Source organism: Lynx rufus, unplaced genomic scaffold (assembly GCF_022079265.1).
Source record: "Lynx rufus isolate CCGP_SWC_20201006 ecotype Redwood Valley unplaced genomic scaffold, mLynRuf1.p SCAF_1, whole genome shotgun sequence".
NCBI classification, from domain to species: Eukaryota; Metazoa; Chordata; class Mammalia; order Carnivora; family Felidae; genus Lynx; species Lynx rufus.
The window spans coordinates 16210072-16281670 of record NW_025814823.1 but is presented as its reverse complement, the minus strand read 5'-3'; the positions used below and the strand labels follow the sequence as shown (position 1 = coordinate 16281670).

Sequence of the window (71599 nt, the reverse complement as noted above, 5' to 3'; positions counted from 1 at the left end):
CTAATATCATCCTCAATGGGGAAAAACTGAGAGCATTCCTCCTAAGGTCAGGAACAAGACGGGATGTCCACTTTTGCCACTGTTATTCAACATAGTATTGGAAGTCTTAGCCTCTGCAATCAGACAACACAAAGAAATAAAAGGCATTCAAACCAGCCAGGAGGAGGTCAAACTCTCTCTTCACAGATGACATAATACTCTATATGGAAAACCCAAGAGATTCCACCAAAAAAACTGTTAGAATGGATTCATGAATTCAGCAAAGTTGCAGGCTATAAAATCAATGCACAGAAATCGGTTGCATTCCTATACACCAACAATGAAGCAACGGAAAGAGAAATCAAGGAATCGACCCCATTTACAGTTGCACAAAAAAACCATAAAATACCTAGGAATAAATCTAACCAAAGAGGTGAAAAATCTATACACTGAAAACTATAGAAAGCTTACGAAAGAAATTGAAGAAGACACAAAAAAATGGAAAAAGATTCCATGCTCCTGGATAGGAAGAACAAATATTGTTAAAATGTCGATACTACCCAAAGCAATCTACATATTCAATGTAATCCCTATCAAAGTAACACCAGCATTCTTCACAGAGCTAGAACAAATAATTCTAAAATTTGTATGGAACCAGAAAAGACCCTGAATAGCCAAAGCAATCTTGAAAAAGAAAACCAAAGCAGGAGGCATCACAATCCCAGACTTCAAGCTGTACTACAAAGTTGTAATCATCAAGACAGTATGGTACTGGCATAAGAACAGACACTCAGATCAATGGAACAAATACAGAACCCAGAAATGGACCCAGAAACGTATGGCCAACTAATCTTTGACAAAGCAGGAAAGAATATCCAATGGAATAAAGACAGTCTGTCTCTTCAGCAAGTGGTGCTGGGGAAAACTGGACAGCGACATGCAGAAGAACGAACCTGGACCACCTTCTTATACCATACACAAAAATAAACTCAAAATGGATGAAAGACCTCAATGTAAGACAGGAAGTCTTCAAAATCCTCAAGGAGAAAGCAGGCAAAAACTTCTTTGATCTTGGCCGCAGCAACTTCTTACTCAACACATCTCCGGAGGCAAGGGAAACAAAAGCAAAAATGAACTACTGGGACCTCATCAAAATAAAAAGCTTCTGCACAGCCAAGGAAACAATCAGCAAAACTAAAAGACAACTGACGGAATGGGAGAAGATATTTGAAAATGACATATCAGATAAAGGGTTAGTATCCAAAATCTACGAAGAACTTATCAAACTCAACACCCAAAAAACAAATAATCCAGTGAAGAAATGGGCAAAAGACATGAATAGACACTTCTCCAAGGAAGACATCCAGATGGCCAACTGGCACATGAAAAAATGCTCAACATAACTCATCATCAGGGAAATACAAATCAAAACCACAATGAGATACCACCTTACACCTGTCAGAATGGCTAACATTAACAATTCAGGCAACAACAGATGTTGGCGAGGATGCGGAGAAAGAAGATCTCTTTTGCATTGTTGGTGGGAATGCAAGCTGGTGCAGCCACTCTGGAAAACAGTATGGAGGTTCCTCAAAAACTAAAAATAGAACTACCCTACGACCCAGCAATTGCACTACTAGGCATTTATCCACGGGATACAGGTGTGCTGTTTCGAAGGGACACATGCACCCCCATATTTATAGCAGCACTATCAGCAATAGCCAAAGTATGGAAAGAGCCCAAACGTCCATCAATGGATGAATGGATAAAGAAGATGTAGTATATATATACAATGGAGTATTACTTGGCAATCAAAAAGAATGAAATCCTGCCATTTGCAACTATGTGGATGGAACCGGAGGGTATTATGCTAAGTGAAATTAGTCAGTCAGAGAAAAACAAAAATCATATGACTTCACTCATATGAGGACTTTAAGAGAAAAAAACAGATGAACATAAGGGAAGGGAAACAAAAATAATATAAAAACGGGGGGGGGGAGGACAAAACATAAGAGACTCCTAAAAATGGAGAACAAACTGAGGGTTGCTGGAGGGGTTGTGGGAGGGGGGATGGGCTAAATGGGTAATGGGCATTAAGGAATCTACTCCTGAAATCATTGTTTCACTATATGCTAATTTGGATGTAAATTTTGAAAAATAAAAAAATTAAATTAAAAAAAAGTAACTGATAAGTTACTTCTGCTTCTCAGAAGCATACCTTACCAGATCAAATTCTTTAAGAAATAAAGACTTCTTGGGGCACCTGGGTGGCTCAGTTGGTTGAGCATCCAACTTTGGCTTAGGTCATGATCTTGCTTTCACGGGTTGGAGCCCTGCGTCGGGCTCTGTGCTGACAGCTCAGAGCCTGGAGCCTGCTTCAGATTCTGTGTCTCCCTCTCTCTCTGTCCCTCCCCCACTCACACTCTGTCTCTCTCTCAAAAATAAATAAACAGTAAAAAGCTTTTTTTAAAAATAAAGACTTCCATACAATAGAATTTCAGGCTACATCAAATGGTGGAGGACCTTAGAAGGATGAAGAATTTGGAAGGGAAGAAAGAGGGTCTCTGCTGGTCTCTGAGAACATGGCCAGTAAGAGAAGTAAGCTCAGCCATCAGATTGGACAATTAGGGTCACTGCAGTCTCCAGGCTCACTCCAAACACCATCCATCCCATCTTCACATGTTCAACTGTGTGAACGTACAGAACAGTATTTGAATCAAAAGTGATCCTAAGATTCAATTAATGGAATCGCTTTATTTTGGACTAATCAAAACCCACAATCTTTATATCCAGTTCTAAATATTTTATCTATTCAAAGGATTTTTACATGCTCAATTTATTAGAAGCATAAAGTATTTGTTTGAATAACTTAAAAAGAATAACAACAAAATCCATTTGATATACTTTGTGTCAGAGTCACCGAAATCAGTGGTTCTCAAACCTGGCTGCTTATTATTGTTTCTCAGGGAAGTGCTGATTTATTTTTTTTTCCTGGGGTGATGGTCTGGCTTTCTATATTTTTTAAAGTTCTTCAGGTCATTTTAATATGTAGGTAAGGGTCAACCAACACTGATTTAGACATTTTATATAACAGTGCTTTAGAGTCCAAATCAGCTGTTTGATAGTCAAAATATTTTCTTCCCTAAATAAGTATAAAATCTTTACTTTTTTTTTAAGATTTAAAATTGGATATATGGATAAATTAAAAGTCAACTTTTAAGACTTTAATTACTAAGGTTCCTGTGTGGCTCAGTTGGTTGAGCATTTGCCTTTGGCTCAGGTCATGATTTCACGGTTCATGGGTTCGAGCCCTGCATTGGGCTTTGCACTGACAGCTGGAGCTTGGAGCCTGCTTCAGATTCTGTGTCTCCCTCTCTCTCTGCCTGTCCCCCGCTCATACCCTGTCTCTCTCTGTCTCTCAGAAAATGAATGAAAACGTTAAAAAGATTTTTTTTTTTTTAGAAAAGGCCTTAGTCACTAACAGTTTTTCAAAAATATTTTCATCTGCTACATCCTGGATTTGTTATTTTGTCAATAAAATCTCAAAGGAATTAGGTTAGTTATATCTGAATAAGCTATGAAGAAAATACTTCTTGAAGCTTTGAAAGAAAAATAAATCACTTATTTTTGTTTTACTAACACATTAATGAAGAACTATTATAATGAAATTAATAATCTGGACGAGTAGAAATCAAGAACTTCTAATGGTGCTAAAAGCAAAATAAAAACAAGTGTATTTTTATTTTGGAATGTATCATATTTTTAAGCTACAGGATCACGTATATACTACTTAAATAAAATATAGATGTTCCGAGTATGTTCCTGACCACTAGCACAAAGTTAGCAACAAGACACTTAATTGGAAATGTAGTGATCAGAAAATTTAATTGGTATAAATACAGGTTGCGTTGTCCACGAATTCACTTTAGCAAAAGAGCCCTAATTCTGGTATAAGATTATTCAGCAGATTGAAGTTTTGAGAGCCCTTGGAGAAAATGCCATGTTGTGTTAAAGGCTGTCATCTCTGTTGGCGAGGATGCAGAGAAAGAGGCTCTCTTTCGCACTGCTGTTGGGAATGCAAACTGGTGCAGCCACTCTGGAAAACAGTATGGAGGTTCCTTAAAAAATTAAAAATAGAACTACCCTACAACCCAGCAATTGCACTACTAGGTATTTATCCAAGGGATACAGGTATGCTGTTTCACAGAGACACATGCACCCCCATGTTTATAGCAGCACTATCACCAATAGCCAAAGTATGGAAAGAGCCCAAATGTCCATCAATGGATGAATGGATAAAGAAGATATGTGTGTGTATGTATGTATATATATATACATACATACACACACAATGGAGTATAACTCGGCAATCAAAAAAAAATGAAATCTTGCCATTTGCAACTACATGGATGGAACTAGAGGGTATTATGCTAAGCGAAATTAGTCAGAGAAAGACAAATATATGACTTCACTCATATGAGGACTTTAAGACAGAAAACAGATGAACATAAGGGAAGAGAAGCAAAAATAGTGTAAAAACAGGGAGGGGGACAAAACATAAGAGATTCTTAAATATGGAGAACAAACAGAGGGTTACTGGAGGGGCTAAATGGGTAAGGGGCATTGAGGAATTTACTCCTGAAATCACTGTTGCACTATATGCTAACTAACTTGGATGAAAATTTAAAAAATAAATTAAAATAATAACAATAATAATAATAATAAATCAATGCTAATCACCACCCCTCCCCCTCCCCCCAAAAAACGCTGTCATCTCTGTAAGGGCAAGTCTGAACACAATAAGACAAGTATCCAAAATATTCAGACTTATCTTTTGTAAAGCTCAGAATAAAAATCAACAATACCCAAAGCCACCTATAGATTTAATGCAATCTCAATCAAGATTCCAAGGGCATTTTTTACAGAAATAGAAAAAACAATCTTAAAATTTCTATGAAACCACAAAAGATCCTGAATACCCAAAGTAATTTTGTGAAAGAATAAAGCTAGACGCATCATACTTTCTGATTTCAAAGTATATTACAAAACAGTACAGTATTGGCATAAAAACATACACATAGACTCACATGAATTGAAAGCCCAGAAATAAACCCACATATATATGGTCAACTAATATGTGACAAGGAAACCAAGAATACTAAGTGGGTAAAGGATAGTTTCTTCAATAAATGATGTTGGGAAAACTGCATATTCACCTGCAAAATAAAATGAAACTGGATCCCTATGTTACAAAAATTAACTTGAAAAATTAATTCACAAAAATTAACTTGAAATGGATTAAAACACCTAACCATAAAACTGGACAAGTAAAAATCCCAGAAGAAAAAATAGGGGGAAAAAAACACTGACGGTGGACAATTGAAAATTGAAATGGAAAAAAAATCTATCATTTGTAATAGCATCCAACAGCGTAAAGTACTTTGTGAGGACTCATCTCAAAAAAAAAAAAAAAAAACTACTGATTTACAGTTGCAAAAATTAGTTGCGACCAGTAGAGGTCAGACGTTTAAATTTGCAATATGATGTTCATCCAGTTCAGAACTCTGTACCTGATTTTCAAAATATTTTCTAAATTTTCTCCCATTATTTACACCTCTTTCCTTTCAAAAAGCTCAATGCATTCCCTGCCTGATGGATAGGTGTTTTATATTGTATTTAAGGCAAACTGCAAAATCCCAAGAGGAATGTAATCCAGTAAGACAGAAAGATGATGCACTAACAACATTGTGATTCTGTGATGATTTATGAAAAGAAAGTAACTATTAGATATATATTACATCCATATACCTTGCCCAATTTAACCCCAAGTTAGAAGACTGTAGGCATTTCTGGGTCTATGAGGAGTCTCAAGAGCCTAAATGCCATTCTCTCATGGCTACAAACATTTGGATCCTCCCGCATTTGAGGGGTGGATTCTATATGCTCTCCTTTTATATTTGGGCTCACTTGTAACAGCTTCAACCATTAGCAAACTTGGCAGAAGATCTGTACGTGTGCTTTGAGGCCAGCTCAGAAAAGCCCATGCGGGGGTGCCTGGCTGGCTCAGTCCGTTAAGTGTCTGACTTCAGCTCAGGTCACGATCTCACAGTTCATGAGTTCAAGCCCCACATAGGGCTCTCTGCTCTGCTGACAGCCTGCTTTGGATCCTCTGTCTCCCTCTCTCTGCCCCTGCCCTGCTTGCGTGCATCCCCCCCACCTCAAAACTAAATAGACCTTTAAATAAAGGCTATGCATCTTCTGCTCTTTAAATGGATAGTTGAGCTGTCATGTACGAAGTCCAAGTACTCGGAGGCCACCATGTTGGTGAGACCACATGGAGATGCTCCCCTGATAGTCCCAGCTGAGCCAGGTCTTCCAGTTACCCTTCAGCTTCCAGCTGAAGCCACAGACATCGTGGAGCACAATGGCTTGTAAGCAATCCCCAGTGTGCGCTGTTAGAATCCCTGACCCACTGAAACCTAAGTGCAGCAAGTAGATTGCTATTTTACGCCACTAACTTTGGAGTGATGCGTCAGGCAGAAATAGATAACTAGAACACCCAGAGGAATGAACCGAGCTCCCTCCCTTCACCCGGGTTTTGTCAAAGCAGAATTATCCAAATCATGGGTTGACATGGGCAAATGATTTGCTTGCTTTTCTCAACCACCCTCTGGCTATTAATCTTGTTAAGAGTCAGGGCTGGGAGAAAAAAACTGGAGAGAAAGCTGCTGCATGGTAAAAATACGTGCTGATAGATGTTTAAATACAACTGAAAATTGGGCATAATGTGTTCCAAAATTGAAGTTCCCCAAATCCTCTTTCAGACTGAAGAATTATTAATTTTCAAGCTCTCTGGCTTTACACCGTTTGGCTATTAAAATCTCTTGCTGTATTGGGACTACCAGCTTCCACCCTAAATAAGGGTTTTCCTGCCACATTTTCCTTGGTATGAATTCCAAACAGTGCAAATGCATATGACAATATCCATTGTAAACAGCATCTGTCATTGTTATTATGATTTTAACCAATCTCTGCATACTTGAGAGTTTAGCTGTTTAACTGAAAGATTTGCTAATGGCAAAAAATGTACAACTGTCTGTGTTTGTGTCTATGAAACTTAAAGGCAGACTTAAAGAATCAAAGATTTTTTTTCTCCTGTAAAGCCCAAAGCTTTCACTACTATAGGCTTTTTTTCCCCCGAATAAGAACCATAGAATTAATCTCTACATCTACCTGAATAATTTTCCTCCCCAGAACTTTTTCTAATAATGTCACCTTCTTTCTTGTTGTTCATTATATACTGGGAAACTAATAATGTTGTTCATTATATACTGGGAAACCAAACCTCTGTGCAGGTCAGGCATATACACATAACTTGAGTCCTGAGATTTGTCTAATTCCATTTTTTCCACAAGTATGGGTATCACTGGGAAAAAGAATAAAAATATAAAGAATGTTGCATATTTGTTAGCATAAAACAGAGTTTTTTTCCATTTTTGTTCCCCCACAGCATCCCAGATCAGTTTGTGTATAAGAAAATTATAGTGAATAAAAACCTTCATCAGATCCACACATTTAGAGAAGAATTGGCATTTTTGAGAAAATTGCATAAGGAAAGCAGGAAACTTCATGAAATATGGGGAGAGTTAAGAACAAAGCATCTCTATCAGTAACAATACTGAGTTGCTGCAATTGGAAATTAATCATGTAAGATTAATATCTGGAAAAGCAGAGAAACAGTTTACTTTAGAACACAATATATTCAGTGTCTTTGAGGACACCAGACACATTATGGTTAGAAAATGAGAAGTAAAATTTCTGTTCCCCCCGCCCCTGGAAGAAGTACAAGAAGCTTTTCAGAAGTTGAGAGAAAGAGAATATATACCACGTATTACAAACACTGGAACTAGAAGATGAAGTGAATTTGAGGTCAATGTTGACATGGACAAATAAACAGAAGGGATATCAGCAGATGGCCATCTGAGTGTGGGACCTGAAAATATTTCTATTTCAGAGAGAAGAGGCCCAAGAAGGTGATAAGTGGGTGATTATTAATTATAAAGTGATCATAATTTGAATCATTCTTTAATCAGACTAAATATGCCAGATGGGCTGATGAAACTCTCCTACTACAAGCTCTGGCCATCTACAGATTTCTCCTGATTGCAGTAATTATGCACCCCTTCATCTTACAGTCTGATATGAAAGAATATTAGAAGTTATTTGTGAGTGGGAGACAGACGTGATGACTAGGGTCTTGGCAGTCTCTGAAACAAACTTGTCCAGATATAAATGAGAGAAAAGATGAAAGGCACAATGTTAACAGTATCAAGGATGCCAGAGATGAGAAAGAAAGGGTTTGTAAATGTGAAGGGAACCAGTGAGTAAAACAGACTATTATTTCCGATCATTTATGTGAAGTTGAAAAATCTGTCACAATTTCTTATTCTTGTCAATAGTCGATGTCAGTGTAGAACAACAACAAAAATCTCAGATAAAAAGTAAAGCAATTCATTGTTCAGTCACATAAAAAAAAAGACTAGATTTTTAACTTAAAAATTTTTTAACATTTATTTATTTTTGAGAGACAGAGAGAGACAGAGCATGAGTGGGGAAGGGACAGAGAGAGAGAGGAAGACACAGAATTCAAAGCAGGCTCCAGGCTGTGAGCTGTCAGCACAGAGCCCAACATGAGGCCTGAACCCATGAACCGTGAAATCATGACCTGAGCCGAAGTCGGACACTTAACTGACTGAGCCACCCAAGCACCCTAGATTTTTCTTTTTCTTTCTTTCTTTTTTTTTTTTTTTTTTTTTTAATTTACATCCAAGTTAGTTAGCATGTAGTGCAAGAATGATTCAGGAGTAAAATCCAGTGATTCATCCCCTACATGTAACACCCAGTGCTCATCCCAGCAAGTGTCTTCCTTAATGCCCCTTGCCTATTTAGCCCATCCCCCCACCCAAAACCCCTCCAGCAACCCTTAGTTTGTTCTCTGTATTTAAGAGTCTCTTATGTTTTGTCCCCCTAGATTTTTCACTTTTTAATCTAGATTTGGCATCATTAATGTGGTTAATCTAAATCAGCTCTAAAATCTTTTATTTAAGAGATCATTATTAATCTTCAGTTAGTTGGCATTTTGAAATGTACATAAAATGTTTAGGATTTTTTCATATCAATTTCATATAAATTATTCTTTAAATCAAAATGTAATAGTATCTGTGCTTCTAGAAACACATACTGTACTTTCTCCACTAGATGTCTCCAGAGAAATACAAGTAAACACTGTTAATAAGAAATACTGATAACAAGTACCCAGTTTAAAAATTTCAGAAGTGCTCAGTTCAATGAGGGACAACAGTTACATTAATTACTAAGTTTTAAAGTGAGATCTGTTACTTGATAAGCTTTTAAAGGAAAACAGCATCTAAATTTAACTAAGAAAGAAGGCATACTACCCACATTTATCACCGAAAACCTTCTGTATGCTTCCAAAAGAATGAACATTAAAGAGACATCATTTACTTTGGGGCCAAATTAGTCATCTTTTTCTCTGAATATGATTTCATTACCTTAAATATGGTAAGCCAGACCATGCCTGGAAGATCTATGGAAGCAGAGGAGATTAATCCATTGGAAATATATTGGGAGTATGGCTTGGGAAGTTCCACTTACAGGCTTTACAGTGTGTCAGCCACAAGTATCTGAGCTTATACGTTGCCATTCTGACTTCTTTAAGTCAGGCACTGACATTCAATTTTCTTTTAGCTATATTTTAGCTAATATTTAAAGCTAAGAAAAATTTAATTTTTGCTTAATTTGAATTTGTTTTTACTGTTGACTGTCTCTTACTCAAAGGCAACAAAGATCACTGGGTCTTTGTCAGAACTTCAGTTTATACGGCTGCAAACCCAGGTCCCAAAAAAGGCTAAGACCTTCACTAACCAAGCATTTGGACACTGAGTCATGCTGCCCCCAAGAATGTGTGACATTAGCTTTAAGGCCTTATCATGTTTTATAATTATTATGAATAGGCCAGTGAGAAAGCAATGTGGTACTCCAAGAAATGTTTTTAATATCTCACAGAACATATGTTAAAAAGCAGGAGTTTATACATAATTTGAGGCAAATAACTACTCTGGATGATTCCAAACCAAGGAAATGTCTTCTAAAAAATCTACTCTAGGCTTGTTGAATCCATAGGCAATCTCAACCCTACAGTGTGTGGGCCATATTGGTTACATGCTAGCAAGAGTAGGCATACTATCACAATGATTTCACAGTCTCCAGAGGCTACAAGGCTTGCTGCAAAGATCCACTGGATAATTCGAAAACTGCCCATAAATTAGCAACCTGATAGCTGGAAACAAATGGCTCTATCTTCCAGGCACATTATTTTTCTTTGGTTGCATAATAAGCCACTTCCTTTTCATTAATGACTTACATTTCCAGGTCAGACTTTACAACCCTGAAAATTAGATTCAATTGCCAAGATTTCAGCCCTCCTACAAACTACTAATAAAATTACGTAGCCAACCCAGAGACAGGATCCTTTCATGAAGCAAAAGAATAAGGGCCCTGTGTGGAGAGAAAGAATGAGAGAGACATTGACCCTGCTGAACGCTCAGACAAGAGAGATTTTTCTCTTTTCCACCCCTTAGACTATCTTTTCTCCCATTCTCTGAAACTGTTTTCCTTCCCTCAGCCTACCCAGCACTGTCAGATAGGGACTATGGTTCAATTTGTCTACCAGAAGCTAGGATCCTGGCTAAAACAGTTGCTTGACTTTCTACTACTCCATAATATCATATAGTATCACACTCCCGAGCTGAGCTTGGCTTTTTCAGTTTCAGTACTCTCATATTTTTATATTTACACTAAGGTTTTCCTTCTTTTGGAACCCTCTCCACCCTCTAAATTTACATGTAGTTTATGTGCAGTCTGGCCCTCATTTTCAAGATTGTCCTTGATGGTATTACTTATCCTGAGTGTAAATATTTGCTGAGGGGTAGCATTTGTTGACTTCCATGGGACTTATACAAGTTCCCGTATGATGCCCAGGATGGATTAAGACTCTGTTACTTGAAACTCTGAAAAGAAAGATTTAAGAAACTTTTTAGTGTATGAGCATATATCACATGTTTTATAAAAAGTAAACCTGTGTCTCCAGTCAGAAAGGTGCAGTCCTTTTTTGAAATATGAATGCAATTCTTTGTCCATTTAGACCACAGAAGGAATCCAGGTGAATGGAAGCCATTTATTCCAATGGATAAAACTAGGAATGAATAAAAAAAATGGTAACAAGGAACAAGTAGGTCAAAACTGTTCTTAAAAATTATCAACATTTTTTCAATGTACCACAGGCACTACTAAGAAAGGAGGTAACGTGACAGGAAATTTTTTATTTTGCCTGCACCCCGTACTCATAATCAAGTCTGTCATCATTCTGGACTGTGTTTAAAGAGCTCTTTTACCCCTGATACATATTATCCAAGTCTATAACTCTTTCTCCCAATACCTCACTCCTTCCTCTCCAATCGAACCCCATTGGATTTAAGCGGATTTCAGCTTCATTACAGAAAAGCTTATAAATGGTTACAGCTGTCTAAGAGGAAAAGGGTTGCATTAACAGCAGTGAGCATCCCAGTAAAGAATGAATGACTACTTATAATGGTGATGTTGGAGAGATTTGTTTACAAGTTTGACTTACCCTTCTATAATTCCAAAATTCCATTATTATGCCTTAGAAGATGAGTAATCTACATTATAATGTCGAACCAGTCTAGAATTGAAGATTTTTATATAACTGTGTTACCAACAATATTCCAGCAGCTAATTTACTGGCATTAAGAAGACCTTATTTCCATAAAACAGTCTTCCGATCCTACTCAATAAATAATTACTGACCACATACCAATTTACACAACAAGAGAATAATAGAAACCTATTATATAAAGCAAACCAGTAACAGAGATGAAGTTAAAATAATTTCACTCAGAGAAATATAAATGTTAGATTAATTTTCTTCCCACAAGGGGCCAGGGACAGAATTTAATTTATATTTTGATGCCCTCTTTTCTCCAGGTCTCCTTTTGAATTGCTGTTTCATTTTCTATACCTTCATACCAAGATTTTCAAACAGGTCTCTGCATCATATTTCAGAATGTATTGTGTAATTTTATGCTTTCTTAGTAAACTAGCAGCCAGTTACAGAATTATTTTAGTGCCTCAAAGCAAAATTCTATAGCAAGCTTAATGTAACTCTCCTGATACCTGGAATCCTCTCAGGCCCAACCAACCTCCCCCAAAAGCCCTTCCAATTGGAAAACATGGTTAGTACAAAATTTCTCCATATTGCCTGTGGGAAACAATACTGATGTGCTACCACACAGGGAAAATTTTGCAACAAGAGGTACTGGAATTACACTTTTACTTTGGGAGAGTGTGAAACTTACTTATTCAAGGAGTCTTATTGTAGGTTATCATTTCAGCTTATTGCTGACATCTGACATTCAGGTTTCTTTTATCCAGGGTTCTGAACATTTGACGTATCATGTGTGGAGGGATGAGAACGCATATTCTCTTGGATAGGAATCGCATCGTGTAACATTAAGAGACTTCAGTTACTCTCGGTAAAATCAGAAGAATAATTCTGGCAATACTTTTGTTTCTTATACGTGTTTAATCTATTACAGCTAGATTAGTAATATTTGTTTCCAACAGGGGTTGCTTTCATCCAGTGGCTATCAGATGCGCGACCTAGACAAGTTCATCATCGCGTGAAGTATGTAACGAAGAAACAATAAAGCACAAATGTTTTTCTTTTCTGCTTCGTTTCAAGAGTTAGGAAAACTTGCCAGAAGTAGATTTATGTTAACTCTATCTATTCCTTGATATTTTAAAAAATAAGCGAAGTGGGAGGTATCTCGCAGTTTAGTAGGATTGCAAGGAAAATGTAGTCTCTTCTCCGTGTTTCGTCAGCAATCAGAATTCTTATTTCATATTTTGTACAAGTTTTAAATCTATCCAACATCTGTTTTTGATCAACAGCCATTACTGCCTTAAAATTATCAAACTTACATCTACATTTGTTCCTGGTGAAAAATAATAACCTTTCAGTTCTGATGTGATCTAAATGTGATAAGATGTGATAAGATCAAACAATGATCTCATTGAGCACAGGGACATATACTCTGACAGGGATGAATGGCAGAATATTCCTTAAAACCCAGACAAAAGCATTTTCCATAAACCCCTCCAACTTACAAAAGAATAAAACTGAAATATGAACATGCAAGGAGTCAGCTATTAAGGGGAAATATAAATTATTTAAAAATAAAAATAGATATCTTCTTCAGAATGAGAAGTAAAAGATGCTTGATGTGTTCAGTAAACATAACAAAAGTGCATTTTAGCTGCCAAATTGAAGTTGCTGATGTTTTTTGGAGAGAGCTCAGATTCCCAGGTTATACAGTGCTCCCTCCCACGACTCTGACATGTATATAAACTCTGAGCTCTCCAAAGCCCACTGCCAGTTCTCTTCGTGGACTAACTGTAACGGAGAGACTAAAGATGATTCCTTTCTTACCCATATTTTCTCTACTCTTGCTGGTTGTTGTTAACTCTGCAAATGCCAATGGCCATTATGACAAGATCTTGGCTCATAGCCGAATCAGGGGCCGGGATCAGGGGTAAGTCAGTAGTTCATTTTTATAATTTTTTTTTCTTAGCTTGTTTTATGTGTAAGTATACATAAAATTCCTTATATATGCCTCAGGTTTTTTTTTTTTATTTACTAAAAAGTAACAATAAAAATGAGTATTCTGTGATTTATAAATGTGTTTTCAACTTTAAAAATTTCTGTCAAGGTAATTTTCATGTAATTGCTTTTTATGAAGCATTACATAATTTTAATCTAATTGACAACATTTAACGGGACATTTATTTATTATTTTATTTATTTGTATTTTTATTTCCTTCCAAAAACCTGAAATGAGGTTTCCAAAATTAAAAATATATATGGTTAGGGTTCTCATTAAGTAAGTTATCTTTGAAATATCTCACATAATGTTAAGGAAATTTTCATTTAAATTATGTATGAAAATAAAATAATGAGTAATAGAACTAGTTCTTTAAATATTTTAAAGCATTTAAGAATGCTTTTAAATTCTGCATTCTGTAAAATTTGCAAAAGTAACATATTTCTTGGAATTAATCCAACTACAACTTAGCATTTTTAAAGTTACCAGGCATAATTTAGTAACTTAACCAACCATTTATAATTTTTTTTTTTTGAAATGGATCTTGGCACTCTTCTAATGTCTCAGAGAGATTTTCACAATGCTCAAATGTTCCTTTGCTTTACAGTGCAAATAAAACTTCAATCTCTTTAAGAGAGAAAAACACTTAAAATTCTGGCACAGGATGTTCTGATCTATTTCCACTCAAAGACATAGATTTTCCTTTGTGCAGCCATATTATTCAAGTTAATTTTAATACTTATTTACTTCTGTGATTACTCACCTAGAAAATGACAGAATGCGGTGTTTTTTGACATAGGAAAACTTGTCTCTTTGCTTTCTGATTCCTCACTGTTCCAGAGTCCATTGTTCCAGATTAGAATCCCAAATGAGCACATGTTTGATTTAGGAAGGGTCAGTAGATTATCTTACTACTAGAAATAATAAGACACACATGACAACAAAACTAAGTTGAACTTAATGCTGCTTGAATATTCCTACTAAATTAACTTTTGAAATGCTGGTGTTCTCTCAAGGATGTATAATTTCCTCTCTCTTTTTTCTCTCCTAGAATTTAGTTTTTCTAATGATTCAGTATGATTGAATCAAGAAGTAGATTTTTGCAAGACTAGAATCACATCTTTGAAAATTGAGTCCACATGTTAACTTTTTTTGTGAATCATCTGACCTGAAGGTATGAAACACTGGTTGTCATTAGGACACTAACTCTCTTTCCTTCCCTCTGTCTTCCAGCCCAAATGTCTGTGCCCTTCAACAGATTTTAGGCACCAAAAAGAAATACTTCAGCACTTGTAGGAACTGGTACCAAGGTGCCATCTGTGGAAAGAAAACGTAAGTCTCATCTTTTCCTTAATGTCCCAGTCCCCAAAGCAACACTACGCCTTTCCTTGGACACATGCATCATTTTTCTTGAAAATATTCTCCCAAATTGAAAGCTTTAAAAACAAAAAATATATATATCATAAAGGTGAATAAAGGAATTCTCCCTGCATTTCTCCCTCTGCTAGTGCACCTCTCATGAGCCTTGAATCTATGTGTCACAGAGGTCCAAAAGAGGTCGATGGCAATCACATTGCCATGTAATTTGGTATGGAATCAGTGGGAGACTATGGCATTTCTACCCTGGTTTGGCCCTCTTTTTTAGGCAAGACACTTAACCTCTATGCCTCACTTTATAAAAATGGTTTCCTCAGTTTCCTCATTTTATAAAAAAAAAAAAAAATGGGCCAGAAAAACAAACTGATCTAAAATATCAGGATTTTTGAAGCACTAATTAATGTTTCCCTACAATCACTTGGAAATTATCTGAATTACTCCAGTTTACCTCAAAGTTTTCATCAACACTCGAAGTTGGAAAGAACTTAAGTTTCGTCTCTTTATTTAATCCAATTATTCCATCCCACACTGCCAGATCCCCAGAGGTCCACAAAGGTGATAAAGCCCATCATTGTATTTACTATCTCCATAGCCAAAAAGACAATCACTCTTTACTTAGAAGAAAATATTTTTTATTACTTGATAAACATGCATAGTGGTTTAATCTATCAATAAACCTTGGTAGGAAAATACAATCCTGAGCATATATACAAGTTGAGAGTTACTCGAGTGGTCTGATTCTTCATTTTAAAAGGAAGGAGCTGAGTCATAGAAAGAGCAAGTTGCTGTATCACAAAGATTAGTGATACCATTCCCGATCAAGAAAAGAGTGCTTCCTATTAATTTGGACTCCACTCTTGATGAAGGATGCCTTGAGAATTAAATATCTGAATGAGAACCTGCTTAGTAGATCATCATTAAACTTTAGGTGGAAGATTGGGGGATTGTTAAAAACTTCTTCCTAACTTAATAATATTGGTACAAATACTAAATATGGCATCACTTAACTTCTTGGAGCCTTTGTTTCTTTACCTGTGAATGTCGATTTTATACTTACAGAGTTTCTGGGGGTGGGGGGTGGGTAGAATGATTTGATGATTGTGAAATCGCTAAGTAACTCACAATATCGATTGTCCTTAAGTGTAAAGTGATTTAACCAATGGATATATGTGGGTGGGAAAAGGGGTTGTAACCAGATCCCTACCTAAAATACATAAGATTATCTTTATTTCCAGATAAAAATCACATATTCAATGTATATAACCTTAGCTGGACTCTACTTCCCCATGGTAACTAAGTCTAGGACACCACAGGAGTTTGCTGCCTCTTCCTATTCATTTGCTTAATAGAGTTTCAACTGATTTGATAGAGTTACTTTTTGGCCTGGATCTAATTCCTACTTGTTTGCAGACATCTGCTAGATTTGTGAGTCATTCACACAATTACAATGCAAGTCAGTGATTGCAATGATCTTGGCCATAATGCAGGCTGGGCCCCAGCTGGGAACTCCAAAACTCTGGATTCTCCTTCCTTTGTTCACATTCTTGGTTACCATGAGGCATATTTGGAATGCACACCAACTACATAAGAAAGGACCTGCTGTCTGAAATATTCAGGGGATATCTTTACTGCATTCTTCCTGAAAGTTAGGAAAGTATGATGTAATCTCACTTTAACCATCTAAACATGGTTAGAGATGCCAAGGCTTGTGCAAAGGTCATGCCAACATTCTTTCTTGCTCTCCATTAAAAAAAAAAAAAAGAAAATCCTGTTTCGAAGCCTGGCTTTTTATCAGAAACATAACAGTGTCTCCTTTGTTATACTATATTAGCTTTTTTCCCCCAAGTAGCTTCATTTTCACAACCACATTTACATTTGTGCTCTGAAATAAATATAAATGCTAGCTGCTAGTTTCAAATAATCCAATAAATCAATAACATTGACGAGAGGAATGTCTGTTTTGCCATCTGCTTGCAGCTGCTAAAATTTCCAGAGGCATCTTTAGGACTCTTTGTATCAGTTGACAGAAATGCTTGTCTTCTCATTGAACAGTTGCTTTGCAGATTTGAAGGAAATAATTGGGCAGGTCTAATGATAAACATGAATTTCCTAAGTTTAAGATATTTTCCATAACATATATTGGCTGAATAACATAGTGTTTTGTAGTCTTCCTTTCAGCTTCCATTTTCATGAGATTTTTAGATACTATTCAGAAAATGAGGATAGATTTTCCACTTTCAGAGATGTGCACAGTTATGATTCTTTTTTACTCTTGTTTCATTCTACCAACCATGTGAGAGATTTAAGTTTTGTATAGAATAAATGATCTCCTGAAAAAACCTACTTTTTTGTTTTTAAAATATCAACTCACATAACCATATTGTTCAACTATCAGTTTAAATTGCAACTGATTATTTTGGAATTTTGTTCCACCTGGTGAACTGTCTATGGTAAGGCTAATCTTTGGTTCATATTAACAAGTGTTATAGAAATTTCTGTTACTTTAACAATTTCCTCTTCTATTCACTATTTTACGTCAAGTCCTGTACTATCAATATTGGACCAATAAATATGTGTCTCAGTTTTTTAATCATGTATAATATATGCTAAAGCTAACGTGGAAACATTCTGAATCAGTCCTTTGGCATCCAAGTATTCAAATTTATTTATATGGGGATGTTAGTGAATAAATTATTTCAGAGGCCATGCTAGGAATTGCCTAAGGTTCCCATATAGTTTCCATATGTTTCTAATACCAACTATTCTTTTTTTTTTAATTTTTTTTTCAACGTTTATTTATTTTTGGGACAGAGAGAGACAGAGCATGAACGGGGGAGGGGCAGAGAGAGAGGGAGACACAGAATGGGAAACAGGCTCCAGGCTCTGAGCCATCAGCCCAGAGCCTGACGCGGGGCTCGAACTCACGGACCGCGAGATCGTGACCTGGCTGAAGTCGGACGCTTAACCGACTGCGCCACCCAGGCGCCCCTAATACCAACTATTCTTGAAATTATTTTGAAATTGAAGAACAATTTGAAATTGGCATTCCCCACTTAAATTTGTCCATGTCTTATCTGTCAACTATCTTTAAGTTAATATTCCATGCCAGAAACATTTCGTGTTTCATATTTTACTGCATATATGGGTATGAATATTCATATTTTACTGCATATATGGGTATGAATAAATAATGTTACATTGTACTTTTTAAATTGACATCAAGAAAATAGAGAAATAGGATTTTTTTTAATTTTTTTTTTAACATTTATTTATTTTTGAGACAGAGAGAGACAGAGCATGAACGGGGGAGGGGCAGAGAGAGAGGGAGACACAGAATCGGAAGCAGGCTCCAGGCTCTGAGCCATCAGCCCAGAGCCCAATGCGGGGCTTGAACTCATGAACCGCGAGATCGTGACCTGAGCTGAAGTAGGACACTTAACCGACTGAGCCACCCAGGCGCCCCTGAGAAATAGGATTCTAAGACGACAAACAGGGCCACAAATCATGGATAATCACTTAATGGACCTGGCTTCAATTTGAAAAGCTTATTTACTTTTTAAGCTATATAAGATAATTTCTTGTATCATTAATATTCTCCTTTTTTCTTTTATTGTAATTTCTATCATTCTAAGAAAATATGACCTTTCTCTTAAATATATTCTTTCATTTACTCATACTTCTTGAGTACAATTATCACAACTAGAAAAAAGCCAAAATAAAATATCTGAACTAGTTAATGCATGCTTAATTACTAAATTGCAAGATAACCAGCTTATAAGTAATTATTTTAAATTGCATGACATGGAATTTATCAATTAAAAATTACAAAATGGTCTATATCTCCTCTTCAGTGATAATATTCCCCCATTTCCAATTTTTGTTTTGTGCATTCACCTTCATATCTCTATTGAGAGGAAACAGAGAATTATGTAAAATTTTAATTAAAAATATTACTGGGTGCCTGGGTGGCTCAGTCAGTTGAGTGTCTGACTTTGGCTCAGTTCATAATCTCACGGTTCGTGAGTTCAAGCACCATGTCCGCTCGGTGCTCACAGCTCACAGAGCCTGGAGCCTGCTTCCGATTCTCTCTCCCTCTCTCTCTGCTCCTCCCCCACTCGTGCTTTGTTTCTTACTCTCTCTCAAAAATAATAATAAATAAAAGTATTTTTAAAAATATATTACCTATGCTAGAATCTGAAGAACACCAGAAAATGTCAAATGGAATTTGATAAAATGAAGATCAGGATAATATTTTTAATAAAGTAAAAAAATAAAAGAAATTAGATAGATGATTTCAGGTTACTATTTTCCCACAAAATATAGTAATTTATACAAAGTTGATTTGGATACATCTTTGCTGAATTTTCTGGTTTGTTGCCTTAATTATGCCTTATATAATTTAATACACTTTGTTAACTATGAACAGAATAGCATTTTCTTGAATATTGTATTGTCTTTGAAAACAATACAATACATTGGATTAAATAAATTAAGGACTGTATTTAGTATGATCAAACTAATTACTGGCAATTCAAATGTAAAATAGCATTATTTTAGTTAGCAGTAGAATAGCTTTTATTGATTGAAAGGGGTTAATATATTTCCTGATGTTTCTAGTTTCTAATAACCTTATACTAATAAACATTTCTGACCGTTTATAGTTTACGAAGTGATTCCCAACGCATCATTTTATTCGAGACTCACAACTAGCTTGTGAGTAGGTGTCAGGGATACTATATCCATGTTAAATAGTTGGAGAAACTGACACTTGAATTTGTTAAATTACTTGCTCAAAGTCACACATCCACCAAGTATAGAACTGGGAACCATAAACCCCATTTTTCTGCCTCAAGATCCTGGAACTTTTCTATAATGCCATGACGTTGTATGGAGAAATCAAAGTAATGTAAATAACTTGATACCAGGAAATAAACAATTCTAGAGTCTCAAAAATCATCACATAAAAAACCATTTTAATATTAATTTTCTTCTGACCTACAGGACGGTGTTATATGAATGTTGCCCTGGTTATATGAGGATGGAAGGAATGAAAGGCTGCCCAGCAGGTAAAATTTCAATTACTGAAATAAATGAGGAGCTTGTCTTGTGTGAAGAAAGAGATTTGAGGTAGCTTAGCCTGTAGAGAACCCAATTTTGTGTATGAGTGCATGTGCGTGTGTGTGTATGTGTGTGTATTTAGCACCATAATAAATCCAAGATAAACCACCAATATCTTTGTGTTAATCATGAATTTGTCATGGTGATAAAGTATTAAAACCTACTGCTCATGCATTGAATGTTGGACCAGACAATAGGAGCTTGGTCGTAACTTCAAATTAGTTCAATTTTCCTTCAAGAATGAAAATCCTCTCTACAAAATCCTTGTCTTTGAATTTGTTTACAAACATGGAGTGGACTCGTTGGAAAGGCATAATCTCTAATTGAACAGCTCTGATCTTATAACATCCCTCATATTGAAAGCTGGTTTCCTATAACTGCCAACTGGAGAAAAAAGTTAATCTATTTCCTCTTTGAAACAACTTTGAAAAAACATTCATATATTTAATACCAATCATCACATACTTCCTCCACTATCCTCCTTTCCCCAACAGACTCTTCTCTTCTCTGGGCTAAGCATCCCCAGTTCTTCTAATATAACATAAACTTTGGAGCTGTCACCATCATGGACACCAACACATAAAAAGCCTCCAGTCCAGTCATCTTTTTTTCTGAATCTGATCCCAGACTGGTGTCTGCAATCTATGTGGGTCCCAGCATCTGAGAGAATATCATCAAGACAAATTCTTCACTTTTGGGGGCCCCTGAACTTTGGTTACTATCATTGGTAACCACATGCTATCATCAGCTCCTAATGAATTTATGATCAGTTAAAAATTGATTACAGTTCTTTCTATCGAGTTGGGTATTTCTCTAGGATTTGTTTTTCAACTTCAAGTCTGGCCTGACTATGAATACTATCAAGTCAGCTCTTTTTCTAGGATTTATATTTTCAGCTTGGGCGTAAAGATATACTTGGAACTCTGTTACATTTAACTTGTTAATCTTGACTCATTTTCCTCATCCTTTTGGGGTCTTTTAAATTCTGATTTTATAATTTGATTATTAATTGTGTCACCCAGTCTTGATATATTCACAAATGTAATAACCACTTCTCCTATGGTATTATTCAAATAAGATAGGGTCAAAAAATGAATAAATAGGCTGTACCAACTTTCAGGTTGATATTCATATATTAATATTTCTTCTGAAGTTCAGGAAAAATACTCTGGAAGTGTTAGATACTTCCATCTATTTCCTTCCTGAAATTATGCTGAAAAGAAGCAGGTCTACGTATTTCTTTTAGAAATCCAAATCTATAAAAATTAATAACCCAATACCTAACAATATTATACCATTTAAGAGCCTTAAGCCAACATAAAAGAAAATATTACCTTTGGCCATTCTTTTAGTGAGAAGTGAAGAGCATATTCTTCTGTTCAGTGAATCAGAAATATTTATTGATACTTATAATTGAACTATTATTGACATAAGAGGAGTCAAACCTACATAGAGTAAGTGTTATACCAAGATGATAATTTAAAATTCATTTTCCCTCAACATGAAAGATATATGAAATAATAGTTTTCAGTGGTGTTTTATCATCTAGCACTCCAGTGACAATCTTTGTATAAAACTGATCATTCATGCAGAGAAATTTATTGCTAAAATTTTCAGTTAAATGAATTGAGGAACTTAGTATAAAGTTCAAATGATTGTGAAATAATATTCTTGAAATATTATTCTAAGACCTTGATTTCTTGATTATTTCAGTTATGCCTATTGACCATGTTTACGGCACTCTGGGCATCGTGGGAGCCACCACAACACAACGCTATTCTGATGTCTCAAGACTGAGGGAAGAGATTGAAGGAAAGGGATCATTTACTTATTTTGCACCGAGTAATGAGGCTTGGGACAACTTGGATTCTGTAATTCACTATTTTTATTAATACAATTATTTTTATTGTAGTTATTGCATTTGAGTGGATTTATTAACTTGGAAATTAATAGAAATTTTATATCTTTTTATAATAGATATGAGGATACATAAAAGGATGAGTTACTAAATGTAAGGAGTAAAGTATTTTAATACATCCATAAGTGGAATAACTTACCCAGTAGGTTCATAGACCAATTAAGAAAGGGAAAACCAAGAGTGGACTGAACTGGTGTTTGTCATTATTCTATTTTACTCCTATCCTCTTTCTTTTTTGATGGGAAGAGATTTATTGAGTTTTAGATGACATATCTAATAGAACAGTAAGTTAAGAAGCCTAGTGGAATTTAAAATTTATTATAAAGGCATATTCTAGAGATGCAATTAATTACTTTTAATTATATGTAAATATAGATGGCTGCTCAGACATTGACATATGTATATATGTGTAGGAATATTTAAATGAAATATTGTAAATAATGCATTTGATTTTCACATTTTTTTGTGCATAATCTGCTTTATAATACACTAAATTTCTAATCTGTAAAATTAGTATAGAAATATATTTCTACTTTCTATTTGATATGAAGTTGAATTGATAATTACCACTAGAGTCAAATATTTAGTAAAACTTAGGCAGATTCCTCTAGATATTATCTTGCTACATTAACTGTATGTTTAATTGCTTGCGATATGGAACTCTCTCTTCTGGTTGTCTTTGACCTCATCTCTTAACCACCCTTCTGGTTCTTTTTGCTGACTCCTCTTCTTCCTTCCTTAAGAATGGGTCTTATTAAAGTCTCTACTAGGAATTAGACTCTGTTCTTTATATATACTTCTGATGACTTCAACTATGACTTTAGCGTGTATAACCATGAAATCTGTTTCTGTAGTTGCTCTCCTTGGAAATCCAGGAGAGTATTTCTAATGTCCATTTTAATATCTCCCCTTAGATACACTGCTGCGTCTTTAAACAAAAAGGTATCTAAGAGAATGCTATTTTCTTTCTTCACATAAACATTTGCTTTTCTTCTGGCTTCCCCCAGTCTCCCCCAAATAATTGGGAGTATCAATCTTAGTATTCAGGCTTGAAAATTGTTAGTCATCTTATTTCTGTTCTAATTCTTACAAACTATTATTAGTTACCTATATCTCAAGTTTCATCCTCCTAATTGATACCTCCTTTTTGCTATGCATTATCACTATATTAACCTTCCTAAAGCCCAGTTTAAACATTATATTCCAATGCCACAAAATCTTCAGTGGCCCTTTGTTGCCAGTTTAGTTTATACTTTAGTCAGGCATTAAAGTCTTCCACATTATTGTCCCACATACTTTTCTAAAATTCTTTCTTAATATTATCTAAGAAAGATAAAAGTATGTGCTAACCAAACTGGACAACATCTGCTCTCCCAACTTTTACCCTGTGTCAGCAACTGGACTTAGAATGATCACTACCATTCTTACCCTGTCTACCCTTCAAGATCTATTACCAAGCCTTGAATAGCTGCTCTTCCTCATTTGACCCCTAGCAGCATTTTTTTCTCCTTCTATTCTTTATATTACTATGTTTATTTTTTTTTAACATTTATTTATTTTCAAGAGACAGAGGGAGACAGAGTGTGAGTGGGGGAGGGGCAGAGAGAGAGGGAGACACAGAATCGTAAGCGGGCTCCAGGCTCTGAGCTGTCAGCGCAGAGCCCAATGTGGGGCTCGAACCCACTAACCATGAGATCATGACCTGAGCTGAAGTCAGACGCTTAACCAACTGAGGCAGGCGCCCCTTACTATGTTTATTTTTAACTGCTCCTATATCATAAATACCTTAAAGATAGAGACTTTCCCATAGAGCCATATACAGTATCATGTAATATAGGATATACATATGTTACACATATATAGGATATATATTGGATTAAAAAAAAGGTACAGTATGGTTGAATTCTTGAATTTGATATGAAATAAACAACATCCTCATTAAAATTTAAATGTTGTACAAAAATATAATGCCATTTTTGTTTTGTTTTGTTTACCATTTAAAATATTTCAAATGTCTGATAATTTCATATTGCCCTAAGCCTTTAATTTACATCAAGTTTGTCTCTCCATCAATATCTTTATTTAAAAAATTTTTTTGTCACTATAAATGTCCAAGCACTCTATCAGATTCAGGAGCCTTAACTCAGTACCTGAATTTACAAAATTACTTAATCAATTGAAATAATATAATTTTAATTATGTTGATTTGATTTGATCATCAGGGAAATGCAATAAGAAAGTAACAAGAGAGTAAGAAATAGTGTGATTATAAGTATTTTAATGATGAACCTCAATAAAATAAACTTCTACTATTTCAATTTTTCCTAGGATATCCGTAGAGGTTTGGAGAGCAATGTAAATGTTGAATTATTGAATGCTTTACATAGCCACATGGTTAATAACAGAATGTTGACCAAGGACTTAAAAAATGGCATGATTATTCCCTCAATGTATAACAATTTGGGACTTTTCATTAACCATTATCCTAATGGGGTAAGTTTCCTTAATAAAAAGTACATTTCTGAGTAATAGCACCCTTAATTTTTTCTATACCTTTTTATAATGTTCACAGAAACAGTAAAATGTTAGTGACTGTTATATTATGCCTTTTCCCCACATTTATAGCATGTAAATTTCTAATTCAGTGGCTGATTTCTACTAGAGAGTGATTGTGAGGAAGAAATTAAATCACAGTTGACTGATAGCAGACTTAGATGTTCTTAATAAAGGAGATTTTACTAGTTGATGTGTTTTAAAAATAACAACCTAAGAAAAAATAGTAAATAAGAGTTTATCAAAGAATAATCACAGAATGAGTATTCCTTTATTCATCCTCTACCTACTGTACTGATTTATGTTCTTGTGTATTTAGAGAAGAGTCTTTGTGGGAAACTTCCAGCAGAGTCATAGGGCTCTTTCAACAAATTTCCAGGGATGAAAAGGGTCAACAATGAGGCAATAATTAGGAAATCACTGCAATAGAACTGATTATATTTGTTCAATAATTATTTCTCTCTCTCAGAACTTATTTTAGGACCGGTAGAATTTTTTTTTTAATGTAACTCATTGATCTGCATTTGAAATAGTTTATGACTATGTCTATAAAGGGAAGAGAAGGAAAAAAAGCAATAACTCAAATGAAAAAAAATGCTTTTTTTGCCTTAGTTTCTAGATTTGTTGAGTGTAACTGGATAGGGTTTTCAACTGGTCCTATTTCCTCTTAGTTTTCTTGTTTTTAGACAGAACAATATATGTCTTCATCCTCAACATTTACATTTAGAATGTCGGTTCCTTCATGTTACATTTACTAGCAAAAATGAAAAATAATGGCCTTGCAGTCTCAGTGGTCAATGGATGGCTCTGATTTCTGCACTTGGATTTTCCCAAATAATTATAGGTTGTCACTGTTAACTGCGCTCGAATCATCCATGGGAACCAGATTGCAACAAATGGTGTTGTACATGTCATTGATCGTGTCCTTACACAAATTGGTACCTCAATTCAAGACTTCATTGAAGCAGAAGATGAACTCTCATCTTTTAGAGTAAGTAGAAGAAATAACAGCAGATTGCCTTGGACCATTGAAACATCTCCTTTCTCTCTCAGAGTCTAACCATAAAATGCTATTTTATTTTATTTTATTTTTCAACGTTTATTTATTTTTTGGGACAGAGAGAGACAGAGCATGAGCGGGGGAGGGGCAGAGAGAGAGGGAGACACAGAATCGGAAACAGGCTCCAGGCTCTGAGCCATCAGCCCAGAGCCTGACGCAGGGCTCGAACTCACGGACCGCGAGATCGTGACCTGGCTGAAGTCGGACGCTTAACCGACTGCGCCACCCAGGCGCCCCATAAAATGCTATTTTAAAACTCTGGCAGAAATATAACAAATGTGTTTCTTGAAATGAAAAGACTTTTATTTTACACAGAAGAAATCATCTCCTATGACATAATCATATTTATTTGAACATGACAGATAAAGAATGGTTAGTTATGTGCCCATAGTGTATTTGGTGTATTTAGTATGTGTCCATCTCAGTTACATGTACTGCTGGATATTGCTACAGTCAAACAAGCATGGGCAGAATTCCCATTATTACAAAAAAAGTTGGAAAGGACATAGTTGGTTGTGTCAAAAAATGTTTTAAAGATCTAGCAAGAACAAACTTCTATAGTTTTCTATACAATCAGCTCCCTGCATCAGCCTAGGTGAAGTGTGTTGTCATTTGCCTTTGGATTTGCAGTGTGCAAGCCTCTAAAAAGCATTTTTGTGTTTCAGGCAGCTGCTATCACATCTGATATTCTGGAGGCCCTTGGAAGAGATGGTCACTTCACTCTCTTTGCTCCCACCAATGAGGCTTTTGAGAAGCTTCCACGAGGCGTCCTAGAAAGGATCATGGGAGACAAAGTGGCTTCTGAAGGTACTAAAAATTTCCTCCTCTTTGAGAACCCTCCCAGAATTCCAAGAAGAAAAGAGAAAAAAAAAAAAAGATTAAGTCATGCCAAGATTATCAGCTTTTATAAGCAAAGGCAAAGACAAACTTTTGTTCTTAAGGTGGACTCTAAAAATCTTAAAAGAAAACAAAGCCCTTGAAAGAGTAGGCAGAGTAATTAAATAATGAATTTAAAAGATAAGAATATCCTAAAGATCACATTCCTTTTGTACTGCTTTCAAGCAAATAAATAGCAGGCATTAAAAAGGATTTAGCCATTGTTGAAAATAAATATTAGATCATCAAATTTTAATATCATATATGTATTATGCGATGCTTTTCATTTTAAATTTATGCTAAAATATATCATTGAGTTGAGAAAACTTCATGGTTCTCTTTGGCCATTACTTATTTGATACACAGAATTTGCCTTCTTTCTAATCTCCCTTTCTATTTTCAAATAGATTTTACATTGTAAGTAGTACATTTAACTTAGCCTCTCCCAAAATATATTTTGAATGATTTAAAATGAAAAACTTGGATGATGCAGATATGGATAAAATACAGTTGAGGCATTAAAATTCCTTCAGGTATCTTCCAAGAAATCATCTTCATTTTGTCTATTCTCCAGATGCTTTCTTTAGGGAATGATTTGTCTTACCCTACTAATCTTCCGCTACTAATGTCTTTACAAATTATATGTAGACATTCTGTTATGAGTGGCTAAGGCAAGAGGTTGCTTGGGCACTTAGGAACAGTTATCACAAATAAATACAGGCCTTTTGAAAGGAGCAACTCTTTTTTTTTCACATCAGAAATTACTTTCTTATGACAGTGAAAAGTTTCTCTAACACATTTTCTAGTGCTACACAAATCATTTCACACAACTGATCTCTTCTTCCTACTGAGCTGAGCTATTTCTATTGTATAGTTAATGGAAGAAGCTTTCCTAGAACATAAACAAAATTTAAAAATCTTCAGTCAATACTTAGGTCTTATATGTATTTTATTTTTTAGGAATAATTAGTTCCACAGTGAAACACATCTTTTAAGGGTTAAGTGCAGTTTCTCTTGATCTAAAAACTTGCTGTTTTTAATTTATTCTCCAGCCCTCATGAAGTACCACCTTTTGAACACCCTCCAGTGTTCTGAGGCAATTATGGGAGGAGCAGTCTTTGAGACTCTGGAAGGAAACACCATTGAGATAGGATGTGACGGTGACAGTATAACAGTAAATGGAATCAAAATGGTGAACAAAAAAGATATCGTGACAAATAATGGTGTTATCCATTTGATTGATCAGGTCCTAATTCCTGATTCTGGTGAGCAACAGTTTCATATTCTTCTACCTACTACTGTTTACCAATTATGATGCCTCAAGAATAAGTCTATGAAAAATGAATGTGTAGTATAAGGAATGGTATGTGAAGCACAGATACAAAATAGTGAACTGAGTACTAAAATAGGTAGCTTGTTAATCACAGGCATTCCATGCATGGAACATCAGCTTTCCAGAGTTTCTAACACTTCATAATTTATCAAGGTTCTCAAAGTACCATGGTTTTTCCTGAAAACAGAGGGAAAGATATAACCAAATGGTCAGCTTTGGATAAATGAAAGAACTATGGCATTCGCAACAGCAGAGAGAGGAGGAAGATGAGGAATAGAGAATTAAAGACAATGAAAAGTAAGAAGCCAGAAAGATATTTTCTTTCTGAAATTTTCTGTATCAACCCCAAAAAAGGGAATCTGGAACTATTACTAGGGAAGGGCAGACTATCTTATCACATTGTGATTGCAGTAAATAGCTTATAGAAAACAGCCAAGAATTGATTTACTGACTTCAGAATGATGATAATAACAATGATGACGTTGTTGGGATGGTGATGGTTTCCTTTACAGCTAAACAAGTTATTGAGCTGGCTGGAAATCAGCAAACCACTTTCACAGACCTCGTGGCCCAACTAGGCTTGGCATCTGCTTTGCGGCCAGATGGAGAATATACTTTGCTGGCCCCTGTGAATAATGCGTTTTCAGGTATGTACTGGATACTGTCATTCCTACTCTCCCACCACCCCCCACCAACCTTCACACACTATTTTTCTTCACCATGATTGTCTGCATTAAGGAATAACAGACATTCTACAAGGTGCTGATTATTACTTTATTGACTACACATCATTAGCAATATGTCGTCTCTGTTAAAATGTCCTTCATTTCAAAACATTTCATTAGAATAGATAATAGCCTACAGGGAGTGAAAGTTTTTGATAAAGGATGTTCAGTTATTCTATGACTCTAATCATGTTTCCAGCACACTTAAGGTACGTATTAATAGATCTTAAGAAAAATAAATCTGATTTATTTAACACCAACATAATATTTAAGAAAAAATAAGTATATTTTCCATCTCAAAATTTGATGTGAGGTGTCAAATTATAAATAAATAAAAGCAAGAGACTATTTATTATCACTTTCATATTATGATGCAAACTATAAGTATTTTATCTAAGAGCTGCTAATCAAGGATGGTGTTTAGATTAATGCAACCTGCCACTTTTTCCAGAAAAGTGATTTCATAAAGATGTATTTAAATTATAAGGCAAAATTGAGTAGTTAAAAAACAAGCATTATTTTTAAAATATTTTTTGAAATGCTAAATTGTGGTACATAGTGTTATTAACAAAAAATTCAAATTCCTAGAAATACTATTATTCCTCTTTGTAATAACTATATCCACATGTGTTGACATTAACCCACATTTAAGAGAGTGTATGTATTTTGATTTTCTCTTCAGAGGTAAATATAAATTTATAAATGATTCATCCATAGTCTTTCATGTGATTAATGTATATCAAATTCTCAGAAAAAATCTTGGCCAATATTAGAGCTTAACTTTTGCCAATGACCACACAACACTATGTAGCCCTTACAGAGATGGAGTCCATCGTTTGGACTCCTCCGAATGATGTTATACTCATTTGATGGAATATCTCAGAGTTCCTAATTGGTGCATAGAATTCATAGCCTTGAGCAGTTAGTTGACTCATATACGTTTTGAGCGCAGAATCCACAATATGGGTAGTATTAGGGATTTCCCATTTTCATGATTTTCTCTTACCAGGAGGAATTTTAATGCTTTCTAATTAATCCTTGTCCTTGTGAATTTATTTATAGATGATACTCTGAGCATGGATCAGCGGCTTCTTAAATTAATTCTGCAGAATCACATACTGAAAGTAAAAGTTGGGCTTAATGAGCTTTACAATGGACAAAAACTTGAAACCATTGGAGGCAAACAGCTCAGAGTCTTTGTCTATCGAACAGTAAGTAAATCAGGAAAATATAAGACTTCCACATTGGCCTAAATGTCAAATGACATGTCCTTGTCTAAGAATGGTGTTATAATGAATGTTTCTAGAACTTTATTAATGTGGTTTTATAATAGTAAATATTCAGAGGAGGATCAGGGAACTGAGTAATGTATGAAAAGACTGTGAAGAAAGGACACAAAAAGTGCAATGTAATAATAAATCAGATAATTTGAGTTTGTTTCATTATAAATAACTTTATGTTCTAAGGCATTTATTATTTCAATTCTAGAAATCACTAAAAGTTCTCTAAAGCAAGCTTTTGATTTATGAAGTCTTGTGCAGTTTACAAGGTAATTTTTTATAGACACATAAAGATCTCTGATGTCTATAAAATGGCTCTGACATATTTTTTCTGAGGGAAAATTTCTAGAAAGTATTACTAATGAAGATTACAATTCAACTAGCAGTGCTGTTCAATTTCTGTCCAGGTAACAAACGCATCTACAGCTCAAAGGTTTCATAGGAAGTCAAGCATTACCTGATAGGGCGCACAGCAGCTGCTCACTATGGCTCCACAATTCCATGACACATATTTTACAGGCTGCAGAAAATGGGCTGCATATACATATATTTGTTCAAAAACACTACAAAATAAATTGATAGGGACTCACAGTCAGGAAAATATAATAAATATTTGTGAAGATCACAAAAGGCACTGAAGTCAGGAATAAAGAAGGTCCTAAAGAGTTAAAGGGCAAAAGTTTCTTAAAGGGGGTGTGGAAGAATGGTTAGAACCTGGAGAAGAATGATGAAAGATGTAGGCATGGAATTCTATGGAATTTTTGTGACTTCCTGATGAAACAATTTCCTGGTGAATTTTTGTTATTTCCTGATGATGATACATAGAGTAGCCTAGCTAGTAACTGACCCAATAAGAAGTGTGAGATCAGATTGTGCCAGACCATAAAAACAGAACTGAGATGCTGTTTCTTCTAGTCACAGAGGTCAGAAGACCTCTTAGAAGAGTCATTCCAGAAACTCAACTATGCAACTACTTCCACTTAGGACATCTCGATTAAGGACATGTACAGCTGTGTCTTTCTTTTTTTTGCTAGGCTGTCTGCATTGAAAATTCATGCATGGTGAGAGGAAGCAAACAAGGAAGAAATGGTGCCATTCACATATTCCGAGAGATCATCAAACCAGCAGAGAAATCCCTCCATGAAAAACTAAAACAAGATAAACGCTTTAGGTAAGCCTATTAGTTTCATTTACACACACACACACACACACACACACACACACACGAGAGAGAGAGAGCAAGAACTATTAACATAGTTTTGTTTCATAGTATTCCAAAAGGCATTCAGTATTCAATAATACTGAACGTAGAATTTACAGTAAGAAGTCCATGCAAATGTTTTCAAAACTGAAATATGTTAACGCTATTTTACTTCCTAGTTCACCATAATATGCTTTCGTGAGTGAAATAATTTAATAGATGGACTTATTCCTTGCAAATTTTTTTTGTATTTAAGTTTTTTAATTTTTTTTAAATTTTTTTAACGTTTGTTTATTTTTGAGACAGAGAGAGACAGAACATGAACGGGGGAGGGTCAGAGAGAGGGAGACACAGAATCTGAAACAGGCTCCAGGCTCTGAGCTGTCAGCCCAGAGCCCGATGTGGGGCTCGAACTCACGGACCACAAGATCATGACCTGAGCCGAAGTTGTCCGCTTAACCAACTGAGCCACTCAGGCGCCCCAAGTTTTTAAATGTTAAAATCATTAATAATTATTAATAATTAAAATAATACATATTTCATTAATAAGTATTTTATTAATAAACATTAAATATTTAATTTTTAAAAATGATATTATATACTAGCCAAGACTAGTTTGTAGAATTTTAAATGAAAACTACACGCTTCTTTTTTGTTATAAAGTGTGACCTTATTAAGTTTTATAGGATAAAAACCACGTTTAGGAAATTAAACAAAATTTTTTTTAACGTTTATTCATTTTTGAGAGAGAGAGAGGGAGAGAGAAAGAGAACATGAATAGGGGAGGGGGAGAGAGAGAGGAAGACACAGAACTCGAAGCAGATTCCAGGCTCTGCACTGTCAGCACAGAGCCTGACATGGGGCTCAAACCCACGAACTGTGAGATCATGACCTGAACCAAAGTTGGACGCTTAACTGACTAAGCCACTCAGGCGCTCCCCGAGTTTAGGAAATTTTAAAAACCATATGTATATTTAAATAATTTCCCCCTGGTTAAACTTTCTTAACAGGTAAACTGCATCTGAACTATGAAAATGTATGAACACTTTCTCATGCTTTCCAGAATATATGGATGCTCTTTTATTCCATGCATTGTGGGTGAGCATACCTAAATCTAAATCTAACAGAATAAATATACATATCTTTCCTGCTTAGCATTTTCCTCAGCCTACTTGAAGCCGCAGACCTGAAAGAGCTCCTGACACAACCTGGAGATTGGACCTTATTTGTCCCAACCAATGATGCCTTTAAGGGAATGACAAATGAAGAAAAAGAAATTCTGATTCGTGAGTAAAAGTGGATACCAGATATTTGTCCTTTTGTGTTCAGGATCTCATTTCTTCCTCAAGCATTCCTGCACAGAAATCAGCCTCAAAAATGTCCCCACTTTAATATTCATGCCTAGCATTAGTTTCCTTTAATTCCACATGGAATATACGGAAAGTCACTCATTAATGTTCTTAATTACATTAGTAATTACATTACATTAGCAGTTGCTTGCCGTCATGTTGTTGACCTAGATGTTCACTTATGCTGTTTCTATTCGAGTCCACACAACTAGGTGACAAGGAAAGAAACAATTCCAATTCCAAAAATAATTTGATTTTTTTCCTCCCAGTAAGTTGGCTAATATTTTGATTGAACAGACTGAAGTGACTGTTTTGACATGGCATTTGTTGATAGCAACTTGAAGGAACAATGAAATGATGAGAAATCACAGTGTGGAAAAACTAAAGACAAAGAAATATTTTTATCCTTAGTTTTTCTAGTATCAAATTATCGAAAAATATGACACGTTATAAATAAATATATATTTTTCCCTCCAGGAGACAAAAATGCCCTTCAAAACATCATCCTTTATCACCTGACACCAGGAGTTTTCATTGGAAAGGGATTCGAACCTGGTGTTACTAACATTCTGAAGACCACACAAGGAAGCAAAATCTATCTGAAAGGAGTGAGTTCTCTAGAATGAATTTATGATAGCATTCACTTATTGTTCAATTATCTTCGTATTAATTTTTCATTAAACTTCTCACTGATGTTATCCCCTGTTTTGATAGGTAAATGATACACTTCTGGTGAATGAAGTGAAATCAAAAGAATCTGACATCATGACAACGAATGGTGTCATTCATGTTGTAGATAAACTCCTCTATCCAGCAGGTTGGTAATTACTGAACTCACTAGTGGGCTACATCTTTTTTCAATAGAAGCGTATATTTGTATTTCAAATGCTCTTATCAATATTAATATTCCTCTTCATAGACACACCTGTTGGAAATGATCAGCTACTGGAAATCCTTAATAAACTGATCAAATACATCCAGATTAAGGTACAGAACATTATTGGATTTGTTCCTAAACAGATATTGCAGGTTTTACATAAAAGACTAGAAATGTATACATGAGTAGCTTAGATGTACCCTGGACTTGGACCGCTCTTTGTCGATTATGTGCCACTGGCTCACCCGTGAGTAAATGAGATAATTTCTTTATGGTTTTATTCTACAAATATCTCTGAAACCTACTTGGGCTCAAGCACTGTATTAACTATAATGGGAAATGTTAAGCTGAATCAGAGATGTCCCTTTATTTAAAAAATACAGTCCAGTTGGAAAGAAAAGAAATGCAGATAAAAAATACTATAATCTTTCTATCACCAAATGCCTTTGCTACAGAATATAAGGGAAAGAGAAAGTATGTACTTGTAAAAAAAATTATCACTAATCACAGTAGTTAAAGGCAAAAAAGTATTTTCCCCCTTTATCCTTATAAAGTCAAAGTATCAGAAAACATATGAAATATTATTTAATAAACATTTAACTTTGGATTAACTATTCCATAATTTTTAAGACTCTTGAGTAACACCTTCAATAATTTTTACGCCATCTGACCCAATAGCAGGAGATTGTATAATGGTTTATATGAAGACTTCATTTCTATTAAATGTAATGATACCTTCACTATTTTCACTTTAGTAAGAATTAAAGTGGTGCCATAATTTTGTTAATAAAACTACTAATTTCATGTTACTAAATACAAGTGTATTTATTTTCAGTTTGTTCGTGGTAGCACCTTCAAAGAAATCCCCATGACTGTCTACAGTAAGTACATAATGAATATTTGTCATATACAAGTGACAAGATGTACAAAAAAGAAAACACAATATTTACTTTGTACTTGGAAATTATTGATAATCTGGTATTTAGAATTCCAAACAATGGCAAATTTCATCCCACTTGACACAGGCTTAAGGTCTGGATGAGAGCTCTCAGCCAGGGCCATTACCATTCAGCCTCTATGGACCACTTTCCCATTCATCTGAAAAACAAGAATGATAGGATATGGGAATAGCAATAAAATATAATTGCTAGCATGGAAAAAAAAAAGACATACAAACATACGAAGAGGAGAGACAGCCAAAAGGCATCCCAGAGCTATCTGAAAATTCAGATGTATGGACACAGAAGTAACACTGCTGAAGGATTTGTAGTTCATTCCACCCTCAAGCCATCAGCTTTCTAAGGGCACGGTGGGAGGGGTGTGCCAAAGAATCCTAATGTTTATGAATTGGCAGTTCAAAAACTCTCCCCATCCAAAAGTGGATGGGGAGAAATCCAAATCCAAAAATTGGTCTTTGCCAGGCAATAAACCTAAGTTCCTAGATTCCAAGGTTCTTTTATCCCTGACTTTACCAGATTATCAAAATTAAACTTCTACTACTTAACAATGGTAAAGGGCATTTCATTCTCATAACTGTGACGTGTAGTATTCTTTTTCCAATGTGCTTTTTTCGTCATTTGTCTTTTTTCTTTCCTTTGTTGTAGCTTTCAAAGCAGAAATTCTTTTCATTTTGTTTTGACTCTACAATTAAACACTCAAAATGCACCAGTAGTTAAAGGATTACTTCAATTCCCACATTTACCCTGGCTAGAAAATAACTCCATTTTATACTGTGATCATTCTGTTATTTAATAAAAAAAATTCCTTAAGATTTACACTAGATATGGAAAAAGAATAAAGAAAATGTAAGGAGCAAAACAAAATGTCTGCTGATTTCAATGATGTAATAATAACACATGCAAATCCAGTATCAGGCCAGCTCAGCACTGTTTGAAAGATGGAGCTGGAATAGCTATGATTCAACCAGGTATAAATTCCAGTATGGAAGTATACAATCTTGTATATATTTTATAACAAATTAAAGAATCATTATGGGCTCTATTCATCAGAAATGTTATGTCATCTTTCTCACTAAAGATGTATAACTATACTACATTTCTTTACCTTTCCTACTTTATCCATTAAAGGTCCACTACTTTCTACATGTGCCAATGCAATATTTTGCTTAGAGTGAGCCACAATCTTATAATTCCTTTATTTTCCTCTCTTAAAATTGGATCCTCACTCACAGAAAATACGTTACGATTTACGAAAATATGTAAGTCTAATACACCTTGTCTACCTACTCAAAGCTCTTGAAACTGCTCAGAGATTTGCATTCTGATGCCAGACGTTTCTTTAACTCCTCCCCACATGGGAATGCTGCTATTTAGAAGTGTCCCTCAAATAGAGGTGGAGAATAATTAAAACTAAGATTCCATTTTTATGTTCCTTTATTGACTTGTCTCTAAAATTTCTTTAATTTCCTTGCTATATATTATTCTTATCCCCAAAATATCATAGTTTTCAATTGTATGGGGAAAAATTCTCTTTAGTATATGTTGCCAAACACATAACATTTGAGGTACAGAAGAATAAAATCAGTATTTGATCCTCAGCCCAGGACTTGTCAGAACTATTTAAGTCTTCAGTCAAGCAAGACTGAAACAAAGCTACCAACCTATAGCAACATCCCATACTTTGAGTCCCACTTGAAAATTTATGCTAAAAGTAATTAACCCATTTTGATAGTAGCAGCAGAGACCTCTGTGGATTTAGTTTTCATGTAAAGGTTTCCTGTGGCAAGACCACTTGTGGGATCAGTAATTAGATGCATAGATTTGATATATTTTAGAGCTTCATAATTTAAGATTTCAAGATATAAAATTTGATATGACTGAAACATAGTCACAATTAAGGTCTGGAACTCATAGGAATTTTTAAAAGTTGACACAGCTAAACATTTCAGAAACCAAAGGTGAGAATGTGACAGAAACCCAAATTGTGCTACATCTCATCTCTAATGTGTCAACACAATCTGTTATAATTGCAGTTAGCTTTAGTGTGGTCCACTATCTAATGGAGCCATCATTAAAAAAAAAAAAAACATTTTTAATGTTTATTTATTTTTAAAATTTATTTTTAATGTTTATGTATTTTTGAGAGACAGAGAATGAGCAGGGGAGGAACAGAGAGAGAGGGAGACACAGAATCCGAAGCAGGCTCCAGGCTCTGAGCTGTCAGCACAGAGCCGGACGTGGGGCTCAAACTCACGAGCTGTGAGATCATGACCTGAGCCGAAGTCAGCTGCTCAACTGACTGAGCCACCCAGGCGCCCCTAATGTTTATTTATTTTTGAGAGAAAGAGAGAGACAGAGAGTGAGTTGGGGTGGAGGGGGGTAGAGAGAGAGGGAGACACAGAATCTGAAGCAGGCTCCAGGCTCTGAGCTGTCAGCACAGAGCCCGACACAGGACTTGAACCCACAAGCTGTGAGATCATCACCTGAGCTGAAGTCAGAAGCTTAACTGACTGAGTCACCCAGGCACCCCTAATGGAGCCATCTTTTAAGGTTTCTAAGTAGAAATGACAAAAGCCAGTAGCTCTGGTTGTATGGCTCGAGAGGCACATTTCCAGTTAATCTGTACAAAAAAAAAAAAAAAAAAGTCAACCAAATAGTTTGCTGCTGTTTTAAATACATTTTGCATATTATTTTCTGAGTTGGATGGATGGCACATTTCAAATACATACTTCTAAGTTTTAAAAAAATGATGATGATATTAAGGCTGAAAACTAAACATTTTAGCCTATAATTTAAATACTGATCATATCATATTTGTTGCATAGAGCTCATATTTGGCTGGTTGAAATTTATTTTTACTTTTAATTATTTTGAACTATTTTTTCATATTTTCCTCTCTATATCACTGTTATCAAATGCATGAAAAATATTTTGTCTTTGTCTTTCATTTTTTCTTATGAGAAAAAAAACCCAACAATGCAATTGAAGATATTATGAATCGCATGAAATTAATCATGTTTATTTGTCTTCTGTTGCTATGCAGCCAATATTTTCAAGAAGTACTAAAGAAGGTAAAGAGCTTTAGTGTTGCAGTTCAAAATTACAGGTCTCTAGATAGAATTCCTCACGTAGTGTGTATATATTTCACTGGAACAAATCCATGTGTCTGGACTTCAGAGTACACCATCTGGACATGAGAAGACGATAGATAATGTACCATGAATATTTACTGGACCTGACTGCCTGAACACATTACCACCCCTTATACCTCAGTACCCAGCAAAGATTAAAACAAAGAGAGAGAGGACAATTTTATTCAGGTTGTTTTTATGTAAACATCATTTATGTTCCACTTTCTATACTTTCAGCAACTAAAATTATAACCAAAGTTGTGGAACCAAAAATTAAAGTGATTGAAGGCAGTCTTCAGCCTATTATCAAAACTGAAGGTAAAATCAACTGTTATACATGGTTCCTTCTTTGTGAAAAAAAAATCCAAGTAATAGACTGATTTCTATGAATGTATCTACATTCTTTTTGAAACTAACATGCTAAATATTTCTATATCAATGGCATGCTCATGTGATTGCAGAATGCGGAATGCAAATTATTTAGCAGAGTAGATGGTGCATTCCTAATACTTTCAGTACATTTGCTTGTACTTGATTTCATTTCAACCTAATTGGCCATTGCATTAGCACTAGAACCCAGATAAATACATAAGTAAACAAACAAATAAACAAATAAATCCGAGCTTTATTTTATACTGCAATTAGACTCCTTCAGTGTACTATTTTGTAGCTTTATCTCCAATCTCCCCACATGGATATCTTGTTATAAGAAGCTCTTCCAAAAATACAGTCATTTTTCATTCAACCATCTAAGAGAGCACTAAAGCTGTACATTGATGAAAGCTTTTAAAATAATAACCACATATGATATATTTTTAAATCAGACCACCAGAAACAGATGAAGGAATAAGCAGCTGGTGCATTAAGTCAAAAAGAAATAAGTATTCTTAATTGCAGTCCTGAACTTACATATTGAGAATACACATATTCTTGTATACATATATATAATATACATCAATTGGTATATTTATTTTCCTTCTGGTATTTCAGACTAGAATATTAAATAGTTTTCTTTCTACCGTCACTGTCTGTTAGTCAACTCCAACATTTTTGATGCCACCTTTATTTCATGTATTTTAATTATTACCAAGGGTCAGACCGTAAGAACATTTTATTTTCATGTCTAAGCATCTTAATGTGGTGACTGACCACAGTGAAAAGACCAGGATTTCTCCTTTATTCTTAAGAAGCATAGAAACAATCTTCAAAAAAAAGAATAAATCATGTTCTCAATTGAATGTCAAAAAAACTATTACTTTAATTATTTTTGATTATTGGATATAACTTTGATTATTTTTGATATTTCTTCTCATTCTGTAAATTGAGATGGCAATTTCTTGAATATTTTTGTCTGTTCCTTTAAAGGCAGGCCATGATTTACATTTAAATATTGGAAACACACATATAAAAGTTTATTTCCTAGCTAATTATCTATATTTTTATTCTTGAGACCTAAATTTGATAATTGATGTAGGCTTTGAAATCTGTGCTTACTAAAAAAATACTACACCTGTGGTCATTTGATTTCTTTTATATTTTGAGGAGAATTTGGTGTCTTAAGAAATTAAATCACTTAAATTTTTGTTGAGAAATTTTTCTTGATCATTTTAATGAAAATTATCAAATAATGCTTGGTAATACATTTGATTTTAACATTCTTATACTCTTTTTAAAATTAGATTCCCTAAAAATTTATATAATCACTTGTACACAGCTTCTATAATCAAAATCATTCACATGTGTTTTTCTTATTTCCAAAGATTCCTATCTTTTCTTTCAAGCTTCTTCAACCCATTTATCTTCCCGATTTTTGCCAGTGGGATTCTATTGTATTAATCTTTCTTGAATTAGGCACCCAGTGGAGCATCAACTCTACCTGGGTTCTTCCTAGAAAGGGAACAAGGATGACAAATGGGGTCATGTCACCGACGTATTAAAAATTTTTAAGTTCAGAGATTCAGAAGTTTTATGTCTGTGTAACATACTGAAGGAAACACATAATTATCTTGACAGCCATTCACAATTGTCCAGCTCTAACATTGCTACTGGCATTTCCCTATCACGGAACTTTTGCAGGTTCATTAAAGACTCCTGAATTCTTACTAAGTATATACTAGACTCCAAAATACAATTTAAAGTATTTCTTATAAAGGGTACTTAACCAATTATAGAATTAAGAATAAATCAACTGAAATTCATTTCAACAAACACTTACTGAGCATCTTATTATAGTGCTAGGCATTCTCCTAAGTGCTGGCAGTAAATGTGAAAAAAAAAAAAGATTTGATAAAAATCCCTACCTTCATAGACATCATGATAGAGGGTGTTTCTGAAATTTCAGTTTAGGCTTTTCCAAAAGAAATGTTGATTTGGATGTTTTATTAACTCATTTCTGTTCTTAAATTCCTTAGGTGTATTTTCCTTTTGAAATTTCTACACCTTAAAAACCTGGACTTACACTTGATACTCAATATCCCTTGGTCCCACAGATCAAATATTATGATATCATTCATTTATTATTTGAATGAACAATTATCTTCATTATTTTAGATTGTTTTAGACTAACTCTGGGTAATGGTGTAACATTGAAAATTTCTGGACAAACGAATAAAGCCTCTCAAGGATAAGCAAATATAGTGACATTCAACTGCTGAAGGGTGTTACAGTATGAGTTAAATGTACTGAACTTTACTTTTCTTCTCTATAAAATAGTCTTGGTCAACTAATGTAGTAATCAGCTTTCTAACATTCAAAATGATTTTCTCTGGGAGCAAAATCATTTTGTAAGTCAAATGCAACATTTGTTTAACTTCTGCATTTGAAGGACTGTTTTATTATTAATTAGTATATTAATTATTAAAATAATTAGTAATTATTCATCAATAAATAATTTTCATATATAAGGTAAGTACTCAAATTCATTTTCCCAGAAAATCTGAAATTCGGTGTCTTAAATATATGTACCAAAGGTTGAGGTTTTTTTAAATGTTCAGTCTTATGCACATTTGATAAAAAGTGTACAGTATTGAGTAATTAAAAATTAAATTTAAAAATTTAATCAAAGTTATAGATGATATCAGCATAGTAAAGTAAGATCTAAATTACTTATCATTAGAGCAACTTAAATTTGTACATACTGTATAATTCACAAAGTACAGCGACATATAATACCTTCTGTGATTCTACTTCACAACTGCAAATGAATGGATGAACTTATGCTAAATGCTAAAACATGAATCATGAAAGTAATTGTAGTAGCACACCAATAGACTGAGTCATTTGGTCTCATAAATACTGCTTAATTTGAAGACAATGGGAAATGTTTAAAATTGATTTCATAGAACCTGAAACCACTTTGATGTTTGAATAACACCAAGTGTTAAAACAAATTTCCTGTTCTGTCAAAGTTAAAGAACTGCCTTAACATGATAATTTGTCTCCTAAAACAATACCTCAGGACCCACAATAACAAAGGTCAAAATTGAAGGTGAACCTGAGCTCAGACTGATTAAAGAAGGTGAAACAGTAACTGAAGTGATCCATGGAGGTGCGTTATGTGTATTTCCTAAAGCCTAGTTAGGATCACTGTGATTATTTTGAAATAGTGTTGGTTAAATATATTGAACATCTGATGTTTTCTCTTGGCTTTCTTTTTATATAAATTGTGGGAATATTTTTCTCACTTACAAATAAAATACAATTTACCTTTAATGAAATTAAGCCAATGTAACAAATTGGAGTTAATTTAACCATTAAGCCACCAGGTCCAACATATGCATATCATGCATATGCAAGTGATGATTATGAAATATAATGATAATAATAATGTCAATACAAAGTGATCTATTGGATTTAGAAGAAAAAATGACCATTGTATAAGGTTGACTAATCAGTCACTGCTGGGAGTCTCCAGCAGGGTTCCCACTCTAATGATGTATAATTCCCTGGATTCTTACTAAACACTCACTCCATTGTCAGAAAATAAGTATGGCATGGAGAGTTAGCTCTCTCCCTCACCCAAGATTCAGGACATAACTACTACGCTTTTTAGACATTTGTTGATCTAAACCTATTTAAGATATGTCCCCCAAATGATTATGTTTGAATTCTAAATGGTATGGCTTTGAGAAATATATTTAATAATGAAAATGTCTACATTTGGCAGTTTAGGCATCATAAGGGGATATACCATATGCATTTTTCTTCCCCTACTTTTAGAGCCAATTATTAAAAAATACACTAAAATCATTGATGGAGTGCCTGTGGAAATAACCGAAAAAGAGACAAGAGAAGAACGAATCATTACAGGTAATCTTTGATTCCATACATGGAACTATGCTTGAATTATAAAGATAAAACCATAGTAAATCTTAAAAAAAGCTCTGTCTCTATAAGAATCACTAGAGAAATTGACTAAGTCATTTTCATGGTGGTTACTGAAGATACATCATTTTTCGACAGCAATAATATTATCCTAACTATTTAATCTGTGTTTTTCTCTGAATTGGAATTTGTGGACTAATCTATAAGCATGTGTTTTTATTATACATATTCATACATGTGACATAACATTTTCCCCTTGCTATTTGTAATGAGTTAGTAAATCCTAGAAGAAAAACGATTCCCTCCTTTGATTTTCCATTTAGCTTAAGGTTTATTACACATCTACATACTGAAATATACACAAGTTTGTATAAGGCAACTGATCAGTTTAGCAAACCTGTGTCAGTCTCCCACCAATGAATTAGCCTAAAATTCTGAATTCAGCTATGTTTTAAGTATTTGTTTAAATGAGCAGTCAGCAACTATGGCTTGCGCCACCTACTTATGTAAAGTTCTGTTTGGAACCCAGTGTGATCAGTCCTTCATATAACGTGTGTAACTATTTTCACACTACAATGGCAATGTGAATAGCTGCACCACGAGCCGTACGGCCTACAACATCTAAAATACTTCCGATCTGGCCCTTTCGGTAGGAAGTTTGCCCATCGCTGTTTTAGACCTTTTTTTAAAAAAAATTTTTTCTTTCTTTCAGGTCCTGAAATAAAATACACTAGGATTTCCACTGGTGGTGGAGAAACAGAAGAAACACTGAAGAAATTATTGCAGGAAGGTCAGCAATAAATATTGCAAGGAGGTGTAGAAAAATTAAAATGTGACTTGACCTGAGCTACCTGTTTCAGTCTAAGATAATCTTTGAGCCCTTTAACAGGTTTTCTACTCTATCTCATTGTTTCATTCAAGTTCCATGCCAACAAGTTCCATGCCAAAAAAGCCCAAAGATAGAGAATGAAATCCAAATGACATTGGGTTGTATTGATTGTTTTGTGATATATTGTTCAATAGCTTTATAAGAAAACTGACTTATCAAAAACCAACACTAAAGATAGAAAAAGAACCAAGTGTTGGTCTGGAATTCATTGTTTGCCAGATGCCATTATGTATCACATCAAGTCTCCTGTGTTTCTATTACATAAACCAATTTCTGCTATAAACATGTATCCTCTCAGAGGTCACCAAGGTCACCAAATTCATTGAAGGAGGTGATGGTCATTTATTTGAAGATGAAGAAATTAAAAGACTGCTTCAGGGAGGTTAGTAAAAGGAAAACCACTAACCCACCTAACAGGTTCTGGTGACTGAATTCTTCAACTTTTTAAAGACTGAACATTCAGGTTTTTCTTTTCATAAGGTTGAAAAAGACAACATCATACGTTGTCTTAAGAGACTGATCAGTTCAATAGAAGTTTAAGTAATAATAATGAAGAAATGATTACTAGTTGAAACGGTCTTTAAAAAGTTGTATGGTATAAACTTGGGGAGCAATGAATATTTTTTTTCTTTGATACAGATAATTGTAAGGATATTTTAAGTATCTGAAAGAAGAATACTTTTTAAATTGGTAGTTGTTTAAAGAAGTCTAAATTGACATACTTTTTATATTTAAAAAAATGTATTCACTGCCCCCACAACAATAATAAAAAGCATGTTTATAGATTTTTTAAGTGCATAGATCTAGAAATAAAAACAAAACAGTGCATTTAGCAATTTTCTTTTCCAAACTACATTCTTGAGAATGAATATCTGTTTCTTCTAACAGTTTGAGTGATAATCTATACCTGGAGATGTAAATTATTTTGCATATGAAATTAATCTTTAAAGTATGAATGTTCTCTGTCTATGGCATTAAAAGGACCTACTTTTAAAAGCAAAGGAGAAAAAAAAGAATTCAAAATCTTATGCAAACTCTAAATGGTAATTATTCAAAGAAATAGTAAATACTAATGAAATATTATTTGGATAATTGGCATTTGAATAAATGAATTTCTAGTTCATTTTATTAAAAACGAAAGTATTTAGATGACAAATTGTTTTAAAGAAGCATATAAATTATTTACAAAAATGAAAAATACTTCTTGAAATATTTGAGAAACACAACTGAAACTTGGTATTTCTCCAAAGTATTGTCCAAGATGGTTTTTCTGCTTAATTTGTTATCACTATGTCCAAGAAGATGTAAATTCTTTTGGGACCACACATATTTTAAGCAATTGTTTCTTTATTCTTTATTTTATATAGGTAAAATCTCTTATGTATAGTGTTGAGACCCTTCAGCGATAGTAAAAATAAATAATTTTTATTTAACCAATGATTAAATTTCCCCTCAATAGAAAAATATGTGTCTGAAAAATACAAGATTTCCGTTCAGACTGTAGGGAGAGTGTGACACAGCCAAAGCCATAATAGAATCAAGGTTTTCTGTATGATCTAATACAGAATTTACTCATCTACCCACAAATGTTTAACTGTCAGCTAGGAAAACAAGGATTTGAGGGAAGTGGTGAAGATATTATGAAGGTTAAATTGAATTCTTTTTTTTTTTTTTTGTTAAGTCCTTGCCATAGTAAGCAGCTTTGTAGAATGGCAGTGCTTTTTAGAGAATGAATCAATTAGTAGCTGCACCTATATATACATTGCTTTGCTTTATTTAGTCTTAAACTTCAGGTAAGTATGTTTTCTTCACCTGTAATAAGCCCCAGTTAACAAGTCGATTATAGACAGCGAACTAAGTACATACCAATAACTTCAGGCAAAAGAAAATATACCTGCTACAAGAATATGATATTCTAATTTTAGTTAAGGAAATCTTTCTTTAACTCCTGTTTCTTTTATCCCAGAGGTTGATTCCTTTAGTTCTCAATATTTGGTTTCTCTACATATCTATAAAGCATTAATTTCCACAATGCCACATCACAAATTTTAAAAAACATTTCTAAGGCTTTTCTTCTCATAAGAAAGACAATATAAGAAGCATAGTTACTAGTATCTGGAAACTAACTGGACATGCTAGTATTTTTTTTTTCCTAGCCCTGTAAAACCAATGCGTCATCACTGAGTTATAAGTGTCCAGATCCTGAGATACCTATTTCCAAAGAAGCTGCTGTGAATAAAGAGTACATCACGCAGTGTACTAAGAGTACATCATAGTATAGATAATTGATCTCTATCCAAATTGTAGTCTTCATATTAAAGCTTGGAGTTTTCTATCTAGACTGCTTATAGTGATACATGTAGTACATTTTGATGAATTGAGTATATTCCTCAATTATTCTAGTCATGACTAGTAACATGGCTCGGTGGCCCTTTTGGTTTCAATATTGTGATTTACCATTGAAGTACATCCCAGCCCCCAACTAAAAAATGTTCTCATGAAATGCATAGAAGTTTCACACTTATCTTAGATAAAATTACATTTACTAAAACTACCAAAGTAATTAAGGGAGAATATCAAGCTATAGAGGAAGGAACAAAAAACAAGTCATTTTGGATGGTTTTGACAAATCTGGCAATATAACATGTAAAGCCTGTGTAGAGAATAGGGATCAGCTTGCAGGTCTGGCTTTTGATCTGGGCTCCAACTCAAACTAACTTAAGTTGATTCTTCATCTGAAAATGAGGATAGTAATGTCACTTACATATAAATGAGTTAATGTATGAAAAGCACTTGGAATAATGCTCAGTAAACACAAGCTCCCAGTAACGCTAGCTACTGTAAATATCATGGCCAACTATATTAACACAATTCACTTATATAGTATAAATGTAATGTAATATTTTACACCTAATTTAAATTTCTGAGAGCCATACCCGTGGTAAATATGCAAAAATCCTATAAATAATTGGACTGAAGCACTTTTGCGTGTTTCATAAAACATGGTAGGGAGGGGCCTTCATGTGGGATCATTCATATGATTGGTTTATTCTCCCACATTTTGCTTCTCTAAGCATATGACTTGATCCCACTTTCATTCATATTGAGATAGCAGAAAGCCACTGGGAACAAATCTGGTTTTCTACACTTTATTAGACTTTCTCCTAAAGATTTTTTTTGCAAACAATTAATACTTCTTATTTTAATATTATCATAGCAAACTAGTAACAAATTAATTACTTAATTGGAGGCTGCCAACTATATGAAAGAAAATCTGAGTGTAAGTACTTGTTTTGAAATGTAATGCTGCGAATACTTCTGTGAGCTTGCTTTAAATTATACAGTAACTGTTATTTGGAGTTTAACAAGTCCATTACAAACAATGGTCTTATTCACTAATTAAAGACTGGATCCATCTCTTCTTGACTATATTTTATAAGCCCTTATTTTGTTACCAAATAAACCTGAAGTTAATGGAAATATATCAATTGGACCATAGTCCATAATTCAGACTTTTCTATCTCAAAAAAACTTAGACTCAATATCGAACCTAATGAGGTTTTCTACAGTTCTGTATTCTATTTTACTCTATTAACAACGTATCATAAGTGATTACACATCTTCTATTCCGTGGGAAATAAACCATGTTGGAAATGTGCCATGTAGAAACAAAATTATTCGAACATTTTTTAAAATGTTTCTTTCTTACTTAACTGTTGGTGACAGTTTCTTGCTTTACTTTTTAATGGAATTTCAGAGAATTGAAAAAAATATATATATATATAATAGAAAGATTTTGACCTGATTATTGGGTATAAATAATATTTAAAAACAAGAAATGTATAGAAAAAAATTTTACAAGGTAAGCAGAAAAATGAAGTCACTGTAGAAACCACATTTAACCTTGATCTTAAGCATCCAATAGCAGGGTGAAAATGTGAATTTGGGCCTACCAGGGGGTCTTGTTGAGGAGTTAAAGAAAAACAAGGAATTGGCAAGTATGATGCAACTATAACAACAAAAAAACTGTATAGTTATGAAACACTTTAAAATCTTAAATATGAAAGCTTTTATTATTTTTAACTAGTTAATTTTATAAATGGTCTTACAGGATTGGGATTAAACTTGGGAGTATGTTGGCACACATTTCCTAAGTTGCTTAATATTATATTTCTAGAGTTATTAGGCCAATGCTATCTTGTTGTCCTGGCATTCTATAAGGTAATTGTGAATTAGTTTGCAATGAGAATTTCAGAGGCAGAAGTCTGATACATCACAAATAGGAATGACTGGAAAAATGACTCAATATCTCTGGGAAGACACTTCGTTACACTGTATATAATATTAAATATTCCTTCATCATAAAGCAATGCTTTTTATAAAAAAGGTGAAAAAGTCATGTAAGTCACTTACTCTATGGAAAAATGACACATTGTATGGGGCTCCAAATGCCATAATGAAACAATGTTTTGCAAACAGTGAACATTCTTTCTCATCAGTGGACAACAAATGCCTGTCTGTAGCCAATGAAAAAGTCTCATGATTCCAAAAAAAACTACACGTTTAAGTGATGCTTATTTTAAACTTTATACTTTTCTTTAATTACGGTCTCCTGTCTATGTTAGCCATAACTTGAAAGTATTTCTAACTACAACTATTTAATTTTAGACACACCTGTGAGGAAGATACAAGCCAACAAAAGAGTTCAAGGTAAATGTATTGATAGTACTGTGCATAGGAGATACATCCAAAGGGTAATGTTTTAATATATTTTATTGGATCTTGTTGTCTTTCAGGGAGACAAGTTAGCCAATTTTGAGGCAAAGTATTTTGCTGATAAAAATCAGAAAATAACTTATTCATGTTCTACACTATCAGTAAGATGTAAGGATAACAAATGTTAAAGGAAAGGCAATCAGACTCAAGTAAAGTGCTAGATTTTTGAAACCACTAAAGTAGATTCAAGTAGAGTTAAGTTGAAAAGAAATCCTTGAATATGAGCCAAGCAAAAGTTGGTTGCTGGTGAACCTGAACTCTCTAAAAATGTTAGAGATCAGGCTACAGTTTGAAACATTAGTAAAATTAAACGTTAGTAAACATTAGTGGGTTCCAGCCCCACATCAGGCTCTGTGCTGACAGCTCTGAGCCTGGAGCCTGCTTCAGATTCTGTGTCTCCCTCTCTCTCTGCCCCTCCCCCACTCACGCTCTGTCTCTCTCTCAAAAATAAACATTAAAAAAATAATAAAAAATAAAACTATACACATATAGAAAGTTATTAATATAACTTTCTACAAAATTTTGATATAATGTGTAGATTATACACATGCATATATTACCCATGCACTACAGTTTTCTTCATAACTATACTTATATGCATTTTCTAATCTTTCACTCAGGTTCTCTTGCATTCTAATAGATTAAACAATGACAGATTTTCCATGTGGAACTTCAAACAAATTCCAAGATTGGACTTTCTAAAATAATTACATATTAATAGTCAAAAGAAATTGCAAGGATTAGGGGCGCCTGGGTGGCGCAGTCGGTTAAGCGTCCGACTTCAGCCAGGTCACGATCTCACCGTCCGTGAGTTCGAGCCCTGCGTCAGGCTCTGGGCTGATGGCTCGGAGCCTGGAGCCTGTTTCCGATTCTGTGTCTCCCTCTCTCTCTGCCCCTCCCCCGTTCATGCTCTGTCTCTCTCTGTCCCAAAAATAAATAAACGTTGAAAAAAAAATTTTTTTTTAAAATAAAAAAAAGAAATTGCAAGGATTGTCAATGCATTATAGGTATATCTGATTTTAAACCAACCCAACATAGACCATTGAAATTAAAGAATCAATTATACAAATACTTTTTAATTGAAGGTTTTATCAGGGATTTCTTCTAAACATCCTATTCATCCAAGTTTTCTAAAGAACTAAAATCAAACTTCAAATTATTATTCTCATACACTTTTAATCAAAAGATAACCTTGATTTCATCACCATAAACAGGATATTAAGAAAACAGAATCTAATGTTTAATACAGTAAGAAATGATGGTCTTTATAGATATAGTCATGCATAGGATATCATATTGTTAAATTCTAAAGTTTCATCACATTTACAATCTATGTGTTCTTCTTTCTTCCTATCAGGATCTAGAAGACGATCCAGAGAAGGTCGTTCTCAGTGAAAATCCAGCAACCAGACAGCAAAATTTATACCACCCTAAATCAATAACCTGATGCTAAGCAAAAATTATGAGAGCCACACTGACTTCAGGAAAAGAAACACCAGCACAAAAAAAGCAAACACAGAAAAATTCTGAATACAAATTTCATCTTTTTTTTCTCTGAATGAGAAACATGAAGGAAATTGTGGGGGTTAGTCTGCTGTGGGATAGGAACTGAAGGAAATAGAACACCTTACATACAGGCTTTTACATATTGACATTAAAAATTCTAGCTAACTTTGGAATCCATCAAAGAAGATTCTTGTCACCTGAGTTATCAAAATTCAAGTCTCACATTCCATTGAGAAGATTAAGCCTTGAATCTAAGAGATAGATAAAATGTATGCAAGCAGGTACCTCTCCATGGGAAGCTAACCTATAAAACTGGGTGCTCAGTACTAAAAAAACAAGCAAACAAAACTTTTATGTCAAAAAACTTCACACATTTCTAATACAATGTGGGATTACCAGTAAATTATGTTATTTCTACAACTAATTTTGTACTCTTGAAATGTTTGCCATATGCTTTTTTCAATACATATTTTTATCTCAAATTTTCAATAAAACAATTTTTTCAGTTATAAAAAGAATGACTTCAAATTGGGTAATCAGAAAACTCAAGGTTTAAATTAATAAGTGGTTTGGACTTGGGAACAAGACTTTATACCTCTTTTTTTATTACAAATACTCAATAAAGGAAATTGAATGAATTTAGTGTTTCTTGAATTTTTTAAACTATTATGTTATATAAAGAATCATTACTCAATGAAGCAATCATTAAGCATCAACTGAATACCTAATACAACCCCAGAACCATGCCAGTTGTGAACCAGTTACTGTCTTCAAAGAGTAAAGAAACAAATCACCAATAATTCATACCTCACTATGAGCTATAGTAGAAGAATAAACAGTTCTACACAGACACAAATACATTAATTTTTCCTAGGATTTTGCTAGATATAGGAAAAGTCACAAAGATTCCCTTAACTAAGACTGAAGTAACACTGGAATCCATTGCATAGTAAAAGAAAAATATTTGTTTGCAGAGAATGATAAAGATATCAGTTGATCTACTTAGATCTCAACAAGTGTCATCTTGTGAATGAGAGCAATCAGGGAACAGAATCCATACTCATGAGAAACTGGTGACTATGTAATAAAATTGTATTATACACATAAAACTGAGGAAGGTCAAACTCAAGATACCAGTCTTGATCACAGATGTCCAGCTTGGATGAGAGCCTCACTACTAACATACAATTAAAGGATCTAAATTTGGGGGGGGGGTAGGTGAAAGCATTGGTTTTTTGGGGAAGCAGTTGGGATGAGGAAGTAAAATATAAAGATATGGCAGTGACATGGAGGTCACTCAAGAGCCTTGGTTTTCCAGAATGCTTTCTAGTCCAGGATAGTGGTGAGATTTATGTATAGCATTTAGAACCTCTGCCAGGAAGCAAAATGTCCTACTAACTCTGTATTCATGCAGAGAATCTTGGGACTACAATCTCAACTGGACAGAGTGTGGCCATGGTGGTCCCAAAATGATTCAGAGGGATGGTTATATAAGGTAGTACTGGTAGAATATACTGAACCATCATCAACAAAGATGACTATTCCAAACAGACAGCATGTTGTTCATGATCCTCTAGAAGATCACAAGTTATTGCATAGAATAAATAGAAGTTTGGCTCATTCATTTAGCCGCCTTCGGGGTTTTCATTTGATGATGAGACAAGTGTTCCCAAGTTGTACTTTGAACATGGTAATCCACAACAATAGGAATGACGTTAAGGTCTTTTTAAAGACTGCTAACTTTAAAGCCCTGCCCTTTTTTCCATTATTATTATTGAACCAAAGAAGAGAAAAGAAATCAGTTTTGGTTAGTAGACATACAAAAATCTAGCATATCTCTTTGGTAAAGGACAGAGTCTTTCAAATGACACATGCAAATATATTTAAAGATAAAATGTAAATAATTATTAATAAACTATAACAATAATACAAGTAAAAATAAGATTTAAAATATATGAAAATAAATAATTTTAAACTCCAAAATAAGGATTTAATAATAAATAAATAATATAAATATTAATCCTATCCAAACACTTTCTGTAAACTCAAAAGGCAGAGTAGTATGTACTTTTACACACAATATTTAATCCTTTAAAAATTCTGAAGTTTGGGGCACCCAGGTGGCTCAGTCGATAAAGCATCGAACTTCAGCTCAGGTCATGATCTCACGGTTCGTGAGTTCGAGCCCCGCGTGACAGCTCAGAGGCTGGAGCCAGGTTCAGATTCTGTGTACCCTCCCTCACTGCCCCTCCCCCACTCATGCTCTGTCTCCCTGTCTCTCAAAAATAAATGTAAAAAAATGTTTTTTAAAAAAAAATGTTTTTAATAAATAAAAATTCTGAAGTTTTATCATCTCCAGTTTTATATGAAAAAATGAGGCTCAACTAATTTATGTAACTATTTACCTTGTACTCTTAAATTAGGCCATCAATCAACTTACCACAATTCCATTATTCAACAAGTACAAACTTGCATATAGCAAACACATTTATTTTCCTAATTGTGCTGACTCTATATTACCTGATTTCAGCTTTTTCTAACTGTCCTCTGCATAAGTAGCATATAAGTTTGAGCACACTGAATTTAAGACTGCAGTTCCAAATAAGGCTTCCTAATTGATCCTAATGCATAAGGTCCAAAGCCCTAACTTTGAGAAATATTGCTTTATAGAGATTTCTGCTGAGACCACAGTCTCCAAGCAACTACTGATCTACTCTGTGTCACTCCAGATAATGGCATTTTCTAGACTTTTATATAAATCGAATCACACGTTGTGCATGGCTTCTTTGTCTACTTTTCTTTCTCTGGGATTTTATGTAGGAGTGGAATTACAGGACCACACAGAAGGTATGTGATTAATGTTTTAGGAAACTGCCAAACAATACTCCAAAGGAGTTCTATTTTAAATTCCCACCGGAAGTATATGGGAGTTCCAATTTCTCTTGTCAACACTTGATACAATCTTCTTAATTTTAGCTATTCTAATAGGTGTGTAGTGTAGTCTTATTGTGGTATTAATTTGCTTTTCCCTGATGTATGTTTTTCATGTGCTTATTTCACATTTGTATATATTCTTTGAAGTGTCTGTTCAAATCTTTTGCCAATTTTTAATTGGGTTGGTGTTTTAAAAATTATTATTGAGTTTTGGGAATTTCTTATATCTTATGTATATGCATAGATAGATAGATAGATAGATTACATAGCTTTATTAGCTACATAAGGTGTAAACATTTTCTACTAATATGTTACCTATCTTTTCATTCTATCGGCAGTGTTTTTGAAGATAACAAAGTTGTATTTACGTTTTTTCTTTTATAGATTAGGCTTTGGTTGTCATATCTAAGAAATCTTTCATTGACCAAAGTTCACAAAAATTTCTGATCTATATTCTTTCAGAAGTGTTATTAGATTTAGGTTTTACATTGAGGTATATAGTTCATTTTTAATTCATTTTTGTTTAAGGTGCAGGTATGAATCAAAGTTGGTTTTTTCCCCCTATAGACAGCCAATTAAGCCAGCACCATTTTCTGAAAAGACTTTCCTTTGTGTATTGATATGTCTTTACATCTTTGTCAAAACTCCATATATTGAGTCTATTTCTGTTTTTCTTCTTTGTGTTCTGTTCCCTTCATCTGTTTGTCTATTTTAATTGAAACACCAGACTGACTAGATTGGTGTAGTTTTTAAATAAGTCATTAAATCAGGTAGGGTTAGTCTTCCAAATCTGCTCATCTTTTTTTTTTTTTAATTTTTTTTTTAACGTTTATTTATTTTTGAGACAGAGACAGAGAATGAACAGGGGAGGGGCAGAGAGAGAGGGAGACACAGAATCCGAAACAGGCTCCAGGCTCAGAGCGGTCAGCACAGAGCCTGACGCGGGGCTCGAACTCACGGACCGTGAGATCATGACCTGAGCCGAAGTTGGACGCCCAACCGACCAAGCCACCCAGGAGCCCCTCTGCTCATCTTTTTCAAAGTTGAGAGGGTATTTCAAATTATTTGCATTTCCACATGAATTTTTGAATCAGCTTGGCAATTCCTACAAAAAAATTAAGGTATCTGCTGGACTTTGAATTGAGATTGTGTTGAATATATGGATCAACTTGAGTATAATTAAAATCTTTACAATACTGGGTTTTCAAACCATGAACAAAATACATCTCTCCGTTCATATAGCTCTTTATTACATTACCTTATTAATGTTTTATTATTTTGAGGGTCCAGGTCTTGCACCTCTTTTGTAAATTTTTGTTACGTACTTAATATTTTTTATGGTATTACCAATGACATTGTTTTTATTTCAATTGCTGTTTATTTTCTGTGTATTGCCTAGTATTCAGAAAACTTGTTAAACTCACTTACTAGTAACTTTTTATAGATTACATCACTTACTAGTAACTTTTTATAGATTACATCAAATTTTCTACACTGACAATCATGTTTTCTACAGATGAAGACAATTTTACTTCTTTTGCAGTTTGGGTGTTTTTGTTATTTAATCTTGCCTAATTTTATTGGTTGATGTTGAACAGTAGCATAATGTTGCAGTGAAGTGTCAAGAGAGGCCATTCTTTTTCTTCATGATCTTAAAGGGAAAACATTCATCTAGTCATCTAACCTTAAGCATAGTGTTTAATTTCATGTTAGCAACACTGCTTTTTCATAGATAACCATTACCAGGTTGAAGAAAGCACCTACTATTCCAACTTTGCTGAGAATTTTTATAAGAAATGAATGTTGGATTTTTACCAAATGCTCTTTCTGCATCTACTAATATGATCATTTTTTTTTAGTTTGTTAATATAGTGAATTACATGGATTTATTTTTGAATGTTAAATCCTCATCCCATTTATCTCATTCATTCTGGGATGAATTCTACTTAGCCATAATATGTTCAGTTTGTGAAAGTTTTGTTAAGAATTTTTACACGTGGGGCACCTGGTTGGCTCAGTTGGTTGAGCCTCCAATTCTTGATTTCGGCTCAGGTCATGATCCCAGGGTCATGGGATTGAGCCCCATGTCAGGCTCTGCACTGAGCACAAAGCCCGTGTGTCTCTCCCTCTGTCCCTTCACCCGCCTTCCCCCTTGTGCTCTCTCTCTCTCTCAAATCAAAAATAATAAAAAAAATAATTTTTACATGTATGTTCATGAAGGACACTCATCTATTGTTATCTTTTATTGTAATTTTTTTTGACTGAGTTTGGTATCATGGTAATGCAAACTTCACAAGATGAGTTGGAAAGAATTCTCTTCTCTTCAGTTTTTAGAGAGTGTCTATAGAACTGGTAATTTTTTTTTCTCCTTAAATGTTTGGTAGAATTCACCAGTGAGGACATCTATGCTTAGAATTGTTTTTGAAGAATGATTTTTAGGTACAATTCAATAGGGCTATTTGGATTACCTATTTCCTCTTGAATGGGATTAGTACTTTGTATCTTTCAAGGAACTTCATCTCAAACAATTTTCAAATTTATTGGTATAGTGTTGTTCAAAATATTCCATTATTATCACTTAAATATCTTTAGTGATGTCACCTCTCTCATGCCTGATTTTGGTAATTTTTGTCTTTTTTTCCTAACCAATCCAGCTAGCCATCAATCAATTTTATTGGTTTTCATTGATTTTCTATACTGTTTCTGTTTTCTATTTCATTGATTTTCACTTCTTATTATTGTCTTTCTTTTGCTTTGTTTAATTTTTTTTTCAACTTTTTTAATTTATTTTTGGGACAGAGAGAGACAGAGCATGAACAGGGGAGGGGCAGAGAGAGAGGGAGACACAGAATCGGAAACAGGTTCCAGGCTCCGAGCCATCAGCCCAGAGCCCGACGCGGGGCTCGAACTCACGGACCGCGAGATCGTGACCTGGCTGAAGTCGGACGCTTAACCGACTGCGCCACCCAGGCGCCCCTTGCTTTGTTTAATTTTAATTTTATTTTTATTTTCTAGTTTCTCAAGTAGAAGCTGAAGTCATTGATTTAAGAACTTTCTTTTCTCTACTACCAGAATGTAGTGGTATAAATTCCTCCACCAAGAATTGTTCAGTATTATCTCAAAGATTTTTTATATATTTTAATTTTCATTCACTTCAAAGTACTTTATAATTTTCTTTCTAAATATACTTTAAAAATCAGTTATCTTTTGAGGCCTCTGGGTGGCTCAGTCAGTTAAGCGACCGACTCTTGAATTCAGCTCAGGTCATAATCTCATGGTTTGTGAGATAGACCCCCGTGTCTGGCTCTGTGATGAGTGTGCAGCCTCATGGGATTTTCTCTCTACCCCTCCCCTGCTCTCTCTCTCTCTTTCTCAAAATACATAAACATTTTTTAAAGTGATTTATCTTTTTAATAAATTGGAATAAGAAAAATATTATCTATTTACACATGTAGTGACTATTTCTTGTGCTCTTTGTTCCTTTGGTAGATCCGTATTTCCATCTGGTATCATTTTTCTTAACATTTCTTTTGTGCAAATATGCTGGCAACAGTTTAAATTTTTCTGCCTGCGAAAGATCATTATGTCATCTTTGTTTTTGAAAAATATTGCTGGATATGCAATTCTAGGTTGACAGTTTTTATTTACACTATTGTAAAGATGTTATTTCACTGCAATTTTTCTTCTCGTCTGGTTTTTATTTGCTTTATATATGACCTTTTTTCCTTCTTTATCACTGCTCTAAGATTTTCTTTTTATCACTGGTTTTGAAAAATGTGATTATGATGTGCATTGGTGTGGTTTTTCTCATGTTTCTTGTTCCTTGAAGTGTTGAGTTTCTTGGATCTGTGGGTTTAGAATTTTTATCAAATTTGACTTTTCTCAGTCACCAGGGATTGTTCTGTTCCCTCCCTTCTGGGATTACATATATATTAAACTGCTTTTAAAGTGTCACACAGCTCACTGTTGTTCTTTTATTTTTTTAAATATTATTTTATTTGTGTGCCTTTCTTTTTAGAAAGTTTCTATTTTTGTGTCTTCATATTCATTAACCGTTTCTTCTGTAATATAATTTGCTCCTGAATCCATACTGCATTTTTCATTTCAGATGTTGTAGTTTTCACCTCTAGAAATCCTATTTTGATATTTTTGCATCTTGCATGTCTCTCCATAACTGTTTGAACATATGAAATATAATTATAGTAACTGCTTCAATATCCTCTAACAATTGTGTCAGTTCTGGGTCAGTTCAATGAACTGATTATTCTTCTCATTATTCAGCATATATTCATGTTTCTTTTCACGCCTGGTAATCTTTGGTTGGTTGCCAGATTGTAAATTTTGTCTTGTTGGGTACTGCATATTTTGTATTCCTATGAACGTTCTTGAATTTTGTTCTAGAATGTTGTTAACTTGAAACAGTTAGATCCATTGGGGTCTTGCTTTTAAGATTGGTTATGATCTATATATTTTCTGGAAATTGCTCATCATAAAAACAGCCAGATGGGAAAATGTTGAAGAGATGCACCAGATCTATCATAAGTAACAGAAAAGGAATTCAAGATAAAATATCTTAGAGCTAGTGTCATTGTGATATAATGTGCACACGTCTCAAACATAAACCAATAAGAAATTGTCAAAAGGAAATAGTAGTTGAATTTTATTTTTTGAGATTTCTTTTGTACTTATCCGAACAGATATTTCTTTTCATCAAAAAAACACTGAAAATAATAGCTCTTAAAATTTTAAGTATATCCATTTTTCTTAAATATAGGCTCATTGTCTTCTGTGGGGTCTTTGAAAGGTTTTATATAACATCTGATAAATATTCATTGATGAAATTTCTACAGTATGGTGAGAAAAGACTGGTAATTTTCTAACTAACCTAACTTCCAAAAACAACACTTGGAAAACTAGACCATATGTGAATAAGGCTGTTTGAATAAAGCTGTTTCAGAAATAATGCAATAAACTAATACATCTTCTAAACTTTTATGAAGTCTCACAAAAAGCTATAGAAACACAGAATAATATGAAAAATAAAGAGTAATTATGGAATTCAATGAAAGATAAATAGAACAATTCCATAATTACAAGCTTCAAGTAATTGACAAGAACACTTAATTTGGAAAGAAAAGAAATATTCGATGTATGAAATCTTGTATTTGCAACAATGTGGATGGAACTAGAGTGTATTATGCTAAGCAAAATAAGTCAGAGAGACAAATATCATATAATTTCACTCATATGTGAAATTTAAGAAACAACGATGAAAATAGGGGAAGGGAAGGAAAAACAATATAAAACAGGGAGGCAAACCATAAGAGACTCTTAAATACAGAGAACAAACTGATGGCTGCTGGAAGGGAGGGAGGTGAGGGGATGGGCTAAATGGATAATGGGCATTAAGGAGGGCACTTGTTGGGAGGAGCACTGCACTGGTATTATACGTAAGTGATGAATCACTGGGTTCTACCAATGCTACACTGTATGATACTCTGCATCATACACTGTATGATAACTCACTTGAATTTAAATAAATAAATTAAAAAGAAAAAAAAGAAGAAATAAAAGCAAAGTGAAATTGAGACACTGAAGACAGGTCATCTGGAGGGATCAGCAGAAAACTAGTGAGGCGCTAATGTCTTGTGCGAGGAGGAGCTGGCTGCTTCAATAAAGGAAGCTTATTGGTAACATTAGAACTCTATTGTATATGTTTCAAGAACATACATACCTGCTATTCCAGGCAATGAATGTATATTACTTCTAAAGAAATATTCCATTTTTAGAATTAGCTTATTCAAAAAACCTAGAAAGGCATTATGCCTAATTACAAATGATACCTACATACAAAGTCATCATTAAAATAATATCCAGGCTTGAAATGACAGTACTTGAATCAGCACATTTGTTCTTCCTAATTGTATGAAAGAAAAAACATGGGGGGAATAGTGACATCAATAATTTAGATAATTCATTTATATCCTATCAAGCAATCCAAGAATAAACTCAATGAATGATTTTTTCAAAAAGAAATATTCCATGTGAATTTAAAAAAACTGAACAGAAGTAGGATCAATAAACAATGTATAAATTAAGTATCCAGCTCAATTAAAGGAATTTTAACAAGTGCTGAATGAATTATTTCTGAAAAGGAGCTCGAACTTAATTTGATTAAACTTCAGAAACTGTTTATTAGGCTAAAACTTTATCATAAAAATCTATATTTTTCTTATTATGGCAAAGCAAGACATCATTTCATTTTTAAAAATATTGAAATTAACTAATTTATCTTGCTCTAAGAGAACGCAATTTAATTTCTCCTAAATTCAATCCTTGAATTTCAAGCACTTGAGCCATAGTTTTTGTTTGCTTCTCTTTTCCCAGACTTCTAGGCTATTTTAATGTGGAGACTAATTTTGAACCCTGTGCTCAAGTTTGCTGAATCTCTTTTCTCAGTTTTCCCTGAATCTGGCCTGAGTCTCATTACTATCCTTTGGATCCTTATGATTTATTTTCTGGACTATAGCAATATTTTCCCAACTGGGCATCATTCTTCTAGGGTCTCTTTCTTGGTCCTATTTCCTGTGTAAAAACTCAACTCATTTTTATTCCTAAAATCCAACTCTGATAGCATCACTCCATTGCTCAGCAACTTTGAACACTTTCACTTAACTAGAGAAGAAAGTCTAAATTTCTTTTGAGGCATACAGGATGCCTATCAACATTAACCTAACCTTACACTCACTTGACAAATCCTGAATACACCAACTGACTGTATTACTCCTGACCTCCTAGACGTGCCTATTATGATGTTTACCACATTTCTTTCCTCTTCATGCTGTGAAGCCTCAGCTCAATCCATAACACCTTGTCCATGGCACCCATCTTGATTTGTCTAGTCAACCCTCCTTTCCTCTTCTGATCTCACATACTGCTTTAGTGGAACCTCTCTTTTGTCACACATTATAGCCAATCTTAATTTCTCCTATGGTAATTCATTCAGCAAACATAAAGCTATATATTCATGGTCATTTTTCCTACAAAGTGTTACATTTTAGAGAAAGTGCCACTTTTTTAGTCTTCTGAAAATCCCTATGGCTCCTAATCAGGTGAGTTTTACATAGATTATACTTAATGATGATTGAAATAAATACTTTCGGAAAAAAAGAGAAATAAATGCTTTTTGTTTGTTCAAAATTTTATTGAATACCTTTCAGCAACTTCTCCTAAATCAAAGTTGTAGTGTTTCCAGCTGTGAATCAGTCCACTTTCTCTCCATTTTTAACAGTCATTCCTCAACAGTAAGGCTGTTCACAAGGCATTTGTAGGGAAAAAGTGGTCTGAAGATCTTCTCAAGCTGTTGCTCATCTGTATACATCTGTTGGTCATTATTGGTCACAGGAAAATGTCTAAGAGTTACAAGTTTTATTTAAGTTCTCCTTCAAAGTCTTTTTATATTAGCCAACCATCATTAGATTCTGGGTATACTAGTCCTTCTCATGTACAAAAACTCAGCTTCCTGCTCATTTTCATATTGGTAAAGCTCACAAGCCCATAATCAATGTCAGGTTGAACATAGTTCTGGGAACTCCACATGTCCTTTTTCTTTCCTTCAGCAAGAAGAACATTTCACACAGAGATATTACTTTGAAATCACTACATATTTTTACTATTTTGGGGTTTTGAGAAATTATTTGGTTTTTAATAGTGTGTTGTTAATGAACAACTGCATTTGGCAAAAGTGATAGCCCCATTATGATGCTGATCTCACTAACACAGACCCAAGGACAAATATAAGCTCCTGAAAATTCATAAACTTATAGACTTTTATTCTAAAAATACTGAAATCATTATATATTCATAAGCATAATAATAAATACTTGTCAGGCCTGTGCACAGAGCATATACAAATGCATGGACACAGAATTCAGAATGATACTAAATTTAATGCAGTATGCCATTTCTCTCAATATTATGAATCCCTACAAATGAGAGCTAAAATTTTTAAGTTAAATGTCACGCTCTCACATTATCTAATCGAATATTACACATTACTTTTTTAAACCCAAACTTCTTAGTTTTTTTATTCATGTGTTTATTTTTCAGGAGTCATTAGCTTATAAACAATAGAAAGTCAACACATAATAAACTGAACCAAAACAATAAGCATTTTAGTTTATATACTAGTAAATATAATAAAATAGCTCCTAAGTTTCAAAAATAAAGCTGTAGACCAGAACCTTAGAAACTGGAACTGGAAACTCAGTGCAAATAAAGTCTAACGCTTCCTGGATGTTTTGTTTTTGTTTTTTGTCTCTGGGTGTTCCCACAGTATGAAACATGGTTACTGATTATCCCAGTCCAGAAAGCCCAGAAGAAAGAATGGTTGTATATTTCAGTGCCTACAAAGGAGACCAACTGATTTTCCTGAGTTATGTGTCCACTCTTTGGACCAGTCACTGTGGGAAGGAGAATATAGTAATAAGGATACATATAACTTTGTGAAGACCCAGATCTCTCCCAAGAAAAACTACCACAATGTACAACAATGTGTAACATGTTGGGGACTTGTGTGATAAAGTCAGCATGGAAAGTGCAAGATAACATAGGAGAGTAACCAGGGGAGTCTATGCTTTGTAGAGAGAGTGAGGTTTGGACGAACAACATGGGATCTTAACAGTGTGATACCATTTTAACATGTATGGTTAGGTAAAATTGAGTTTCTGGGCACTGAAGGAACTAATCATAGTTCGGACTTTCTCTCAACGTGGGAGATGAAAGGTGCTGGATGTTTCTGTTGTTATCTCCTCATTTGTTACTATATATGTTGCACCCATCCTATGCATAACAGCCTCTTTACCTGATGTCCCCTTTACCTGACTTCACTGCTTTTTCTGAACAGGTGTCCTTGTCTGTGTAAGGAAATGAGAGCTGTGAAAACTTTCCTTCTAATTTCTGATTCTTATAACTTTTAAAACAAAATTTGATAGTTTAAATAAAACATTAGTCACTGTTCAAAATGTAAGAAACATATGAAGATACACATCACTTATAATAAATCATCAAGGCCTTATTAGTCCTTTCCATATCTAGGTGTTATTTATACCTGGGTGATCTAAAAATCTGCTATAAACTACTCTGATACTTCTAGCTATAAACTATTTTAACGGAGTATATCATAATATAAAGGGAAAATGATCTGTCCTATTTGGGAAAATACTTGTTGGAATTTATTTTAACATTCATCACCAAAACATAGATTTAACTTATTAACCAAAGGCAAATTTTCAGAGTCTTTATTAAGTCACAAGCTGAGAGTTACTCAAGCTAGTGTCTGCTTATTAGAATGCTATTATTTCTCGTGAATTTTAGACATTTCCCCTAATACTTATCGCTGAAACTTTTGGGCTTATGGCCACTACATATGTACCATAACAGTTAACAACTCTCTGATGATTGGCTACTAACAGAAAAGTTATCCATATCACAGAAGTTACAAAATGTTTTATAATCATAACTTAATATTGTTCTCTATACGATGTGGTTTTAGTTATTTCCCCTCACCGTACCTGACAGTTCATCAGGGTGCCTTTACATTATGCTGGTAAAAGCAGAAATAGAGCCACTTTTTCTAAGTGTCATTTAAAATTACAAACATGCTGGGGCGCCTGGGTGGCGCAGTCGGTTAAGCGTCCGACTTCAGCCAGGTCACGATCTCGCGGTCCGGGAGTTCGAGCCCCGCGTCAGGCTCTGGGCTGATGGCTCAGAGCCTGGAGCCTGTTTCCCATTCTGTGTCTCCCTCTCTCTCTGCCCCTCTCCCGTTCATGCTCTGTCTCTCTCTGTCCCAAAAATAAATAAACGTTGAAAAAATAAAATAAAATAAAATTACAAACATGCCAATCTTTTGGCCCAGTAATTCAACTTACAGTAATTTATTTAAAAGAAATAGAAAAGCACACTACATACTTATTAAAATTTTCAGTTCAGTTCAGTTAAAAGAAATGTTAAGTTATGGTTATGAGAATGATATTCAGGCAGAAAAGGTTTTAATATGCTCTCATTAAAGAATCTGACAGAATGATCAAAGAACAATAGAATAATGTTATACAACAGGTTACTACAAAGAACATAGAGAATGGATCCATTTGAGTAAAATATGTATGCGTAGGAAAAAATACAACTTTTGGCAATATCTTAAAAGTGATTCTCTTTACTGGTAAACACTTTTTATGCTTCATAATTTTTAAAAACTAATATGCATCACTGTTATAATAAGAGTTATAAAAATTAATCTTTAGATATTCAATTTTGTGCTAACATATTTACATGTACTCCATCCAACTGTGAAAGAATATATGGTGATGTTTATGAAGGCAGAAATGAAGACAGATAAAGAACATTTCTTCCAATTTACAGGTATAAATAAAAGGAGAGGTTAGGATAGGTATTATTTTCTGTTTATAAAGATAGGGATTACCATTTGCTTATAAAAGCAGAAAGGAGGTGAAAGACTCTGTAAAGCTTTCCTTGATTGGAGAGTGGTAGAACATCTGTGTACTGTTCACTATAAAAGAAAAATGAGAACCAGATAGAAAGCTACTGAGATAACCTGGGTGAGAAATCCTGGTGGCCTGAACAAAGGTAGTGGCAATGAGGATGAAAAGAAGATGATGATTTTGATACATATTTTGAAGGTAGAAATGACATGTGGATGGTGGAAGGTAGAGGAAGAGAAAAAAATCAAGGCTAATTCCCAGGTTCCTGGCTCAAGTAATTGGCTTGGTGGGTAAGTCATTTAATAAAATAGGAAAGTTTGGGAGAAAGGAGATGAACAGAAAAATCAAGAGATAAACTTTGGACTTGATTACTCTTGGGATCTCTATAAACATACAAATGGATATATCTAATAGGTTTTTTGACATAGAAAAATTCAGAGAAGATGCTCTAACTAGAGTTGATATAAACTGTGTATGCATTGACACATTGATGTTTTTTGAATTTATAAAATGAATTTGATTAGGGGACAAGAGGAAGAAAAGAAAGGCAGGATATATATCCTGAAGAACTTCAGTAGCTGGAGATCAGACAGAATAGGAGGAGCTAGGAAAGGAGACTAAGACACAGCGACAACAAATGTAGGGGGGAATCCAAGATCCTAACTCTCAGGGGAAGCAAGGGTCTCAAGAACAGAGTGGATGGGTGTGTTGGTCAATAGTGGGGCAAAAAGAAGAAGGATGACAGAAGTGCACCCTTTGAATATTCCAACAGAAATGTCACTGTGGGTCCTGGCAAGGGGTGGGAACAAAAGCCAAATGTCAATGACAAGAAGATGAAAAGTAAGAGAATGAAAGCAGCAGAAATAGATACATTTTGACAAATTTGTCTTTGGAGGCAAAAGAAAATGAGGCGGTACTTGAAGAAGGCTGAGAAATCAAGGGAAGAGATTTGTTAAGGAAAAGCTTTCATTATAAATTTTGTTACTAAAATCATTCAGTAAAAAGAAATTAATGTAAATTTTAAGTATTATATGAAACAAGATAGTTACAACCCGTTAATGAAAATGTTCTGGAAGATAGACCACTTAAAAATGTATCTAAAAGACCTTTTAAAATCTAATATACATCCAGTTGAGGTAAATATGGATTCAATATTTTCTTTCTGTCACCTCTTCTTCATTATCCCTTTTATGACATTAATTTTTTTACTGTAATTTTTCATCTGGATTACTACAGTAACCTCTCACTGTCTCTAGCCTTGCTTCTTTATTATCAGAGACCTTTCAAAATCTTAAAAATGTCTCATCATCTCTTAAGGTAAAAGCTAAAGCTTTCGGGATAAAGGCTGAACTCCTTACTTTAAACCATTAAATCAGCCCCTACCTACTGAACATCTCTCACTTCACTCATCATGCACCATTTACCCAAACTACAATGATTTATTTATTCGATATATTCTTCCTCCTTCATACTTTTGCATAAGCTTAGAATACACATTTGCTCAGAGTGTCCTCTGCAATAATCCCAATACTCAAATCATACCTGTAAATACACACAGCCTTTCACATAAGAACTCCTTTTACATTTACTTGTCTTTCAACTCTTAACTCAAATGCACCTCTTCTGGCAAGCTTTCCTTAATCTGTTTATTTTAGATTCTGATTCCATAAAGCACGTTTTATAAATCATAGCATTCATCTCATCGTATCATATGATTGGTTTTCTTGTCAGAATTGGACGAAACCAGAAGATCCCTGAAGGCAAGAGCAAAGGTTCATGAATCTCGTGGCACCTGGACAAAGCATAATGCCTGGTAGTTGTTTGTAACATAGGGTATAGCAATATAGCTGGAAGCAAGCTCGAAAGGGTATCAGGTGGAGAAAAGAAGGATTTACAATTTATAGACATTCTCCAAATGAATCTTAATTCCAATATAAGAACTTTTTGAGAACTACTGATCTGTATGAACATCCATTCTTAGGAAGCAAAAGGAAAAAATTACTTCACTGTTTTGTTTATGGGTCTGAAATCATACCTAATTAAAAGAACACTTTGTTTTTCTTAACATAGCATATACTAAGAACTGCAGATGTCAAATTCTGGCACATTTGCAATTAGCTTACCAAACAGAAATTTTAAATTCACTACTTGAACCAGATAGAAGATTGGAGGAAAATAAAAAAGTATCAGTAATAATAACCATATTTTCTTCAAAATGGGCTGCATATTTTTTGAAGAAAACTTTTATTTTTTATTGTTTGGCTATCCAAGCAAAACGATCCTTGCAAGTTTTGATGTGGCGTATTCTTTGGTGTTAGTGTTAAAACAAAACAAAATGTTTAAAGGCTCTTCAAGCCTTAAATACTACGGCAAAAGAACAACAAGAATATCCTGGCACATGTATGTCTTATGTATACTTTTTCAAAATGGATTACACCTTCAAAAATATATATTCTGTTCACTTCTGTCTCCCTACTCAAGTTCTCTATTCATACCTTCTGTTCTCTGAAGTGTACTACAGGTAACAGAACAGTCTGCCGAACGCAAATATACTCAGAATTTGTTTTTTACACTCAGATTGCCACGAAAGGGGAAAAGAAAGGGTATATTCTACTCCTTATTTTGTGAACTTCTGATTAGTTACAGATCCTAAACATTCAGAGCCTGATTACCATGTTCAGAATTATTTAATCATAAAGATATATGGGCTGAGTAGTTGGCTTCTAAAAGGACATGCCATTTTGCTACAGGAAAACTTAGAATAAACCACAGTAAAACACAAGTTTCAGTGTGTCTTAGACAATGTAATTCCAGAGCTGCAATTTTTTTTTAAGTTTATTTATTTGTTGAGAGAGAGAGAGAGAGACAGACAAATGGCACAAACTAGGGAGGGGCAGAGAGAGAAGGGGAGACACGTAATCTGAAGCAGGCTCCAGGCTCTGAGCTCTCAGCACAGAACCCACGCGTGGCTCAAACCCACGAACCGCGAGATCATGACCTGAGCCAAAGTCAAACACTTAACTGACGGAGCCACCCAGGCACCGCTAGAGCTGCATTTATTAAAGTGAAGTCAGTTGATTTTTAGGTCTCCTGCCTTCTCACTTCTGACACATCTGATGAATCCATCTCTGATCCCCCCACATCCTTGAGGTCATCTTGTTTATTTGCCCATGTCTCCTTCCACATCCATAATACCTACGCCTGCTCCTCACCTTATTCCGGCAGCACATACTCAGTTCTCATCCTATCTCTAAGCCAGGTTCATGGCGAAATGAGAAATGAACTGAGGAATCTAACTCCTGATCGTCCTCAAAGCGGCTGGGCCATCTTGGTTACAGTCAAGACAGAGAATTCAAAATTTGCCACCACAATGAGATTACATTATTTTATAAACAAATGAAGCTTCCCTCTGAGAATGTACTTTGCACACCAAGAAATATAGTTATAGAAATTAGGGTTTTTTTTTAATACTGGAAGGGAATTAAAGAAAATGGAAATTATTAAAATTAAATTTAGAAAATAATTTTCCCGAAACAATTTTCTCTACTCAGGTATGCATTTTTAAAGACTTGTTTTAGAGGGGTGCCTGGGTGGCGCAGTCGGTTAAGCGTCCGACTTCAGCCAGGTCACGATCTCGCGGTCCGGGAGTTCGAGCCCCGCGTCGGGCTCTGGGCTGATGGCTCAGAGCCTGGAGCCTGTTTCCGATTCTGTGTCTCCCTCTCTCTCTGCCCCTCCCCCGTTCATGCTCTGTCTCTCTCTGTCCCAAAAATAAATAAACGTTGAAAAAAAAAATTTTAAAGTCTTGTTTTAGATATGTGGTGTTCTTTTGTTTCTCTTGTTTATGGATATTTAGCTTTTGACATTATTTTATTTATGGTCAGGCTCATTTGGGACAGGCAAGGTCTTCATTTGGACAAGTCAGGCAAATGCAAAATTTGTGAAACTACATTATCCAACACCCTGATTTTTAAAAACTACTTTTTTTCTGATCAAAATTCCTCTAAATCTTTGCCTATGACACTTAAAATAACGAAGTAAAATTGATAATTGGAATTATATATTAAAAATCAAGCCTAAATCCAGCTTTATGTGTCATTGGCACTAAAAGTGCAAGTGGAGAGTAGGGGAAAAAAAAGAGGAAAAGGCACTAAAGAAGAGAACATTTATTTCCATTACCAGGAATAAGCTCTGTAAAACATTTCCAAACTATATTTTTTCTATATGCAGAAGAAATATCTAGACTCAAGTCTGGATCTCTTTTCATTCTCGAAAAAATAACCACATAGCTTTTGAACATCCACATAGTTTCATGAGCCATTATTTAAAAAAGCCATTACATTCTGAGATCTCCCTTTGGGATTCAAGACAACCGAAACATCACTTGATTACCATCTGTGCAAACTTATATATTAATTGCTTCCAATTTTCAGAGGCTATGAAGTAGCCTATGTAAGCCAAACCCAGAGAACATATGAAAGACTATAATCAGTCATCAGTGCTTTGATAACAAGCAAGTGAAGGAAAAAAAAAATGTGAAGTCTAGGAACTATGTCAAAAAAGTCAGCAAAAAGTTTTGGGAACGTCTGGCTTTAAGACACAATAAAGAAACAGAACCCAGTAAGAGTTTACAACGCAGAGGAACAGAAGTTACTTCAGTATAAAGAATGTATCACTTCCATATTCCATTTCTAGAGAAAAACAAGTATTTTTAATAGTCTATTATTTGTGAGTAACTACCAAAATGAAAAGGTCAGAATATTCTTTATGATAGAAAGTAAATTCATCTATTATCATGGGTTTAAAGGGAAAGGCATTAGTCAGAGTGTTATAAGAGAATAACAGAAATTTAGAATAATCGCAGGGATAATGACAAGAAGCTTCCAATTCCTTAATCTGCTCAAATTTTAGAACCTTTCAGCTCTATTCTCCTATACTTTGAACTTTTGCATTAGCATTGTCACGCATTTTAACTGCACACATAATTTTGGCATAGTAAAGTCAATATTCATTTATGTTTACAACATGCTTACTCTCTTGTTCTTTACTCCCTCCTGCTCGTTTGAGTTTTTAACTTTTTAATTTTCTGCCTGAAAAAAAAAAAAACCTTTAGTTTTTGACTTTGGTTCAGGCTGGATATGGCATGTTCTCTCTTCCTGAAAATGCTTTATGTCACTTTTCTGAAAGATATCTTGACAGAGTATGGAATAATAATGGTAATTATGTTCTTTCAGCAACTATGTCATATTATCTTCTGGTTTTCAACACTTCGGTGAGAAGTTAGTAGTTTTTGCTCCTTTGATACTAATGTGTCTTCTTTTGTTTTTGTTTGTTTGTTTTGTTTTGTTTTCCTGACTGCCCTTAAGATCTTCTCTGTCTTTGGTTTTCAGCAATTTGATTATGTGGTATCTTTTTGTTAGCTCTGGGTTACCTGGGCTTTTGAACACAGCTGTATTGTGTCTTTCATTTAAAATTTCTTTTAAAAATTTCTTGGCTGATAACTCTTCAATATCATTTCTTATTATCTCTTTTTCTGAGACTTCAATTAATGTATGTTACATTATTCTAGGATGTCAAACACTTCTGCTCTGCTCAGTGGTTTCCATGCTTTTTATTCTCTGTTTCAGTTCAGCTATGTTTTATTGTGCTTTTTTCACTTTACAAATCTTGTTTTCTAATACATCTAATCTGCTGGTAAACTCATCGATTGACTTGTTAATTTTAGATATCACATTTTTTCAAGTGTAGAATATCAATGTGATTCATTCTATAATTTTCTGATGTTATTTGTATACTTTCATCTACTTTGTCCAACTTTTTGTCTATTTTCTTGAAAACAGTAATCAAGTTATTTCAAGGTCATTGACTGCTAACTACAACATCTGGATTAACTGCGACTTTGTTGTCAGTTATTTTTAAAATTTTCATTTGTAGTCATATTTTTTGTAATTTTATGATTGTCACAAATATTTGCTCACAGAATAAATACCATGTACAAAAGAACCTGAGATTACAGATGATATCTTCCACCAGAGTGTTGCCCTTTTCCTCTGTCAGGCAAATTATCTAAGTTGCTGACTGTATCAATTAAGAATAAAAATTGGCTTGTTCTGTATATCTTTAAAGATTTAGTTTGAATCTATCTACTTCTGGGTCAACTCTGTTTTTCTAGCATATGTGTCCTGGATTTAGATTGAAATCACCTAGAAGGTATCTATCTCATCAGTCTTGAAATTCTGTACATTATTAAAAATACTAAATATTAAAAACAGATATTAATATTTGAATTTAACATTAACTGAATATTAAAGATTTCTAGCCAAGCTTTCCAACTTCTTGCCAATATGGCTTCAAACTCTGGCAGATGTCTTGAGGGGGAGATTGACAGTGAGATTAAGTTGGCCTCTTCCCACTTGAAGGCTTGGCTTCTTAAACTATGCCAGAGAGATTTCATTCTCTTGGAATGAAATCTGTCTTTTGGAAGGCCGATTCTAGCTCCCCAGCCTTCTATTGAGCCTCAGTCATCAAATGCCCCCTGAATATGTCTCAACTTTCCAAATTGTCACCGTAGCTTAGCATGACTACTAAAAGTGCTACTTTGGCTTCCTCTCCCCAACAAAAATTTTCTGTCAAGATCAGGCCCAATCATTAGCTTTCCCAAAGAATCAGCAAATGTCCCTAGGGTTGGAGGAACAAAAAGGTTCTCTACTCTCTGGAACATTATCTCATCTAGTACTCATTCTTTCTAAAGTTCTCTGTGGAATATGATCTATGTAATTTATCCATTTTTTTTCTTGTTTTTATGGAAACACTTGTCACAATTAAATGCTTCTCACCCAGAGTTAAGAAATTAGCTTCAAAATTTTGTTGAAGTTGACTCTATGGTTTGTATTACCAAGACAAGGTAATAAAATTTGTGATTTTTTTAGTGCCCTGAATATTGAATTACATGTTTTTAAATATGCCACACTAGCTTTCAAGATACCTGTAAGGATGCCTCATATATATACCCTCATCTGTTGGTAATCACTTTCCAATTTAGACCACATATTTATACTGGTAATGATCCTAAAGATACTGTGATTTTCTTAATCAGCTCAAAACCACCAGAAGGAGATACAAAGAAGGTTTACTATGTAATTTTAGGAATCAGGATAGCAGGAACAAGAGAAAATTTGTGGGTATGAGAGCTGACAGAGCTAGAGAAGCACAGTTAATACTCTATGGAATTAATATAAAACTAAGACCTGCATGAGAAACTAGATTTTTTAAAAAGGGTCTTAATGAAGGTAGAAAAATAAGTTCACAAGAGTAAGTGAGTGAGAGAGCAGGAAAGATGAACAATTTGGCATAAATTTGAAGAGTGTATACAAAATATAAAATAAAAGTCAATTCTTCAGAATATTCACTTGAGTTGAAACTACTTGACTATAACCTTTGGAACATGGCAAGGAGAAGAGAAAATCATGAAGTTCAAAGAGTGGATTTGTTAAAATAGAGACTGTATTATATGGGACCAGCTGTTCAAAAGTAGGGTTTTTTTTAAGATTCAAATAAACACCTAGGGGCGCCTGGGTGGCGCAGTCGGTTAAGCGTCCGACTTCAGCCAGGTCACGATCTCGCGGTCCGTGAGTTCGAGCCCCGCGTCAGGCTCTGGGCTGGTGGCTCAGAGCCTGGAGCCTGTTTCCGATTCTGTGTCTCCCTCTCTCTCTGCCCCTCCCCCGTTCATGCTCTGTCTCTATCTGTCCCAAAAATAAATAAACGTTCAAAAAAAGAAAAAATTAAAAAAAAAAAATAAACACCTAATCTGGTTGTATTTCACCTTACTGATCTTTTAAATTTTAAGCTTTTGTTTGGGTTTTTATCTTCTACTGAATCTTATTTGGGTCACACATAAATAGATCAGAAATAAGTAAATAAAACGTTTGTTAAAAGTAAGTTTGATCATTTAAAGCAGTGACTCTTACAAAACAGAACACGAAGCTTTAGAAACAATACCAAAGTTTACCCCATGTAATAATAATAGCAAAGTCTATAAACCATGGAAATACTGACCACCTCTTTGTGCAATATAGTATCTGTGAGAAGAGTATAAACTAACTGGGTGATTGATTTAGTGACCATTGTATATAGGCTCTGACATCAACTGGAACACTACAAAAACCTATTGTGAGTCCAAATACCTTCATTAACTGAATCCATTGCCTTTACATATACTTGATTCTATCACTCTTACCATGCATGATTGGTCACAGACACTAATTAACATGTATTTGAAAAAACACTAAGGAAGAAACCAAGAAAAATTACTTATGAAAGACCTGTAGCCTTGAGTGACAGTGTGACAAAACAGAAGACAACTTCATTAGGAAGCAAGGATTAAATATTGGAATAAAGGGTTTATAGGTCTGGTTTTGTTCTTAGGGTCCTAAATTGTACAGTCCAGAGTATTTTGTGTTCTTTTTTTCAAAATATGTTTCAGTAGAGATAATAAATACATATGGAATGAAATACAAAATATAGATTATCATATATATTTTATTTTTTTATGTTTATTTATTTTTGAGATAGAGACAGAGTGTGAGTGGGAGAGGGGCAGAGAGAGAGGAAGACACAGAATCTGAAGCAGGCTCCAGGCTCTGAGCTGTTAGCACAGAGCCTGACGTGGGAGTCGAACTCACGAACAGCAAGATCATGACCTGATCCAAAGTTGGACGCTTAATTGACTGGGCCACCGAGGTGCCCCCAGATTATCCTATTTTTAAAAAGAACATTTCCTTCCTACCCCTAACCATTCTCTCCAATTTTCTATGTTGCCTTCAAAAACTATACTGTGGAAATATGAGCATATCTATCTACTCATCTATTTATTCATTCTATACATCAAAGGTAGCATATTAAAACTATTTCCTATGCCAATCTTTTTTTTTTTTAAATAGTGATATATTGTAAAGATCTTCCCTATTGTATATACAGAACTATTTCATTCTTTTCAAAACCTCCTACGTTTTGTAGCAGCATTCTTCTTTGATACAAGCTGGACTCACAATTTGTCAGTTAATATAAACTGTTACTAAAGAAAGAAGTAAAAGGATACACTTATTTAGCTATTGGTCAATATCTTAAATATTCTCATAACTAGCTTCCTTTCATGTTTACCATATATGATAATTTAATAC

The 71599-nt window shown here is 34.3% G+C and overlaps 1 protein-coding gene across 8 annotated transcripts; it reads left to right on the top strand.

Moving 5' to 3' along the window:
* The first annotated feature begins 13551 nt into the window (after positions 1-13551).
* On the top strand, positions 13552-48879 carry POSTN (periostin). Of its 8 annotated transcripts, XM_047076469.1 has the most exons (23): positions 13552-13670; positions 14973-15071; positions 20118-20182; positions 21948-22105; positions 24481-24645; positions 25550-25696; positions 26431-26572; positions 27694-27906; positions 28487-28621; positions 29762-29910; positions 31014-31150; positions 32336-32466; positions 33007-33137; positions 33244-33346; positions 33449-33516; positions 34242-34287; positions 37734-37814; positions 40954-41043; positions 41715-41804; positions 42532-42609; positions 43007-43090; positions 47377-47418; positions 48842-48879. In XM_047076469.1, exons 1-23 carry the CDS (start codon positions 13552-13554, stop codon positions 48877-48879), a joined length of 2511 nt encoding a protein of 836 aa, XP_046932425.1. The 8 variants fall into 8 exon arrangements, with proteins under 8 accessions (XP_046932425.1, XP_046932492.1, XP_046932570.1 ...); XM_047076536.1 differs by lacking the exon at positions 37734-37814; XM_047076614.1 differs by lacking the exon at positions 43007-43090.
* Positions 48880-71599: the final 22720 nt, after the last annotated feature.

Bases quoted from the DNA above. Each gene is read 5' to 3' on its own strand.
- POSTN (XM_047076469.1), top strand. From the start codon at position 13,552: ATGATTCCTTTCTTACCCATATTTTCTCTACTCTTGCTGGTTGTTGTT. The intron at 26,573-27,693 runs GTACTAAAAATT...TTTATTCTCCAG, and splicing joins AGACAAAGTGGCTTCTGAAG to CCCTCATGAAGTACCACCTT. The intron at 32,467-33,006 runs GTGAGTAAAAGT...TTTTCCCTCCAG, and splicing joins AGAAAAAGAAATTCTGATTC to GAGACAAAAATGCCCTTCAA.